Source organism: Myotis yumanensis, unplaced genomic scaffold (genome assembly GCF_028538775.1).
Source record: "Myotis yumanensis isolate MYYU_CA2020_CCGP unplaced genomic scaffold, mMyoYum1.0.hap1 SCAF_1, whole genome shotgun sequence".
Lineage (NCBI taxonomy): Eukaryota > Metazoa > Chordata > Mammalia > Chiroptera > Vespertilionidae > Myotis > Myotis yumanensis.
In genome coordinates, this window is record NW_027223752.1 from 139,749,117 (window position 1) to 139,821,205 (window position 72,089).

The window sequence follows — 72,089 nt, forward strand, 5'->3', positions numbered from 1 at the left end:
GAACCATAATTATTATTAGTAGTAGTATTCATTGAGTACCTGGTACATGTAAGACTGCTCTAGAAAGAGAGATACAATTATATTCCTTTATTTCCAACTTTAGTGAGGTATAAATGACACATAAACATTGTATTTGGTTAAGATGCACAACATGATGTTTTGGTAGATGTATACACTGTGGTGTCACCAGCACTTAGAACTATGTGTGTAACATAATAGCCACTGGATAAATTTTATTGAATTATGCATAAATGGGTGAATGATGTTAAACTTATGACAAAAGTAATATGTGACTGTTTCTTGAAGGATAAGTTTGATTGCATTAGTCAGAGAAGAGTCAGATGAGTATATTAATTCATATGAAAGAATCAACATGCATAGCACTAAATGACTAAGTTTTTAACATGAATTCTAAGAAAAAGCCTTTAAAAATGATAATTGAGTACAATAATTTGAATGCATTAACATAGTATGCTAGAACTAACAGAAATTTATTAAAATAGACAAAACTATACAACCTCTTAAAATAGAAAATTATGAAGTATTAATGATAGTTATATATGTAGATAAATATAACAATCTATAATAATAAAAGCATAATATGCAAATCGACTGAACGGCCAAATAGCCAAATGACTGTCTGGACAACCACCCTATGACACCCACTGGTGCCAGGCCAGCCAAGGTGGGTTCGACACGATTGGTCGGGGGTCCCACCATCACCTGATGATCGCCCTGCAGAGGGAGTCCTAGGCCACTGGCCAGTGGGGCCATCAATTGGGGGGCTCCACAATCACCCCAAAGAGGGAGGCCCAGGCCACCAACCAGTGGACTGTGGTGGGTGGACTGTGGTGGGTGGGCAGGGCCTCCCTCTGCGGGGTGATTGATTGTGGGTTCCCAGACTGCGAATTTCATGCACTAGGCCTCTATAGTATACTAGATGATACTATAATGGTGGCCCAGTGCACGAAATTTGTGCACGGGGCGGGGGGGAGGGCGGTGTCCCTCAGCCCGGCCTGCACATTCTCCAATCTGGGACCCCTCGGGGAATGTCCGACTGCTGGTTTAGGCCCGATCCCACAACTGCCCCCCCCGCCAGCCTGTTTGCCCCCAACTGCCCTCCTGCTGGCCTGCTTGCCCCTAACTGGCCCCCTTGTGGGCCTGTTTGCCTCCAACTGCCACCCCCCCGCTGGCCTGTTCAACACCAACGGCCCCCCTGCCAGCTTGATCACCCCAAACTGCCCCCACCCGCCAGCCTGATTGCCCCCAACTGCCCCCCCCCCTTGCCAGCCTGCTCGCCCCCAACTGCCCCTCTTCTGGCCTGCTCACCCCCAATACTCCCCCCCTGCCAGCCTGATTGCCCCCAACTGCCCCCCCTTGCCAGCCTGCTTGCCCCCAACTGCCCTCCCCTGCTGGCCTGATAGCCCCTATCCTCCTCTGCCTTTGCCCTGTCACCAAAACTTTGTCCGGAAGGACATCCAGAAGGTCTCCTGGAAGGTCTCCCGGTCTAATTAGCATATTACCCTTTTATTAGTATAGATAGATAGATGTCCTTTTTGATATATGCTCATAGTTTAAAAATATATATTTCAATTTGTTCATTTTATGTATAATATCTAATATAGTATAGTATAGTATAATCTAGTATACTAGTATAGTATAGTATAGTATAACCTATACTAATAAAAGGGTAATATGCTAATTAGACCGGGAGACCTTCCGACATCCTTCCGGACAAAGCCATGGTGGTGGGGCTGAGGCAGAGGCGGTTAGGGGCGATTAGGCCAGGAGGAGAGGGCAGTTGGGGGCAAGAAGGCCAGTGGGGGGCGCAGTTGGGGCGATCAGGCAGGCAGGCAAGTGGTTAGGAGCCAGCGGTCCCAGATTGCAAGAGGGATGTCAGACTGCCAGTTTAGGCCCAATCCCACAGGCAGTCGGACATCCCCTAAGGGATCCAGATTGGAGAGGGTGCAGGCTGGGCTGAGGGACACCACCCGTACACAAATTTCGTGCACCGGGCCAGTAGTCCTATATAATAAAAAGGTATTATGCAAATTGACCATCACTCCAACACACAAGATGGCCGCCCCATGTGGTCAAATATGGCTGCTCCCATGTGGACACAAGATGGCCATCAGGGGAGGGCAGTTGGGAGGGACCAGGCCAGCAGGGGAGCAGTTAGGCATCGATCAGGATGGCAGGGGAGTGGTTAGGGAGTGGTCAGGCTGGCAGGCAAAAGCAGTTAGGGGCAATCAGACAGGCAGGCAGGCAAGCGGTGTCCTGGATTTTGAGAGGGAAGTCGAACATCCCTCGAGGGGTTCCAGATTGAATAGGGTGGAGGCTGGGCTGAGGGACACACCCCTCCATGCACAAATTTCATGCACTGGGCCACTAGTCCTATCTAATAAAAGAGAAACATGGTAATTAGCCGTACGGCCGCTACCCTTCCCATTGGCTAATCAGGGTGATATGCAAATTAACTGCCAACCAAGATGGCGGCCGGCAGCCAGGCAGCTGACGCGAACAGGGAGGCTTGCTTGCTTCAGTGACAGAGGAAGCCAAGCTTCCTTGCCTGCCTTGCCGGCCTCTCAGCTGCACTCTAAGCAACATTGTAACAAATATAGAAGCTAAACAAAACCCCGGGCTTCAGCCAGCAGGACCGCAACATTGTTTCAAATACAGAAGGTAAACAAAGGCCAGAAACCTGCTTTCAGCAGCGGAGGTCTCATAGCTGGAGCCAAGCCTCAGAGCTAAAGCTGGCCCAGAATTAAAAAAAAAAAGGAAAAAAGGAGCAGTTGGGAGCTTCAGTCACCCGCCAGCCTGAAAACGGCCCTCAGCCCCTCACCCAGGCTGGCCAGGCTCCCCAGTGGGGACCCTCACCCTAAAGGGGGTGTGACCAGATGCAAACAGCCATCATCCCCTCACCCAGGCTGGCCAGGCACCCCAGCGGGACCCACACCCTGATCCAGGACACCCTTCAGGGCAAACCAGCTGGCCCCCACCTGTGCACCAGGCTTCTATCCTATATAGTAAAAGGGTAATATGCCTCCTGGCACCAGGATCAGAGGAGCAGCGAGGCCTCCTGGCACCGGGACCAGTGTGACAGGGGACAGCGCCCAAACCCCCTGATCGCCCTGCGGCTCTGTGTGTGACAGGGGGCGGTGCCACAACCTCCCTATCCGCCCTGCTCTGTTCATGCCAAGGGGGAGCTCCCAAACCCTCTGATCACCCTGCAGGTCTGTGTGTGACAGGGTGCGGCACCCCAACCCCCTGATCAGGCCTGCTCTGTGTGTGACAGGGTGCGGCGCCTCAACCCCCCGGCCCCCACGGGCCCTGCTCTGTGTGTGACGGGGTAGAGCCATAACCTCCCCATCGGCCCTGCCCTGAGTGTGACAGTGGCGGCGCCCCAACCCCCTGATTGGCCCTGCTCTGTGGGTGATAGAGGGCAGTGTCCCAACCCCCTGATCTGCCCTGCTCTGTGTGTGACAGGGGGCAGTGCCCCAACTCCCCTATCGGCCCTGCTCTGTGAGTGACAGGGGGGAGATCCCCAACCCCCGGATCGCCCTGAAGCTCTGTGTGTGACAGGGTGCGGCGCCCCAAACCCCCCATCGGCCCTGCCCTGAGTGTGACAGTGGCGGTGCCCCAACCCCCTGATCCGCCCTGCTCTGTGCATGACAGGGGGCAGTGCCCCAACCCACCTGATGGGCCCTACTCTGTGAGTGACAGGGGCAGCACCCTAACCCCCTGATGGGCCCTACTCTGTGAGTGACAGGGGGTGGCGCCGCAACCTCCCTATCGACCCTGCTTTGAGTGTGACGGGGGCGGTGCCCCAACCCTCCAATCGGCAGTACCTTGAGTGTGACTAGGGGTAGCATCGCAACCTCCCGATCCACCCTGCTCTGTGCATGACAGGGGGCGGCGCCCCAACTCCCCAATGGGCCCTGCTCTGAGCCTGACCAGGGGCTGCACCTAGGGATTGGGCCTGCCCTCTGCCACCCGGGAGCAAGCCTAAGCCAGCAGGTCATTATCTTCCGAGGGGTTCCAGACTGCGAGAGGGCACAGGCCGGGCTGAGGGACCCCCTCTCCCCCATGAGTGCACAAATTTTTGTGCACCTGACCTCTAGTCTACACTAATAAAAGAGAAACATGGTAATTGGCGTACGACCGCTACCCTTCCCATTGGCTAATCAGCGTATCCTTATGCAAATTAACTGTCAGCCAAGATGGCGGCCGGCAGCCAGGCAGCTGGAAGCAAACATGAGGCTTGCTTGCTCCAGGGACTGCAGACTCCAACGTTCCCCGCCTGACTTGACTTGCCGACCTCTGAGCTGGCAGTTTGAAACATTCTAACAAATATAGAAGGCCGGGATCTCAGAGCTGAAGTTATACATTGTTTCGATTATAGAACCGAAACAAACCAGCAGCGGAAGCCTCAGAGCTAGAGCCAGAGCTAAAGCTGGCCCAGAAGAAAAAAAAAAAAAGAAAAAAAGGAGCGGTTGGGGGCTTCAATCAATCGCAAGCCTTAAGGCAGCCCTTAGCCCCTCACCCAGACTGGCCAGGCACCCCAGTGGGGACCCCCACCCTGAAGGGTGTGTGACCAGCTGCAAACAGCCATCATCCCCTCATCCAGGCTGGCCAGGCACCCCAGTGAGGACCCCCACCCTGATCCAGGACACCCTTCAGGGCAAACCAGCCAGCCCCCAGGCCTCTATCCTATATAGTAAAAGGGTAATATGCCTCCCAGCACCGGGATCAGCAGAGCCGAGAGGTCTCCTGGCACCAGATCAGCATGACAGGGTGCAGCGCCCAAACCCCCTGACCGCCCTGCGGCTCTGTGTGTGACAGGGTGTGGCATCCCAACCCTCTGATCGGCCCTGCTCTGTGTGTGACAGGGTGCAGTGCCCCAATCCCCTGATTGGCCCTGCTCTGTGGGTGATAGAGGGCGGCACCCCAACCCCCCCCCCCCCACCACGGGCCCTGCTCTGTGTGTGACAGGGTAGAGCCATAACCTCCCCATCGGCCCTGCCCTGAGTGTGACAGTGGTGGCGCCCCAACCCCCTGATCCGCCCTGCTCTGTGTGTGACAGGAGGCGGTGCCCTAACTCCACTATCTGCCCTACTCTGTGCGTGACGGGGGAGCTCCCCAACCCCCTGATGGGCCCTGCTCTGTGCATGAGAGGGGGGAGCTCCCCCAACCCCCTGATGGGCCCTGCTCTGTGCGTGACGGGGGGGGGGGGCAGTGCTCCAACCCCCTGATTGGCCCTGCTCTGTGAGTGACAGGGGGCAGCACCCCAACCCCCTGATTGGCCCTGCTCTGTGCGTGACAGGGGGTGGTGCCGCAACCTCCCCATTGACCCTGCCTTGAGTGTGATAGGGGGCGGTGCCTCAACCCCCCAATCAGCCCTACCCTGAGCGTGACTGAGGGTGGCATCACAACCTCCCAATCCGCCCTGCTCTGTGCATGACAGGGGGCGGTGCCCCAATTCCCCCATCGGCCCTGCTCTGAGCCCGACCAGGGGCTGCACCTAGGGATTGGGCCTGCCCTCTGCCACCCAGGAGCAGGCCTAAGCCAGCATGTCGTTATCTCCCGAGGGGTCCCAGACTGCGAGAGGGCACAGGCTGGGCTGAGGGCCCCCCCTTCCCCCCCCCCCCCCGAGTGCACAAATTTTTGTGCACCGGGCCTCTAGTTTATATATAAAAGCCTAAGTGACCAAACGATCAGAATGACCAGTTGCTATGACATGCACTGACCACCAGGGGGCAGACGTTCAATGCAGGAGCTTCTCCTTGGTGGTCAGTGCCCTCCCACAGTGGGAGCACCACTCAGCTGATCGACCCATTTGGGCCCACCAGCCCAGTGCCAGCCAGTCACTCCCTCAGTAGTCCTGCATGTCCAATCTCAGGAGAACGGGCCAGGCACCAACAAACCAGCGCTGCTGGCAAAGTCCTGACAGCGCTGTGGGCCTCCTGGGAGTTGGCCTTGGGCATCGCAGCCGCTTCCCCTCCCTAGACGCTCCACAAGGAAGAAACAATATAAAAGCAGCCACCAGGTGGCTCCCAACAACCAGTGCGAATGTCAGGGGGACTGATCCAGATCCCAGGCTGGCAAAGGCATCCCACCACCTGCCCGGAGGGCCAATCACGTCCTGGCCCCCCTCCACCCACCTTGGGACCCCACCTGTGCATGAATTCGTGCACTGGGCCTCTAGTCATACAAATAAGAAGGCATAAAATTCTATTAAAAATGTATTATGGAAAATATCTTTAGAAAATACATAAAAGACCAGCACTAAGTATACTATTACATGTCAATATATTTGTAACAACTAGGAAGGAAGGGGAAGTAGCAAATATTGCTGTATCAGGAATTTACTTAAATCACAAATTACATAAAATAGGGACTGCTATTATCTCTATATTTCAGATGAGGAAAAGGTAATATAAAGATGTAGTTTCCCTAAATTCAAAGAACTGGTAAGTGGCAGAGACAACACAGATATAACCTCAAAGCTCATGCTTTTTTCACCTCACTCCTACCAGACACAATGTTCTTTTTCTATAATAAATACTTTAATATCTCTTTATTTTTTTGTAATGAAATTCACAGATAATATGTAATTGCATATATAAGTTGAGAAAAATCAATACAGTGTTCTGATTGTAAAATAAAGAAGAAATAAAAGGAATGTAACTTATAAATAATATATATACACAAATGCTCAGGTATGACTACAGCCAAAGACATAGTGAAACAGAAACTTGCCCTATAGATAATGGAGGCTCAAATATAACCATCAGTCCTGCCATTGACTCTTCCAAGGTAACAGCCCAAATACAACAACATACAATCTTCTCTCGATTCACATGGTAGTTGAATCTTAGAAAAGTCACTATAATTAAAATTGTGTGAAAATACTGGTCACATAATATTCTTTCATTGTATAGAACTGGCTCCCACCCACTAACTGGTGCTTGCTATCATTCAATAAACAAAAATTCCTCACAAATTTCCAAAATGCCAGAGTAGGCAACTCAACCACCCAGGTAACCACTATCTTACTGGACCTCCATAAAAAGCTAGGAGAGCCCGAGGAAAGAGACTTTAATTCGATCTTGCCCAGGCTGGCCTTCAGAGGTCAGCACAGTCTTCACAGTGAAGGCAAATGTGAGCTGGGGCTTGTCCACTGGGGGCTTCAGGACCTCGGGAGCACTTAGCCAAAAAACGCCTGCAGGACAAGTCTCAGACAGACCTCCTCCACACCCAACATGCATAGCACTGCAACATGAAACAGGCTACTGTCACATTTGTGTGGAGAAAATGCAATTGTTGGTTTGAATAACCTCAACAGGAACTAGGGAAGTCAGGGTCTTATGCCAGATCTCCACAAGGAGGTTAGCGTACGTATAACACACACACACGCTGGGTGTTGTTTTTTAAAAGTCTTCTTACAAACCTATTCAGTGATACAGTGTGTCAGTAACATTGTGAGCACCAGGCACATTAGGCTACAGATTTAGAAGAAGAATCATGACTGACTATCCCCATGAACTCTGGTTTTTCTCTGTGAGCTGGATTCCGTGTTTCTCATATTTATCGAACACAGTTTCAGTTCTTCGATACCTTGTGCATAACTTAATCATGATGCTATGCTTAATAAACGTCTCTGTTTGATTTGAAGACTCATCTACTGTATTGAACCAACAGAGCCCTGCATTTGTGCCTGCATGTGTTGGAGATGCTGTTCAAGCATCTGTCCAAATCAGCACACTTAGCTTCATTTCCCTCCTTGGGGGAATCCTGTAATTTTTCTTACTCTAGAGTTTTTAAAGCGGCCCTCATTGTTTACACTCCTTGTTGTGAAGGAGTCCCTTGGAGCCGTTAACAAATGACTCATAGCAAGTTGGGATAGATGATCTCTAAAATTCCCTCCCAGTTCCAACATTCTATGGTTTTATAAGTGGTACATTAATTTTCCTAATTTCTAGATAACTCAAATGTTCAGACAGATATTGGGTATAAAACATGGTTCTTTTAAATATATGTTTTTATTGATTTCAGAGAGGAAGGGAGAGGGAGAAAGATAGAAACATCAATGATGAGAGAGAATCATTCTCCTGCACACCCCCTACTGGGGATCGAGCCTGCAACTTCGGTATGTGCCCTTGACAGGAATTGAAACCGGGACCCTTCAGTCCACAGGCCGATGCTGTAGCCACTGAGCCAAGCCCGCCGGCTAAGACATGGTTCTTGAGCAAGAAGTGTCATATACTTGCACAATTGGAGTACAAGGTGCACTGGGAAGGATGTTAAGGAACTGCTCAAGTTGTGAAGGTTATTAGCCTTGGATGGTGTTTGAAAGATTTCACAGAGTAGGATTATCTTTTAAATATTTGGAGCAGGGAACAATACCATGTATTGGCAACGAGGCTTAAGGAAGGTCTACTAGAAATGTGGTATTACCCAAAAGAGAGCACAAAACAAGGGTGTGAGAGGTGTAGTTACAGATTTATCACTTTACAGTAGAGGACATGGGCAATTAAACACACTCAAAAGTAAGGAGTTTCGTGTGTGTGTGTGTGTGTGTGTGTGTGTGTGTGCAAGTTTTGTCCAGGTAATTTTAAATGTTAAATAAATAAATAAATAAATAAACAAACAAACACTTCAAATTGTCCTCCTGGTCTGCAGAGTGGACTGTCTGCCACTAAATCCATCAAGACCCTGCAGCTGTCATCTCAGGAGGACCTGGCTGTGCTACAGAAGTGGGTGCTGACATCTGGGGAGAGGCATTGTTTTTTCACAAGTTTGCCGTTTTCAATTTCATGACCATATATACTGATCTAGGGTACCTTGATTTCTATTCTTGTTACTGAAAAATGGAGGGAGCCCTAGCTCGTTTGGCTCAGTGGATAGAGTGTTGGCCAATGGATTAAAGGGTCCCGGGGTTCGGTTCCAGTCAATGGCACATGCCTGGGTTGCAGGCTCCATCCTCAGTAAGGAGCGTGCAAGAGTCAGCCAATCAATGACTCCCTCTCATCATTGATGTTTTTATCTCCCTCTCCCTTCCTCTCTGAAATCAATAAAAATATTTTTAAAAAAAGAAAATGTAGGGAACAGTTTTACCTTTTTGTCTTAATATACATATATTACAATATATACATTGCTGGTCTCACAGAGGTACCTATCCTCATTTCTGAGACCTTCATTTTTATTGGATTATTCATTCCAAAGTGAAAGAATAATAAAAATTTACATTTATTCTTTTTAATTAGGGTATTACCCTCTAGTCCATTTTACCAATCTTCATTGGATTTCTATATCATCTTTATTTCTAGCTGCATTTCCAATTTCTTTTTTGCTGTCTTCATCTTCTGTCCTGGATATTTCTCTCAGGTTTCTTTAAATGAGCCTTGGCTCATTTTGTTTCTTACTTTGTCATTTACCTACAACAATCTCCTTTTCTATGCCTTGTTCTTTTCGTAAGCATTAAGTTTGGCTCTTTCAGGACCAACCACATCTCTTCTCTCTCTCTCTCTCTCTCTCTCTTTCTCTCTCTCTCTCTCACACACACACACACACACACACACACACACACACACACACACGCTGCTACCACCTCGTGTTCCTCTTTCCATTCCCTTGGTCAGTTCTATTTGCTATCCTAACATGGAATATATAAGCCCTTTATTCATACTCCAATTCTCCAACTTAACCAGGGGTGGGCAAACTTTTTGACTCGAGGGCCACAATGGGTTCTTAAACTGGACCGGAGGGCCGGAACAAAAGCATGGATGGAGTGTTTGTGTGAACTAAATTCAAAGTAAACATCATTACATAAAAGGGTACGGTCTTTTTTTTTTTTTTTTAGTTTTATTCATTTGAAACGGGCCGGATCCAGCCCGCGGGCCGTAGTTTGCCCATGGCTGAACTTAACTCTCATCTCTCCTTCTGTCACCTAACCCAACGCCATACCATTATACGCCTATCCATTCTCATCTCTTTCTCCTGCAGATCATTTCAGTTGTGTTTATAAGAACATACTATTTATTTACCACTTCAGTGGAAACACCACCCCAAAACTATAATTCAAACATCAAGATACCCTTGACCAAAAGTTCGGCGACCACTGGACTAGAGCTACTGCTTCATTTAACAAGTATGCACTGAGTATAGCACTGGACTAGCTCAAGCTTTGGGGAAGAGAATTATCGGCCTCGACACCTACCCTCAAGGAACTCTCTGCTTCTTTAGAAATCATAGAAAACTAAATGTGATTGCTCTAAAATGTCAGAAATTGGGGAGCTCACCAGCCAAGAGGTCTGAGATTTCTGTCTAATAAGTCTTATAAATGTGAATAGATTTGACACAGAGGGGGCTTTCCTTGGCAAATAGGAGTTTTTATTAAAGATGCAAATATGTTATAGACCCCTGAATGAAGTCACTGCAGATTGAAATGAAATAAAGTGAAATGTATCCAGGTAGGATGCTATGGAGAAATAATTTAGCTTTTAGAAAAAATAAAAATAAAACCTAAACCATACCTGAGGGTCATAGGAGATAGAACAATACCCAGGATATTCTGCTTTAGGACAAAATAAGAGGCTCAGTGATTACAGGTGCAGAGGCTTTGAGCTACCTATTTGCTGAAACCAAAGCAGCTGCTCACACCTCTTCATAACTATTCCCCACCCCTCCCACCCCCGCTGTCTTCAGAGGCGCTGCCGAGGAGGTGTGCTCTCCGTGATTAGCTTCTAGAGGCCACAGTGACCTATCAGAACTACCCGTAACTTGCCATTCCATTTCCCCTTCATCCTACATGACTGCAACTCACACACAAACTGACCTTTTACTAGTGAACTCAGTTCTGGAGAAGAGAGTGACATCGTTTTTAAAATAAAGACTTCAGGGTAGTTACTTGAAAGAGTCTAGACTTGATATCCAAAGTGTGTGGAGGCGGAACCCGTGGCATGTGAATGAGAACACTGACTGCTCTGCTCGCAGACTAGTAGGGCGCCTTGCAAGATGGCCTGCTCCCTGTCAGTGGAAGGCGTTAAGCACCCAGGAAAGGACTGCTTGGCAAGGATGCTGGAGGGAGACCAAGATGGCGGCGTAGGTAAACACCGGAGACCGCTGCCGCAAACAACCATTTCAAAAATACAACTAAAAGACTGAACGGACATCACCCAGAACCACAGGAAGGCTGGCTGAAGAGAGACTCTACAACTAGAAGGAAAGAGAACAGCAAATCGAGGCTCAGAGGCGGCGCAGTGTGGAAAATACAAAGGTACCGAGGTGCGCGCGCAAAGCGGGCTGGTGGCTGAGGGTGCGGTTGTCGTTTTCTGTCGGGAGTGAGTCTCAGACTCTGGTCTCCAGATCTGGGCGAGTCTCTAGGGACCCAGACTCAAACGGGAGAAGCGGGATTATCCGGCATCAGTTGGAACCTGAGGGCAGCTTTCTCTCCGAAGTTTGCAGCGGCTGCCGGGGTTCTGAGAAGCAGAGCCTCTGGGAACGGGACTGAGCGTGGCCATAACTGCTCCCTCCGCCCGCCCTGTTGATCCCGCCCCGCCCAAACCCTGCGCACAGCCATTTGCCGATCGCCTCAGGCAAAGGCTGGATTAGCGCCTCCCCAGAAGGCAGACGTTTTCCATACAGCTGATTCCTATAGCCAGTCGGCCTGGTGGTCAAACCCCTCTAGTGTTAACTACAACAATTAAGGCTTGGCTAGAACAAGACTGCGCACAGAGACCACAAGGGGGTGCACCAAGAAAGCATAAAAGATGCGGAGACAAAAAAACATGACAGAAATGGAGGATATGGAGCTAAGAATCGCAATTTTGAGGGCTTGCCATAAATTTGTGCAGAACCTCACGAAAACTAATGAGACCCTCGATGCTACGATAAAGAAATTAGAAAGTAAGCATACACGGACTGAAATAAAGAATATTATACCCAATAGCAGACCAGAGGAGCACAATAATCAAACAAAAGATTCGACAAAAAACACCCAATTGGAAAAGCAAAATGAAAAAAGAATCCGAAAGTGTGAAGATAGTGTAAGGAGCCTCTGGGACAGCTTTAAGCGGTCTAATATCAGAATTATTGGAGTGCCAGAAGATGAGAGACAGCAAGATATTGAAAACCTATTTCAAGAAATAATGGCAGAAAACTTCCCCCATCTGGAGAAAGAAATGGACTTACAGGTTCAAGAAGCGCAGAGAACCCCAAACAAAAGGAATCCAAAGAGGACCACACCAAGACACATCATCATTAAAATGCCAAGAGCAAAAGACAAAGAGAAAATCTTAAAAGCAGCAAGAGAAAGAGGCTCAATTACCTACAAGGGAATACCCATACGACTGTCAGCTGATTTCTCAACAGAAACTTTGCAGGCCAGAAGGGAATGGCAAGAAATATTCAAAGTGCTGAATACCAAGAACCTACAACCAAGATTACTTTATCCAGCAAAGCTATCATTCAGAATTGAAGGTCAGATAAAGAGCTTCACAGATAAGGAAAAGCTAAAGGAGTTCATCACCGCCAAACCAGTATTATATGAAATGCTGAAAGGTATCCTTTAAGAAGAGGAAGAAGAAGAAAAAGGTAAAGATACAAATTATGAACAACAAACATGCATCTATCAACAAATGAATCTAAGAATCAAGTGAATAAATAACCTGATGTACAGAATGAACTGGTGATTATAATAGAATCAGGGACATAGAAAGGGAATAGACTGACTATTCTTGGGGGGAAAAGGGGTGTGGGAGATGCGGGAAGTGACTGGACAAAAATCATGCATCTATGGATGAACACAGTGGGTGGGGAGTGAGGGTGGAGGGTGGGGTGGGAGCTGGAAGGAGGGGAGTTATGGGGGGAAAAAAGAGGAACAAATGTAATAATCTGAACAATAAAGATTTAATTAAAAAAAAAGGATGCTGGAGAAGGAATTCAGAGCTTGACGAAGAGGTTAAATTAAGTGATTTCTTTCAGAATTTGTCGAACGATATCCTTTTCATTGAAAAGTCAGTGTTTCTGCTTTTACAGAATAAATCTAGGTGAGTTAGCAGGATAGACACTTATTCTCTTATCTCCTTGAAAACTCATTTTGCTTATCTGTGAAATGAGGGTGTAGTATTTATTTTACAGGTTGTTTATGGATTAAACATTATAGGATTAATGAGTCAGTCATGGTCAATACTTGTTAATTGGCATTTCTTCACTGCTGTTTGTTAGTGCTCATTTTAACATATAGGAAGTAAAAGGTGGGTTCTTCAATAGGGCACAATGTCTCTGTGCTTCTAAAGATTCTCAACAGAACTCACTTGCTGGAGCATAGTTACACTGCATACCTGACGTGGAGACCAAATCAAACTGAAAATTGGCTATAAAAGGGGAATTTCTAGTGAAACACAGAGCTAACCCTATAGAGACATTTTCTTTCCCAGAATTTCCATGGCTCTGGGTCTCTCCCACTTGTTTTTACTGCTGTTACTGAAAAATGTCTTCAACAAACAAGCAATCACAGATCTTACAGGAAGGTTTTCACAATCAAAAGGAATCTGTGAGCAGAAGTACTATTCTGTTTACATTCTTCCATTGCAATTGAGAAAATAGAAAGACAATGAAATCTATAAAAATAATCTGCAAACCCAAAAATGAGAACATTGCACTGAGATGGAAAGAAAAAATACATTTAAAATATTTATATGAAATGGAAACAAACAATGTTTGATATGTCCTCTTCAAAAAATAAAAGCAATGACTATAAAATAAGAGATAAAATGCGTAATAATAGTAATGGCGGGAGGAAAAATAGTTGTGAAACTGGTAGAAATAAAAAGGAAGCAGAATGAAACAAGAAAAAAAAAGTGGTGTGAAGGACAAGCTTGAGTCACTAGCCCAGAATGCAGCAAGAAGAATATCAAACTTTATGATAATCATCACCCTTTTCATTATTATAACCTTAGAGCAAACTTCAATATTTGGTTGTTATTCCTCTTTCAATACTCTTCTTTAAATATTTTAAATATTTTATACTTTCTTCCTTTTGATAAAACTTTTAAGATCCAGCCAATGAAAACAGCACTGTAAATTTATGCCAACAAAATACATGTTGATTTGAAGAGAACTTCTATTTTTACTTGCATAGAGTCAACTTGGTATGTGTTTCCACTTAAGACTTGTTTTTTGTCCATTGACTAAATTGTATACCATTTTCCTGTAGACATGATACATTTTTATTAAATTTATTTCTATGGACTGTAGTTGTTTACCTTTCATGTAAGACTCTAAAGCTACACTCTCTTAAAGGTAAAACACCAGGGCTATTCATGCTAATGTCAGGATGACATCACCTTTACAGTGAACATTATTTTACACATTTTTCCAATGAACTAAGTTTTCTAAAAATCAGTTAAGTATGAATATTTAAAATAAAAAACAAATTTATAATGATGAGCAGATTAGTGGAATTCAACCTTCAAGAAAAGCAACTCAAACTTACTATAAGAGTTTTGCACAGTGGTAGGTTGCAATAATTAAATAAAATTATAGATGCAAAGTACTGGAAAAATAGCAATGTTCAATATTTATTAATTTTAATGTTATTTCCTTACCTATTAGACAGTGCACATTTGAGAGAACACCTCTACATGGCTAAAGAGGAAGTGATGGACCATAGGCAATGTACATTGCAGCTTCACCAGATATTGCCAAATGGCTTACAAATTTACATTCCCACCAGTAGTTCTGTGTATTTTAAACAAATCCATTTTCACACTAACTTTACACACTCTAAAAAGTGAGGCACAAGTTTAATAGAATTCTCTATTTAAACATAATTTTTGAACAGAAAAGGTTATATTAACTGCTCTTTTCTATCAGAGATGAAAGTTTATCAGTATCCAAAAATAACTCATGAAGCAATAATAACTGAAAAATACTAAAACTCATACATTTTTTGTTGATTCCATCAACTCATATCAGAACTTATTGATATATATATATATGATTATAGAAAGTATTTTCTCATTTTTATGAATTTTGCTCATTTATTAGCTAAATAAAAATTGAAGATAAAAGCTCAGAATTGCCATAACAATTGTGTGGGGAAAGAAAATATAGGAACAAATAGAAAGGAACAGCTTATAAGTTAATTAAGAAGGGAGAAGAATATCCTTCCCATCAATATTTCAGTGATGAAATTATAAATACTATTGAAGTAATATAGTAATGCAACATGGAAAGTCCTAACCAGAAGTTGATTAAAATGTTGGTTAATAAATCCAAAACTTTGTATGCCATTTAAGTAAAATCATAGGCCACTCACCTAAAGCAGAGCAGATAGTAATCCTCTTCTTTCTGAAAATGGAAGAAAGTTAATCTCAGTTTCTTCCATAAGAATTTTGGGTTTTACTAGATAGCGTCTCAGAATTAGAACTGATTAACGTGAAATTGTACTGGTACTTGTGACCTAAAGCAGTTATACGGAGTGTCTAACCTGGAAACCGCCCAGACTTGAATAATGTTTCTCTGTGCACTGGAAGCAAGCAGTGTGCTAGTGTAGCAGGAGGCATAGGTGGCCAAGGGGGAAGGGCAGGCCTGGGGGGAAAGGCCTGGGAACCCCTGGTATGGCTCATAGCCCCTTCCACACATACTCCGTGCTTGGAAGATTGTATGAAGACAAAGTTGGGTACAGCGGAGGTTCCCAGTTAATCAGAAGCAGAGCCCAGATCAGAACCTACGTCCTCAGTTTCCATCACGGTGCCTTTTCAGCTACACATTTGAAGTCAGGCTTAGTGAATAGTTGGACATGGACCCTGGGAAGACAGAGAATCAAAGATAATTCTGATATCTGAGTCTGGAACAATGGTATTGCTGTCATGATTGTGAATGTCAGGAAGAAGACTTGGTGCAGTTTCTTGATGAGAAGGTTTAGCTTTCACTAGGTAATAGCAGGCTCGGAACTTAGAGAAGGGATGTATCTGTGCCTGGGGAAAGCTATGCTTAGAAAGCCAAGCTGCTGAAAAGTATACATATCAGAATGCAGGGATTGCTGAAATGTTGGTTAGCAACCCTACACAGGTAGTAATAAGTCCACAGTAGAAAGAATGTACATGGATAATTAGACTGGTCTGTAACGAGCAAAGTCTGTGAAAGAATCCAAGTGAAAGTGCTGTTGAGAACATTATGGTACATGTATAATTTTTAATATGAAGGTTCCATGTGATTTCTGGGTAATAAAGCAATAATTTGTAAATATTTATACCAGCAAATAAATATATTGCTATTAAAATATACTGTTGGCTCATTAGCAGGGTGTGAAAACATTATTACCATGGCACAAGTAGCAGGGTGAAGGCCAGCTAAAGGTCACAGGCAGAATATGATCCCGTTAAGGGCAAGCAGATACAAACTGAAGTGGTCTGAACATGAGGCCCTTTCCTGTCATTATTGTGAAGTAGCTACCAAATTACTCAAACTCCTCCAAAAATGGTTCAAAGCAAAATTGAGAAGGAAAGGGAGGAGGGGATGGGAAGAGAGGAACAAGGTAATTATAAGGGAGTAATTAGAAGGACATTAAAGGGAGTTATTTGAGGTATATTCAAAGTATTTATATTAGATGTCTGTCTTGAACCCAGAAAAAGTCCTTAAGATATCTCTGTGCAATTCAACGACTAGAAAGCAAAAAAATCTCCTAGACTGCAGGAATCCAGCGGCTGTCAGCAGCAGGTACATGTCAGGTATCTATGTTCGGTACATGCTGGGCTGTCTCAGTCCCAGGAGACTTGAGCAAAATGTCTCTGCTGCTCATTGGTCAGTGTTTGGGCCAAAACATGGAGATATGCTGGCCCCTCCCATAAGGAGAACAGGGCAGAACTGCACACTCAGGAATATGACCAAGAGTCTGCATGGAAACTAGTTACAAAGACTTCTGGGATCTTTCAACACCCGGAGGACCAGAGGGGGTCAGGCTTTCTGAGTAATTAAACATTCCTATCAATTTAGTTACCCATGACAAATCCAAAAGAAAAATCAAATTAAATGATCCTTAATAATTTGAAAATTAAATTAGACCTCCAAAAAGTGGGGGAAATGAAATCTTGGATCTCTTGAGGTAAAATAAATAAAATAAAAATGGATTTTCCATGGAACTTAATACCAAACTCATAAATGTGTTAGAAAAATACCTCGTCTCAAGAGAAAAATAATAAAAAGGAAGAATAAAAACAAATTGACCTTCATTAAATATGTCAGTGGATTTTAAAGTACAATAACTTTTCAATTCTCAAAAGTTATTATACTAGACTAGAGGCCCAGTGGATGAATTTGTGCATGGGTGGGATCCAGCCAGCCCGCCCCAATAGGGTGGGAAGGACGGATTGGGGGTGGGGCAGGCCAGCCCTGCCCCTCATCAGGGTGAGGGCGGAACTCCTGGTTGAACTCCTGGTCGAACTCCTGGTCAAGGGGACAATTTTGCATATTAGCCTTTTATTACATAGGATCATAAAATAGATTAAAGGAAGAGATGAGGGAAATCCTAACTTGCTTTTGCATAGGAGAGGAATTCACAAAATCAAGCCCCATTCATTTGCTTAAAAAAGAACATTCTAGAATATTTCATCCTTGAAATACTGAAGCTCTTAACCAGACAGCACAAATGTCAGCAATTATTCAATGCCATATTGCTCTGAATCTCTTTAAATAATATCACTCACACATATTTCAGGGAACGGAAAATAGGCATAGCCAAGATTTTGGAAATCACTGTATATCTTTCTTATTTACCCTTCAAAAAAGACATATTCCAATATCTGATTCTGGTAATTATAATCTGTGACAAAAATATATTATATTAAAATAAAATAATCAACAAACAAAAATTTTGTAAGAGGTTTTCTTTTACTTTGAAATTAGCCATTCCAAATGCAGGGTGTGCATCATAGGTCCTGTAGAAAGGGTTTGTATAATGGGCTTTTGAAGGCAGAAACCTTCCTATGCATCTCAATTTAAGGATGAAAGAAAAACATGATTTCAACAGCAGCAGAACCTTTCTGAATTACTCTGAACATAATTGCTCACCAACTTGTACTGCCACATGGTTTTCTTGGAGAGGTTCGAATACTGGGTCATTTCTGGAACTTTTGCTAATCAGAATACCATAAAGAAGAATGTAGCTGATTGAATCTTTTGAAAGTTACAATAACAACGAGCATGATTTAAATGAAATAGTTTGATGGACAAGGGCTCTGTAGAAATAGCACTAGAGGTGAGTCAGGAATGCAAACTCCATAGCAAAGGTATACACCACAGTTACTATACACTCACAATCCTCAGAAGAAAATTTTACTGACTGGGGACCTCTATGGAGAAGACCTCCAGAGGAGGTAGAATTTACATAAAGAAGTCCTTCCGTGGAAAGAGAGGGGAGAGTCAGCAAAGAGAACAGGAAATGTGAATGTGTTCTTGGAATGGCAGAGAATCAAATAGGATGGACGCCAAGGGGCAGGGTGGGGATAAGTCTGATTAGAGTGTTTGAGGCTAATTGTGTAACAAGCTCTAAGCTAAAGGTTAGACTTTATTTATTTATTTATTTATTTATTTATTTATTTATTTATTTATTTTATTTATTTATTTTTGGAGGCTAAAAGGAAAAGCACAGGCTTTGAGCAGAAGATATGATTAGATCTATATTTCAGGCCAAGCATGCAGGCAGCCCTAGGTAGGGTGGACAGCAGCCAGAAGTGACTGCCTCAGGAGGCCAGTCCCGGAGATTGTTGCAAGATATAGGTAAGAGGCCCTGATGCTCAGTTGGTTGGATCATCATCCCGTACACCAAAACAGGCTGGGTTTGATTCCCAGTCAGAGTGTGTGCAGCAAACAACTGATAGATGTTTCTCTCTCACATCAATGTTTCTCTCTCTCTTCCTTCTTCTCTAAAATCAATAAGAAAATATTATAGGTAAGAGGACATGAGAGCAGTGGGCATAGTAACTGGGGTAGGACCAGAGGCAATGGATATAAATTCAGATGACAAACTAGAAGCAGCAGGACTTGAGACCCTATTGGCTATAAGATAGGGATTAGAAGAAAGGGTGGAAGTAAGAATGCCTGAATTATCCTCTTTAAAATTTTATTAAAGTTTTTAAGGTGACATTGGTTCATAAAAGTATATAGGTTTCAGGTGTACAATCTATAATACATCATTCATTTGTTGCATTGTGTGTTCACCACCCAAAGTCAAGTCTCCTTCCATCAATATTTATCCCCATATACCCTCTTCTACTGCCACCCCCCACAACCCTTTCCTTCTGGTAATCTGTGTCTATGAGTCTGCTTGTTGTTGTTTTCTTTTTTGTTTGTTTGTTTGTTTAATCTCTTCACCTTTAATACCCAGCTCCCCAACACCCTTCCCCTCTAACAACTCTCAGTCTATTTTCTATATCTATGAGTTTGTTTCTATATTGTTTGTATGTTTATTTTGTTTATTAGATTCTACATATAAGTGAGATCATAGTATTTGTCTTTGACTGGCTTATTTCCCCTTAGAATAATACTCTTCAGGTCTATCCATGTTTTTGCAAAAGGTCAAATTTCCTACCTTTTTATGGCCAAGTAGTATTCTATTGTATAAATGTACCACTACTTTTTTTTATCCATTCTTCTCTGATGGGCACTTGGGCTGTTTCCAGATCTTGGCTATTTTAAATAACACTGCAATGAATATAGGGGTTCATATATTCTTTCAAATCAGAGTTTTGCGTTTCTTCAAATATATTCCCAGAAGTGGAATCACTGGGTCATAAGTCAGTTCCATTTTTTATTTCTTGAGGAAACTCCATACTGTCTTCCACAGTGGCTGCACCAATCTGCATTCCCAACCACAGTGTGAGAAGATTTCCTTTTCTTCACATCCTTGCCAGCCACTGTTAGCTGATTTATTGATGATAGCCATTCTGCCAGGTGGGAGATGATATCTCATTATGGTTTTAATTTGCATTTCTCTGGTGATTAGTGAAGTTGAGCATCTTTTCATATGTCTATTGGCCATTTGTATATCCTCTTTAGAGACGTGTCTATTCAGGTCCTTTGCCCATATTTTTAAATGAATTTTTGAGTATTTAGCTTCATAAGTTCTTTATAAATTTTGGATATTAACCCCTTATCAGATGTATCATTGTTGGATATGTTCTCCTATTCAGTGTGGGTTTTTTTTTTAAATTTTGTTGATGGTTTTGTTTGCTGTGTAAAACTTTTTAGTTTGATGTAGTCCCATTTGTTTATTTTTCTTTTGTTTCTCTTGCCTGAAGAGACATATCAGAAAAAAATATTGCTATGAGAAATGTCCGAGATTTTACTGCCTATGTTTTAGTCTAGATTTTGAGTCTTATACTTAATTAAATCTTTAATCCATTTTGAGTTTATTCTTGTGTATGGTGTAAGAAGGTGGTCTAATTTCATTTTTGCACATATCTGTTCAGTTTTCCCAGCACCATTTATTAAATAGACTATATTTATTCCATTGTATGTTCTTGCCTCTTTTGCCAAATATTAATTCACCATGAAGGCATGGGTTTATTTCTGAGCTCTCTATTCTGTTCCACCAAAGAAGATACAAATAAGTGGAAGCATATACCATATTCATGAATAGGAAGAATTAACATCATTAAAATGTCACATTACACAAAGCAATCTATAGATTCAATGCAATTCCTATCAAGATATCAATGACATATTTCACAGAACTAGAACAGATATTCTAAAAATTTATATGGAACCACAAAAGACCCCAAATAGCAATAGCAATCTTGAGAACAACAAAAAGAGTTAGAGGAATCATGCTAGCTAATGCCAAACTATATTACAAGGCTATTGTAATCAAAACAGTTTTGTACTGGCATGAAGTTATTCTCTTTATATCTTGTTTTGAAGTGATTTCAGACTTAGAGAAAAGTTGCAAAATTAGTGTAAAGAATCTTTTGGCCCTTCACCCAGATTTCTTAAATGTTACATTTTATTATTCTCTCTGTCTCCCTCTCTTTATCTTCCTCACACACATTTATTTTTTTTTCTGAAAACAAAACAAAACAACCTACCATGTTGTTGATTTCTAAATAATAAAGATGAATGAAATATTGAGCTTTGAGGTATTGAGAAACTGTGCCAAAAGTAATCTAGAGTATGAACCTGAAGAAGAAAGGGAGCCATATCATGCAGGGGATAGAAAAGAGCACAGAAATGCCCTCCAAAACCTTTCCTCATATTTACCTCACTAGTGGGTGTTCCTCAGCTGACTAGAAAGATATTGTTTTCTAGCAATTGTATAATTCTCAAAGGACTGCAGTCAGAGCAGCGACTGAGAGGGAGGGATACTCGCCTCTCCAGTTAGTTCATCCAGATGCATTCTGGTAATCAGATACTGCAGGAGATCAAACTACACATTAACCTAGATATTAGTCCTCCCCTCAACTAGAATCTTTTATTTATTCACCCAACAAGGGCAGTTATTAAGGGCTTAAGATATCAGGTACTTTTCTACATACTGGAAATTTAGCAATGAACAAAAGACATTTCTTGCTTCAGGAAAACTTACATACCTACTGGAGAGCGAAGAGACAATAAACAAATGAATATACATCATAAGATAATAAGGGCTATGAAGAGCATTGGGTACTTTAAAGGGTAAAGAGTGACAGATTAGGTCTAGAAAGCTACCTTAGATTAGTAGGTCAGGAAGGTCCTCTCTGATAGAGTGATATTGGAGCAGAGACCAAGTGAAATGGGGGAGTGAGCCATGCAGACAGCTGCATGAGGCTACCATTTCCAGCAGAGAGAGCATAGGCACTAAACTTAAAGAACTTAAAGTATGACTAGTTGGTCTATCTAGGCAATATCAATGAGACCAATTAAGTTCAATATATACCTAAAGCAATCACCAAAATAACAAAATAATTACAGTTGATAAGCCAACAGAGGAGATTAACTAAAACCATAACAATACTCAACCCCCAAAGAATTCAGAATAATAGGAAAAGGGAAACAAAGAAAAAAATGGCATAAATAGAAGACAAATAGCAAGATGATAAGATCAAACACAAACATGTCAAAAATTACATCAAATATAAATGGTCTAAACACCCAATTAAAAGGCAGAGACTGTGATATTGGACAAGACCCAACAATAGGCTGTCTATAAGAAACACATTTAAGTAGGGTAAAAGCAAAAGAATAAAAATAGATATACATAGTCTAAAAATTAATGAAAAGAAAGCTGGAGTTGCTACATTAATATCAGACAAAGTAGATTCTAGAATAAAGATTATTTTGCAGGATAAAAGTAAAGGGTAAGAGATCAGTATATCAAAGAGACATAGCAAGCCTCTAATAATATAGTTTCAAAATCCATGAAGCGAAATCTACTAATATAACTGCAGGAAGAAACAGAGAAATCCACATTATAATCAGATATATCAATATCTCTCAGTAATTGTTAGAACAAGTTCTATATTGAGGAAGAATATAGTAGATTTGAACACTTTCAACTAACTTGACCTAACTGACATTTAGAGAATTCTCTATGCAAAAACAGAATGCACTTTCTTACTGGGTGCACACAGAACATTTGCCAAATTGAATATGTATCTCACTTGTATTAGTCCACCAAGAACATTCAATGATCAACATGTTACTCTCCCCACTCTAGCTCACAAGGAACCACTGGCCTTCTGACATCTTGTTTTCTTCTTAGTTTCATAGGTAAAAACAAATACAATCACAAAGTTTCTAGTCATGATCCAGAGCAAAACTATAGATCAGTCCACTCATCTTATTCTCCTGGCTCACTTGTTTGGTTAGCCAATAAGACAAAGCTCGTTGCACTTTTTTTCTACTCACCCTTAAATCATTAACTCCCTCTAAGTCAAGTTTGAGTGTGTCCATATTGGTATGTTTGAGGAATTCCAGTATTCCCTTCTAAGGGATTGCAATAGACACCAACCATTTGAAATCATCACATTTAGCCCCCTAAAATTAATAAAAATACCATCTAGAGATAGGGTTGCCAGATTTAGCAAATAAAATTATAGGAGAGATGCCCAGTTAAATTAGATTTCATATAAACAAGTAATTTTTAGTGTAGTTATTTCCCAAATTTTGCATGGGGCATATGAACTTTAGAGCCCCTACAAACAGCAGTAGAGGAGCACATGGTAAATTCTTAGAGTGAAGGATTAGAAGGCAACCATGCTCTATGCGGTGGGGAGTGAACAAGTATGGGAGCTAAAGCAAAACCAAAATGACAGACTCTAATGACAATGAGAAGCACAGAATCAGAGCAACCAATATCTGGCACAGAAATAACCTCTGCGACTTTCCCCAAGAGGTGGCATGAATACAGGACAATTAGTCACAGTGCAGCCTTTGAAGCCTACAAGTTACTGTGCTGCGTTTGTCTCGAATCTATCTTATGCTTCTACATGCAGTAATTAAAATAATTCTACTACTGCTACTTTTATGGCTGTATATTGCTCTGACTTTCAAAATGAAAGCTTTAATCTATAATCACACTCCGAGGATCTTGAGCAAAGGATACAGACTTTATTCATAAAACCATTCCCTCAAGTAGCCACTCTGCATGGGTTAGATTAAGGGAGAGAGGGAAAAGGAGGGGGGCAAAAGAGGGAGAGCCAACCAGGAAATATGAATAAAATTGCTTTGGCTGATAATGAACTTGTAGTTATAGGAAGCAAGGAAAATGGATATGCTTTAAGAATTCCTCAGGGCAGAGAAAATTGTTATTTTTACATTTTCAACCTCTAATTTGAGATCTTTCTTATAAAAAGAAAAAAAGCCATACAGTCTTATAATAGTCGTAAGCTTATACAGCATTGAACACACTACACTGACTACAACAACCAATCCTATTGAAAACACAGACATGAAAACATAATTTGGCCTCCTTTCTTCTGATATGACTGTTCCTATACCTCTCCAGACTATACAATTCTAATTTGAGGGGAGGGATTGAAAAAACTCTTAGGGGGATGAGACCGTACATCTTCTTTGCTAAATTATTGTAGTCTTTCCTGCCACAGAGGCAGGAATTTCTCATAACTCACCCCCCAATAACTCCCATTGTAGTTCAGGTTGGCATCCTTTGAAATCTATTACTATATTCCACAGAGAGAAAAAGAGCTATTTACTATCCTCTGGTCGGTCCTCATTCAGGCACTGAAAAATCCTGACTAAATGACTCTGTCAGCCTCCTCCCAGATTTAATCATTTCAGGTCTTGTAACCTTTGTTAATAAGTCCTATTTTTCAAGCCTTTGTTCATTTTTAATCATTAATTACACCGTTGCATAAAGATCAGTGCATAAACCCTTTGAAAAAGTGGAAAACTGAAATAATTCATTCCAACAAATGAAATGCTAATGCTGTTGCTACGTGGCAACGCTAGGTTCATTAGATGCCTTTGCTCAGCGTACCATCTGCAGAGCTCCTTCTTTTATCCCACCAGCCTTGGAACATTTTAAAGGGTGGAATGTGTCATAACCCATTTATTTTGACTAAATACCAAATCACATCTCTGTTTTCTCTAAGACAAAATGAAGCTTGTCACACTTGGACTAATAGTTCTTAATGAGGATTATGTTCTTTATGATTATTTTTTTTAACACTCTCCTAAAAGACACATTTTCAATGTGGATAATTGTTTCATTAATGACTATAAACCAATTTGATGAAACACAAATGGCATTTAGCACAAATTGTAAATAATCACGACTATGGTTTTGAGCCAAATGGACTGAATTTTCATTGTATGAGGCATGTCAATAAATAATTTCTTGTAAACATCAACACTACTCTGGGAAAACTTGTGAAATAAAGCAAGCAAGTAAATTTGTCCTTTCAGACTCTCATTACCCACATATGTGTTCTCTCCTCACTTCCTGAACTGTGCCCTCCAAGCCATAATAGGCACTCACAGCCTTCCTGCGCCTTCTGGGTGCCAGAACTCCTCCAACTGCACAACCTGTCTTGATTGTCTCACCGCCCCATGAATAATATAGTAAGTAAGTACACTCTGGGACAGTGGCCCATATATCTGCTAAAATCTATCTCTCCTATAATATATTTCCCAAAGATTGCTTTCTGCCTGATATTGACTAACTAGTCCAATAAATTCACCTGCTTCAATTACTTACAAATTCTTCAGAAGAGCACACTGTAATCTGAAAGAGTAATTTTAATGTTGGGGAAAGGAGCCTCCTTTGACCATTGATAGAAATATTTGGGGCTAAGCTTCTTAAAACTCATCTCACGAATCCATAAATTTATTCACATTTTCATATTTTCTTTCTGTTTTAAAATACATTTTTCGTTTATTTTAGAGAGGAAGGGAGAGGGAGAAAGAGGAACATCAATGATGAGAGAGAATCATATATCGGCTGCCTCCTGCACACCCCTTACTGGGGATTGAGCCCGCAACCTGGGCATGTGCCCTGGTCGTGACCTTGTGGTTCATAGGTCAACACTCAACCACTGAGCCACACTGGCCACACACATTTTCAACTTTTATAAACTTCATCATACACTAAGGATATTCCCTTAGTACTTTCCAGAGTGGCCTTACATACAGATAGGAAACTTCCTCTTCCTTTTGCTGGATACATTGCATTATTGATTCCTTAACACTGAACTCACAGCCAACACACTTTAATTCATGCCTGAACAAACCTTATCTAACAAACATTTTCTTTGTAAGGCACATCACAGACTTCTTACAATTAGGAACACTGGATAATACTTCAACATTAAGCTTATTGGCCATTTTAAAAATCAAGGTCACCAAAGAAAGGCCCAAAAACTTGCCACTACACAGACCACAAAAAGACACAATTTATAGCATGAAAAGACACAGTTTATAGCACAGTCATGAAAACATAATTTGGCCTCATAACATAAAATGGAAAGGTCAAGTATTGCCTTGCTCAACCTCAGCTGGGAGACAATGGGCACATCATGCAACTCACATTATTTGCAACTTTGTAGCCTCAGAATCTCACAAGCATTAATTTTGAAGTAATGTGCATCAAAAAGAATAAAATATTTAGGCATAAATTTAACCAAGGAGGTAAAAGATATGGCCACTAAAAACTATGAAACCTTGATGAAGAAATTAAAGCTGACACAAATACATGAAAAGACATCCAGTGTTCATGAATAAAATCTTATATAATAAAAGCGTAATATGCTAAGTGTCCAACTGATCAGTTGACCATTCGGTCAATCATTCAACCAGTCACTATGATGCACACTGACCATCAGGGGGCAGATGCTCCAACCAGTAGGTTAGCTTGCTGCTGGGGTCCAGCTGATAGGGACTGGGCAAGAGGGCTGGACATGCCCTGGAGCACTCCCACGGTCCCTCCCTGGCCGGCCAGCCCCCACTGGACCCGATCGGGACTGGGTGACATGGCCTTGATCCCAAGCCGAGGGACCCTACCTGTGCACAAATTTATGCACCAGGCCTCTAGCATTTAATACTGTTAAAAATGTTCATACTACTCAGAGCTATCTACAGATTCAATTCAACCCCTAAAAAGATACCAATGACATTTTTCATAGAAATAGAAAAAAAAAACAATCCTAATGCCATCTTGAGCAAGAGCAAAACTTGAAATCAAACAATATTATAAACCATAGGGATCAAAACAATATAGCATACAGACATATAAACAGAAAGCCTACAAATAAACCTGCACATACATGATCAAGTAATTTTTGACAAGGGTGTCAAGAATACACAATGGAAAACGGATAGTCTCCACAATAAATGATGCTGGTAAAATTGGATATCCATTGGACCCTTATCTTACACTATACACAAAAATCAACTCAAAATGGATAAAGACTTGAATTTAAAAGCTGAAACCATAAAAATCCTAGAAAAAAATATGGAAAAAGCTCCTTGACAATAATCTAAACAATCACACAAAAGGTACAGGAAACAAACAGGAAAATAAAGAAATGAAACTACATAAAACTAAAAAGCTTCTGAATATCAAAGGAAACATTCAACAAACTGAAAGGGCAACCTACAAAATGGGAGAAAATAGTTTCAAACCATATATCTGATATGGAATTAATATCTAAAATATACATGGAACTCTTGCAACTCATTAGCAAAAAAAATCCAATTAAAAATTGGACAAAGAATCTGAATAGATAGTTCTCCAAATAAGACATACAAAGCCCCAAAAATATATAGAAAGATGCTCAACATCAGGAATCATCAGGGAAATGTAAATCAAAACCACAATGAGATATCACCTCACACCTGTTAAATGGCCATTATTTCTTTAAAAAGATAAATTTTGGCAAGGATATGGAGAAAGAAAACCTTTGGGATATTGCTGGTTAGACTATAAATTAGTATAGCCATAATGGAAAATAGTATGGAGTTTCCTCAAAAAAATTAAACTACCATGTGACCAGCAACCCCACTTCTGGGTATGTATCCAAAGGAATTGAAACTGGAATCTGAAAGAGATATCTGAACTCCCATGTTCATTGTAGCATTATTAAAATAGCCAACGTATGAAAACCATCTAGATGTCATTGACAGATGAATAGATAAGACATTGTGATATATACTTAAAATGGAATATTATTCAGCCTTAAGAAAGAGGGAAATTCTGCCATTTGTAGCATGTGGATGGACCTGGTAGGCATTATGTTAAATGAAATAAGCCAGACCGAAAGACAAATACTGTTTAATGTCAATTATATACAAAATCTAGAATAGACATGTAGAGAGCCAAATGGTGGTTGCCAGGGGCCGGGGAGATGAAGAAATGGGGAGGCTATGGTTGAAGAGTAGATTTCAGTTATACGAGGTAAATAAGTTTTGGAGATCTGTGCAGCATAGTGCCTAAAACTCACAATGCTATATTGTATTCTTAAAATTGCTATAAGGGTAGATTTTTTTTTTTGTAAAAGCTTTATTGAGATATAATTAACACACTATACAACTCACCCACTAAAGTATACCTTTCAATGGTTTTTAGAGTATTCATACAGGTATGCAACCATCACCACAACCTGTTTTAGATAATTTGCATAATCCCCAAAAGAAACCCCATACCATTAGGCTATTGCTCCTCAATACCTCCATCACATCCTAGTCCTAGACAACCACTAATTTACTTTCTGTCACTATAGACCATTGATATTATGTTAAGTGTGTTTACAGAAAAATCACAACCATAAGGAAAGGAGGACACTTTTGGGGTGATAGATATAGCTGGGGAAAAAAGTAGAAGTAGTTACCTCTAGATCTTTCTGGATCCAAATCCTATATACAGTATTAACCATTATACCACATGCTTCCCGTATGTCTTTCATCATTATCACACTGTCCTATCATATGACATCCTTTGTCCAATATGAAGATGAAAAGTAAAAACATTAAGGGCATCAGATATCTCGAGGCCCTCCTCACTTAGAGATATATTCTAGGCCCTCCCTTCTCTACTTTATGTGACCAATGAAACCTGTCTTTGGATTAATGTAAACTCCTGGTAGTGAGTTCAGAATTGCTGTTGCAATAAATTAAGGGGTTTACAGTTACTTTTTTTTAAAGCAGCCGTTTTCTACACTAGCTGTATGATCATGAGGCTCTCACTATTCTGTGTAAAAGAGAAATTATAATGCTGATTTCATTGGATTATCCACAGAATAAAATGAGATACCTAGCATAGGGAGTCTAGCTGATAGCAAGTGCTTGAAAATTAGCATGAATTACTTGCTCTTCAGTATTTGAACTTCTGGGGCTTCCCAGAACCTGTTCAACTAAGGGACTTTTCATCACTTGGTTTCTGTTTACAGGCTCTGAAAAATTAAAAGCAAAACCAACTGTCACTTCCAATGTGACTGTAGTAAGAACAGCCACATTGCCCTGCAAAACTCCAGCTCAGCTCTAGCTGTGCTCCCCTCCTTACCAAGGGCGAGATAGGTGTGTGACACATCGATATAGCTCAAGGGTGAAGATTCCAATCATCAAACATGGCTTGAAAACAAACCCAAACTCGCTGAGAATTAAAGCTAAGTCTGCCATGAACAGTTGTTTCTAAACTTCCACCTCTTTAAAAAGATCTTGTGTTTTGATTTTCATTTCTAGTTCAGAAATCATTCCATCTGGTCTGGCCAATCAGGATGCACAAGAAGCACTGAATTTAGTTTATTTCATTTATATATATATAATACCAGAGGATGTGTTAATGTAAAAATGAAATAAGTTTGAAATAAAGCAGGGGGAAAGATGGAAAGATTGCATGAACCCTTCTCTAAAACCAGAGGGTTTAGGCTGAGATGGGTGACTCCCGAGCCTTCCAAAGAAGGGCCATGATAGCTTAAGTTATGCCTAAGAAATTTTTTACTTCATGGCAGACAAGGTTAAAAATAAGAACAATGATGTTGTTTTAAAGTATGAACCAATTAGCCCTAACCGGTTTGGCTCAATGGATAGAGTGTCGGCCTGCGGACTCAAGAGTCCCAGGTTCGATTCTGATCAAGGGCATGTACCTTGGTTGCGGGCACATCCCCAGTAAGGAGTGTGCAGGAGGCAGCTGATCGATGTTTCTCTCTCATCGATGTTTCTAACTCTCTATCCCTCTCCCTTCCTCTCTGGAAAAAATCAATAAAATATATTTTTTAAAAAAGTATGAACCAATTAGACAAGGAGAAAGGTACAGGAAATAAGTCATCTGCTTTATCTACATCTTCCAATAGAAAGATCCTGAGACTTGGATTTGAATCACTACTCTTTTACTTACTGTGTGACCTGGGTAAGTTGCTTGATTTCATTGAGGTGAAAATTTTATCTATAAACATATTGGGAATAAATAATATCAGCCTCATAGCATTGCTGCAAGGGATTTAAATTAGAAAGTATATGTGAATTTTCTGTGACAGAGATCTTAATAAATCTTAGTTTTGTCAAATTCATGAATTGTTGACTAGAAGTAAATACTTGAATTATTTTTTTCATCAAAGCATTTTAATAATTTATTCAACTTTATTGACTTTCTTCAGTGCCAGATACTGTACTAAATCCTATAAGTCAGAAATTCTTGCTCTTTGTGTGTGTGTGGTGGGGGTGATGAGAGGGTAGAGAGAAGTAACATGATAATACCTGTAGATGTCTCTTCAGAAATGTATAAATCTTGTACTTTTCCATGCCATGAATTTGACATATTAGCAAGAAGTCTACTGTTATAATAATCTCAAAAGGAAAGCAAATATTACTTCTTCCATAAAACTTTCTCCCATCATTCCAAGAAGCAATCACTTTATACTCTTAAGTTCTTATTACAACTCTCACTTATTCATTTTATAAGAATTGTTGTATTCACTTTTTCATTTGATAAATCATTATTAGACTCCTACTAGAGATAAAGCATAAAATAGACAGCAAGAAGAAGCAAGATTCCTAAAATTACTTGCTACCCTCCAGAAGTGTTGCCATTGAGTAAGGAAATTAAAATATATACACAAAGAAATATCTCACTTCCATTAGAGTAGTAAACAGTGCCATGAAGCAACAAAAGGGGAAAGATCACTTCTCAGCAGGATCCTAGAAGGCTGATTGGAGGACGGGCTTTAAAGGATAGATGGTATTTCAATAAATAGAACAAAATAAGAGAGACAAACAAGATCTCTTGGTCTCAACAGACACTTATTAAGTATTTCCCATCTCCCTTGTTACCTATTCATGCTCGCATCTTATCTCTCCATCTCCTTCTAAGCCTCAAGGACAATGCATTACTCTTCTCTGTGACTCCCACATCACATCACACACAGGGCTGTACATGTATTGAGTGACTGAATTTTAAGTCCAAGTTGGACTAGCCTAGTTCAAAGGATACTTGAAGGTGATAGTCTCTTCTGCTTTCTGAAATCCAGGAAAGGACACCCTACAATATCCATAAAGTCTGAGTACCTACCTACCACCAATCTCAGGGACTTAGTTACCAGTCATGACATGTTTCTGTGCCAATATGTTCATATTATAGATGTGATGTGTGCCTCTTCTCATCTTCTATGATCTTTGTGGTCTCTTTTTTCTCTGGAGATTGACAAGGTACTTCAAAGGAATCCTGGGCTTTGACACAGGCAGTGACATTGACCTTCCTTGCTAGAATTTGCTCTGTGGGTCAAGTTCAAACCCTCTTTCAGAGCTGACTTTATTTCTAAGGCAATATCAAGTTGCAAAGTTACTGCAGCACTTAATTAGCATATGGTGTTGCAAATGTTTGGCATGAATGCGGTTTTTATGTAATTAGCAAACATTATTACCATGGATTTTAGAAGAAAAAATAAATGATTGGGGAAATAGGTCTGATATAATTTTCTTTTCAAAAAACGTAAGTGTTCGAAACTCCTGGCAGCTATCTCAGTGCAGAATACATGGCTCTGAATTTCAGTGTGTTTAGAACCAGGGCCCTGGCTCTGTGTATCAGCAGCCTTAATGTCATGTCATCCAATCCACATATCATGTGTTCAGAGCTTATGAAAATACTTTTCACTTCTTGGGAAGCTCTAGAATTATTTCTGTTTTATCATTTTCACCCTTTCACATTGCCATTTGATTCCTACTGGGGAGGCTGAAGAACTGATTCCTAAGCCTCAGGAAAATTTTTTATGGAGTACAAACCAGCCAATTCGTATTTCAATGGCATGTTCTAAGCATGTTCTGAACTCTTGGAAGCCTTTAATTGTCCAATGACCATGGTGATGACTGAAGCCATGTCTTATACTGTGTGAGCAGACTCTGTGGGTTGCAGCCAATGACAAGGGATCAGAGAGCCCTTATAAACTAACCCTCCAGTTTTTTTCCATCAATTACTCATGTCGTTGGGGTTAAGAGGACATAGCATCAGAAGGATTTACACATAGTATCAAAGGACCCCGTCCTGGTGGTGAAAATTGTACAAGGGTCAATGAGGACAGGATTTGGCTCTGTATCAAATACCTGCAAAGAGACAACTTTATCCACATTTAATTTCCTACTTACCATTAGTTTACAAATTGGCAATATAATTTACATGCTGTCTTTCCATGTAGAAGAACCAACAATATTTATTGTCATACAGTTACTGCTAAGCATACTAAATTTTCTTTAAATCTTGATTTGATAATTTTACAAGGTATTAAATAATATTCAATAATTTGTAGAATGCCTCCATTTCCCAGTGCCAAAATGTTTGGAGAAGGTGCTCACTAACCAAATATATGATGGAGTAAGTGAGCCAGAAAAGAATGTTTTGGTAATTAATACATAAAATGATATTAACATTAATATGTTCTGAAGGCATTTATGGACCTTCACTTTCTCCCACACACATATTGGCATAATTCCAGATATAAAAACTTTTGACATATAATCTGCTTAGCAAAAATATTAATTTTCCAACCAAAGTCTTAGTTTTCACTAGTGCTATTTACTTGTATTTATAGCTCTCTTCATCCTCAGTACATGGCAGGTTACATGAATCCTTGAAACCAGATAAAACCATCTAATATACTTTAGTGAGTACAACTATTATGTATCCATCCTGGGCAGAAGCCTATAAAATACTAGAGGCCTGGTGCACAAATTCATGCACCAGAGGGGTCCCTTAACCTGGCCTGAGGGATCAGGCCGAAACTGGTTCTCCAATATCCCCCAAGGGGTTCCGGATTGAGAGAGGGTGAAGGCCAGGCCAAGGGACACCACTGTTGCACTATCGGGGCTGGGGAAGGACTGCAGGAGGGCTCCAGGGCTTGTCCAGCCCCATCTCGTTCAGTCCCGATCAGTGGACCCCAGCAGCAAGCTAACCTACTGGTTGGAGTGTCTGCCCCCTGGTGGTCAGTGAACATCATAGCGACTGGTCAACTGTCTGCCCCCTGGTGGTCAGTGCATGTCATAGTGAGCAGTTGAGTGGTCTTAGCATATCATTAGCATATTACGCTTTGATTGGTCAAATGGATGACTGAAAGACCAGACACTTAGCATATTAGGCTTTTATTATATAGAACTAGAGGTGCGGCACACAAAATTCATGCAAAGGTACGGTCCCTAGGCCTGGCCTGTGATCAGGGCCATCTTCCCTGGCTGCCTGCAGCCAGCCCCATCCCCTCCAACCCACCCCCAGTTCCCCATTTGCCATCGGGTGATTGGAGCCTGCCGGCCAGGGGGAAGAACCAAGAGGTTAGCTGTTCTGCCCACTCACCAGCCCCGCCCTCACTACAGGTTGCCCTCTGTGTGTTGGGCAACTGGTAGGGCGGGGGCCTTGGCCTGGTGCTGCCCGCATTCCCTACCACCCACTCCTGGTTCCCTGTTTGCCATCAGGTGATCGGAGCCTGCTGGCCAGGGAAAGGGACCAAGAGGTGGTCAGTGCACCTCATCGTGACTGGTCAAGCAGTCCTTCTAGTCATTCCACTGTTAGAGTCAATTTGCATATTATCCTTTTATTATGTAGGATAGAGGCCTGATGCATGGGTGGGGGCTGGCCAGCGTGCCTTGATAAGGGCCCCAGATCGAGATGGTGCCACTGGGCAGTTTGCAGGCCAGCCATGCCCCTGGTTGAGGAAGGGGTCCTTGCTGGGGGGTGGAGCTGGCTGAGCAAGGGGCAGCAGTTGTTCTGATCTCTGGTCATTCTGGTCATTTCACCGTTTCAGTTGCTGGGCTTTTATTGTATAGAATATGCATGATCTGCTTTATTTCCATCCCCCTGCCATAGGTATCAGTGAGATTTCAGAGGTTGGGGTCTTTCTCAGTCTGAGTCTGAGTGAGGACAATATGAAACAAGGTCCTGCTGACCAGAGATGAACACAGGGAATGAGTGAGAACCACCCTATCTGCATTCAGTAGACTGTCTGCTCCCTCTGAAAAACAACTAAACCTTCTCAGAATAAAAAAACAAAAAATACCCACAATACCTAAGATCTAAACACCCTTCACTGAAGTGTTGTATTTCATTAAGCTTACATTGGCACTTAATGTACTTGAGATAACTGGGGTTATTACCACAGTAGAGCCATTCCTCTTCTGATGGATAAAAAGACAACTTTAAACTTGTCACAGTTTACATCTCTTACAACAAAGGATCAATTTAGAGTGAAGTGGAGAACGTGCATTTTAGTGAAGAAAGTGTATTTTGTAGTTACCTCGATCTGATTGAAATAAAGAGTTCATCCCTTACTACTTACGTGGTCTTAAAAAGCCACTTAGAGCCCTAGCTGGTTTAGCTTAGTGGATAGAGCATTGGCCTACGGACTGAAGGGTCCTGGGTTCAATTCCAGTCAAGGGCACATGCCTGGGTTATGGGCTCAATCCCCAGTATGGGGTATGCAGGAGGCAGCTGATCAATGATTCTCTTTCATCATTGATGTTACTCTCTCTCTCTTTCCCTCTCCCTTCCTCTCTGAAATATATATATATATATATATATATATATATCCACTTAGATAGTTTGAACAATTTACTTTTCTCATCCATAAAATGAGATAATAATATATATTTTTTCATACTGCTATGAGGAATAAATGAGATAACTAATCTCAAGTAACTAGCTCAAGTTAGTTGAGCTAGTCTGTCTATTCTCTTGACCTCATCTGATGCCTTCTGAAAATGAAGTATTCAAAGTACTGACTAGATAAGGAGTGGGAAAATTACAGCCCAAAGACCAACTCAGGCCCACTGCCTGTTCATGTAAATAAAGTTTTATTGGAACACTACCAAACTCATTCATTTATGAATTGTCTATGGTTTCTATCACACTGCAAATGCAGATGCCCTTAGTGGGAGGTTGGCTCCAGGGTATGTCTGGCCCGTCTCGCCCAGTCCCACCCCATTGGCCACCTTCTAATTACATAAAATGGAATGTTTCAAGTTGCAGAGGTCTCAACAAGTAAGGTGTGTTTAGTAACCCAAATAAATCTAGTCGTAGATGTATAAGCGTACACACCTAGGTTTATTTCTGGTGAATATCACACTACAAATGCAGAATTGAGTAGCTGTACCAGAGTCTGTATGGCTCGCAAACCCTAATATATCTACTTACTTCAGAAAAGTATTGCTGCCCTCTGGACGAGATTAATTTATAAGCTGGACAATTTAATTCCTCATATGAATCTAGTCGTGGATTTATTTTCCTAGAACAGGTCAATATGGTATTGTGTACAGTTGTAGATTAACACGTCCTCTGTGACGTGTTAATTGGAAACTTGAGGTTAAAAGATCACTGCCTTGGTGTGACATTGCCCAAGATTTTCCAATTAGTTATGCAGCAAACTAAAGGACAACCAAAAGTGATGCTCTAACTCTACTCCTGAATGTCCTAAATAAGCATTTGTGTATTCACTTGATTCATTCCACAAACATTTTTTCAAATGCCGATTTTATGCCAATGAATTGTGCTAGGCACTGAGGATATGAAGATAACAAGGTACAGTCTTGTATTCCAGATGCTCATAGTCTAGCAGAGTGGGGGAATATTGCAATAAATAACTACAATACAGTGAATTAACAGCTAATAGATGTATAAGCGTACACACTAAGAAAACTGTGGGAAGAAGGGAAGAGAAGGTGATATCTGAGCAGAACCTATTTGAGTCTTTGGCACAGAGCATCCCAGAGTGAGAAGCTCAGCACATGGACATATGGAAGCCGAAACCAACAAGAGCATCAACAAAGGATCTAGCAGACCTCAGTGTAGGTGGCGTGCTTTTGTTTGAGATTCCAGATAGCATCTTGGTCTGGATCCTGTTTGGATCCCTAGGTTTATTTCTGGTGAATATCATGGCATCTCTTTTGACTCAGAAGTTTGCTCCTCAATAATACCAACATTTATTCTTTGTTAGACAGGATTTACTTCTTGTTTCCCAGATCTGGACTTGCCCAGACCCATGCCTGCTTATCCCTCACCCCAAGCTTTAGATTTTCTCTTATCCTACTCTGATGTGCTCACCTCTATACTCACTTCTGACACAGATGTGCCAATGAGCTTTGCCCTGCTTATATTACCCCAATCTCAATTTGTTCCTGTTGAGTGTAGTGTTATAGAAAAGAAGGATTTTTTCAAGGAGCAAATGCCGACAGTTATCTATATATATAAAAGCCTAAGCAACCAGCCAGTAGCTATGACATGCACTGACCACCAGGAGGCAGGTGCTCAAGGGAGCTGCCAAGTGACAGCAACTTTGCAGAGTGCCCTCTCGTACTCCTGGACCCCTCGGGAGATGTTGGACTGCCGGTTTCAGCCTGATCCTCACAGGCCAGACTGAGGGACCCCACCTGCCAGAGGGACCCTGCTCACTCCGCAGATGCCCTTAGTGGGAGGTTGGCTCCAGGGTATGTCTGGCCCGTCTCGCCCAGTCCCACCCCATTGGCCACCTTCTAATTAATTTACTTTCAATGTGCATGAATTCGTGACTGGGCCTCTAGTAGTTACATAAAATGGAATGTTTCAAGTTGCAGAGGTCTCAACAAGTAAGGTGTGTTTAGTAACCCAAATAAAATTGATTTGGATTATGTATAGAATACAGAGCAGAGAGTGGATGATTAAATTGAAAAATGGAAAAAGGCCAGATTGTGGAGAATCTTAAAAACATGCAAGGAAACATGTACTTCATTCTGTGGCTAGTGGAGAACAATGCTAGATTTTAAACAGGGAGGCATATGATCTATTTACATCTTCAAATATTGCTCTAGAGGCAATGTGGTAGATGGTGGGAGAAGGAGTGGAGAGGCTTAAGGAGAAAGAAAGCAGTTACCTAGCCATTGTCATAGGTCAGGTAAGAAATGAGAGCCTAAATTTAAGAAAAGGAGAGACTACACTTGAGCTATATTTGGGAGACATTTCAGAATTTGAGCCAGCATCGATAGATGGTGAGGGCAAAGAAGCAGTTGAGGACAGTTCTCAAACTATCTCCATGAAGTCAAATTTATAGAATTTCCAACCATTGTGGACCACTACTTACTTTTCTGAAATAAAAGAAAATGACGATGTGCCCGGATGTTGCAAAAATGCTGTTTCTATAAGTTTCTGATATTTACTTTCAATTTCTGTCCTCATCTTGCTACAGTGGTGACTGTGGTCCAGCACTCACGTGGAGACCACACTTTGAATAGCACTGTTCTGGAAGGATGCCAGAGTTTCCAGCTTGGATGACAAGAGGGATGATGACTTTGGCCAAGTTAAGGAATGGAGAAGTGGACTGAGAGGTTGAGGATTTCTGCTTTGGACATGTTATTCTTGATGTCCCAGTGGAACACAGATGAAGAAATCCATGAGGCTGCTGGCAATTCAGACTGTGTTTCATTTGTAGAGAAAATCTCACATATGGTAGGTATTTAGTAAGGTTTTTGAAAAGCATAAATGGAATCAAACTTCACATTTAATTGTCTGAGGTAAGAATGCTGTGTCTGTTGAAACACACAATGGCGGGATATTAGGATAAATATCTAATATAGCTCCTCAGACTTCTGAGAAATTATATCACAACCTGAAAATCTGAATAAGAGGACTTAACACAGTGCATGACATGAAAAACTGACTTTTTCACCAAGGAAAATGGAATAAGGCAGACATTTTTTATCTCCGCTTCATTCATTCATTTTTTTTAGGACTACACTTCATATGTTTACTATGATGTAATGACTGGATCAAGTCTATTGAGGAATTACAGAAGTTGGGCAAGTTGTTTTGATATATGTTAGATTACTTTTATTTTAAACCCATATTCTGCCAGGAGAAGAAAAATTAATCTGCCTTTTATCCAAAGTTGTATCTAAATAACTGGAATCTTACAGAGTGCTGCTGGCACGGTGTGGGTTCTCTGATTGTTGGTGGCCAACTGTCCTCCCTGCTCTACATTGTCACCCCAATGACCCTTATCGTCAGGGCCCAAGCACCCATCCACAGTGCTTGCTGCTGTAGTACCTCTGGTTCTGATCTCACAATCTCTCAGGTTGAACTTTCCCCCCAGCCATTTCTGACCCCACCTCCTTGCCTAATGAAGTCAGGGAACCCCATGGGACAAAGACCTTCCACTACAATTGTGCTACTTGTAAGTGCTTGAGAAATCACTGAATTATTTTGTACACTGTATTATGAAGCAATTCATTCCACAGTCTCGACCAGCAGTCTCTTCCAACAATCTCGACCAACAACCTCTTCTGCATACCTATTATGTTCCAGGCCTTGTTCTAGACTCTTAGGAAACCTCAGTGAACAAAACTGACAAAAATCCCGACTTCATGAAGCATGCATTCTGAATTGAGGAAATAAATGGTAAAAATTAAGCATAAAAATAAGTTGAATTATATAGTATGTTAGCATTTAATAAGTGCTATGGACTAAAATAGAGTAGGGTAAAGAGAATGAAGAGTGCAAGCTGGAGGGGTTGGTTTGAAATTTTGAATAGGCTTATCAAAACAGAGCTCATTGAGAAGATAATATTTGAGCAAAGACTTGAGAGAGGTGAGGAAGTGTGTCAAGTAAGTAGCTGAGAGGACATTCCAGGCACAGGGAACAACATGTGCAAAGGACTGAGGACAGGAGTGATCCTGCTTAAGAAAGAGAAGAAATCCACTGAGGCAGAGTACAGTGAGCCAGGTTGAAAAAAGCAAGAGATGGCTTCAAGTCTCGGCTACTGTGAATAACACTGCAATGAACATAGGGGTGCATATATTCTTTCAACCATAAAAAAAGAAGGAAATCTTACCCTCTGCAACAGCATGGATGGACCTTCATTATGCTAAGTAAAATAAGTCAGTCAAAGAAAGACAGGTATCATGTGATTTCACTCATATGTGGAATCTAATGTACAAAATAAACTAACAAAGTGGAAACAGACTCATAGATAGGGAACAGATGACAGCTGTCAGAAGGGAGGGGTATTGCGGGCTGGGTAAGAAAGGTGAAGGGATTAAGAAAAACAACAATCCATAGATGCAGACAACAGCATAGTGATTACCAGAGAAGTAGGACACACCTCCAGCTCTGCATCCTGCTCCTCATGTTGTCCATCAGGTGTTACAGGAGGAGCCACATCCACCTCGTGGGCTGGTGCTGGAGTCAGAGGAGGACAAAAGGGCACCCAGGTGCCTGCATTTCCATCTGTTCCCAAAGTGAGAACAATTCTAGCGCCTAGGGCCCACGAAAGGATGTGCTCCCACTGGCAGTCAAGCAGAGGCGTGGTCTTAGGAGGTCTTTGCTCCTGGCCAGGCTCTAGGGGTGCTCCCTTTGTGTCTGGCAACAGCCTCTCCCCATAAGTTCACGTGGACTTCCCCAAACCTTCCGTCCGGACACCTCCCCACTTTCTCACCCTCGGGGCCTTGAGCTGGGCCCTCCACAGGCAACTCCTCCTCTGAAGCAGGAACCTGCATGGGCTCCAGAGAGGGTTCTTTATCCAGCGTTGGTGGGGCCTCAGTTTCCTCTGGGGCCGGCCCTGGCTGCAGCTGGAGAGGCTGCTGGAGTTGGTGAAAGCTCAGGAGGACGACACACCTCCAGCTCTGCATCCTGCTCCTCATGTTGTGCATGAGGTGGTAAAGGAGGAGCCATATCCACCTCCTGGGCCGGTGCTGGAGTTGGGAGAGGAGAGAAGATCACCCATGTGCCTGTATTTCCATCTGTTGCCCAAAGACAGAACACGGGGCACATTTCAGGAACCACTGCAGAATGTGCTCCCCACCCGCAGTCCAACAGATATGTGCTCTGAGGCCGGTCTTTGCTACTGGCCAGGATCTGGGGGTGCTCTGGAAACAATCCCTCCCCAGAAACTTGCCTGCACACCCCCCACCCGCCCCCTCTCCTCACCCTTGGGTTCTGCCTCCTTGGGTTCTTCCTCGATGGGCTCTAGGTCTTCCCTCCTGGTGTTGAATATTGCCATCCTGGTGTTGGGACTGAGCGGCTTCGAGGTTAGAAGTTTGCGGAGCCCGGGCTGCTTCGGTGGAGGAGTCCTCCTCCATCCACCCACGGGCCTTGGGTCCCCAGAACCCCTGGTGGCCACTCTGACTTCAGGCCTCTCCTGGTCCTCCGTGCTGTGCCTAACCATCCCCTCAAGGGGTCAGGGGTCTTCCTCCACCACCAGATGCTGCACATTGACCTGGGTGGAGCTCTGCAATGACAGTGACCAGCAACAGGTCAGGAGGCCTCAAGCCTGGCCCAAGTCCCTGCTGCTTCTTCTGCCCCCTGGACCTTCTGCTCCCGGATCAGGCCCAGCCCTGTGTCTCACAGACCTCCACCCAGGGGAAATGAGAGTCACCTCCAGGGCTCAGGATAGACCTCAGGCAGAGGGCGCCGCTCACACTCCATGTCCACCCAGCCAGTCTTGACCTGGGCTGCAAACATGACTGGTCCTGACCCCCCAACCCAACCTGTTCCTATTCCAGGCAGGCCCTCCCCACGTGAACCCCCCTTCTACTGCCCCCACCAACACAGACACACACACACACACACACACACACACACACGGAGGGGACAGGGCTGCTGAGGTGGGAACAGAGTGGTGGCCTGGCCTGAAAAAAACTGCCCTAAGCCTCCCTGTGTTACCTCCGCATCCCGCCAGGCAAAGGGCCACAGGCGTCGTCTGGGCTGGGCCCGGATCCAGCGGCGGGCACGTCTAAATACACTCTCATCGCTGCCTCTGTTGAGGCCTCGGCCTCGGCACAACTGGGAGACAACACGAAAACATGGTGTCCTCTCCAATGTCTCTGTCCGAGTGAGACGGGAAGGGGCAGTTATAGAATGTGGTGCGTGGTTACCAGGTTCTGTTGGGCTCCATCGTCAGGAAGTGAGGTCACCTGTGGGTCCCCAACCCCCAGCATCTCCTCAGACATGAGCAGTGACCTCACTTCCTGATGCCAGAGCCCAACAGAACCTGGTAACCCCGCACCACATTCTATAACTGCCCCTTCCGTCTCACTCGGACAGAGACCTTGGAGAGGACACCATGTTTTCGTGTTGTCTCCCAGTGTGCCGAGGCCGAGGCCTCAACAGAGGCAGCGATGAGAGTGTGTTTAGACGTGCCCGCCGCTGGATCCGGGCCCAGCCCAGACGACGCCTGTGGCCCTTTGCCTGGCGGGATGCGGAGGTAACACAGGGAGGCTTAGGGCAGTTTTTTTCAGGCCAGGCCACCACTCTGATCCCACCTCAGCAGCCCTGTCCCCTCCGTGTGTGTGTGTGTGTGTGTGTCTGTGTTGGTGGGGAGGGCCTGCCTGGAATAGGAACAGGTTGGGTTGGGGGGTCAGGACCAGTCATGTTTGCAGCCCAGGTCAAGACTGGCTGGGTGGACGTGGAATATGAGTGGTACCCTCTGCCTGAGGTCTATCCTGAGCCCTGGAGGTGACTCTCATTTCCCCTGGGTGGAGGTCTGTGAGACACAGGGCTGGGCCTGATCCGGGAGCAGAAGGTCCAGGGGGCAGAAGAAGCAGCAGGGACTTGGGCCAGGCTTGAGGCCTCCTGACCTGTTGCTGGTCACTGTCATTGCAGAGCTCCACCCAGGTCAATGTGCAGCACCTGGTGGTGGAGGAAGACCCCTGGCCCCTTGAGGGGATGGTGGGCCACAGCACAGAGGGCCAGGAGAGGCCTGAAGAGTGTGTGGCCACCGAGGGGTCTGGGGACCCAGGGCCTGTGGGTGGATGCAGGAGAATTCCTCCACCGAAGCCTCCCAGGCTCCACGAACCTCTAACCTCGAAGCCACTCAGTCAGAACACCAGGATGGCAATTTTCAAAACCAGGAGGGAAGACCTAGAGACCATCGAGGAAGAGCCCAAGGAGTCAGAGCCCAAGGGTGAGGAGGTGGGGGGCGGGGGGTGTAGGGAAGAAATGGATGGGGGGAGTGCAGGCGAGTTTCTGGGGAGGGATTGTTTCCAGAGCACCCCCAGAGCCTGGCCAGTAGCAAAGACCGGTCTCAGAGCACATATCTGTTAGACTGCGTGTGGGGACCACATCCTGTGGTGGGTCCTGAAATGTGCCCAGTGTTCTGTCTTTGGGCAACAGATGGAAATACAGGCACATGGGTGATCTTCTCTCCTCTCCCAACTCCAGCACCAGCCCAGGAGGTGGATGTGGCTTCTTCTTTACGACCTGAGCCTCACTCTAAAGAGCAGGATGCAGAGCTGGAGGTGTGTCCTCCTTCTGAGCTTTCACCACCTCCAGCAGCCACTCCAGATGCAGCTGAGGAGACAGGGCCGGCCCCAGATGCAACTGAGGCCCCATCACCGCTAGATGAAGAACCCTCCCTGGAGTCCATGCAGATTCCTGCCTTGGAGAAGGAGCTGCCTGTGGAGGGCCCAGCTCAAGGGCCGCTTTTTCAATGTGTTCGCCCTATTCTCCATTGTGTGATTTGGGTTGTGTATTCATTTTTCTTATTTGAGGTCTTGCTTTTATTATTTTATTATTGTTATTTTTAGTTTTCATTATTCCATTATATAATACATTGTAAGTAATAAAGAAATATATTTTAAATCGTGATTGTTCATATTTTAAATGCTATTGTTCATGTATTAATTTCCTGGGCATGAAGGTTTAGTCATGATGCTGTATAAGCATCACCACTGTCTAGTTGCAGGATGTCCCATCATCCCAAACGGAGGCCCTGCAGCAAAAGAACTCACTCCCCACTCCTCCTGCCCCTGATCTGATTCTTGTCTCTGCCCCTTACCTATTCCCTAGAAATGGAATCTCACAATAAGTGCTTTTGTGTCAGCTCCCATATTTATCTGTTTTTATCTGAAATAACATTTTTGCTATTAGAAGGGGAATTCGTAGATGGATTAGAGGTTAGATGGAGGAAAGAAAGCCCTTTCAGTAAGCATGTGCATCATCTCAGGGTAGAGACCACTGCACTAAGTGTGACCCCAGGGCCAGAAGCCAGTCAGGCAATGGCTGTCGCTTCCTGTGCCCAAAACAACTACAAAAATGCAGAAATCTGGGAAGACAAACCACAAGCTGGAAAGCATTCCACACAACGTTAGGCCCAGGTGTGTCAGCCCTGTGGTGCAGAAAACTCTCAAAGGTTGTTGTTTTCTAAAGGGACAAAGGCAAACACATGCACTTCCAACATGAGAGGCAGTGCACAGGCCTCTACATGCCAGAGATGCCCCACCACCCAGATCAGGCTTCTGGGGTGGTGGGAACCATCCCTGGGGACAAAGTAAGGCAGCAGAGACCCCAGCAGATGCCCTGGGGAGGAAGGGGAAAGCCCCTCCTCTGGGAGAACAGTGTACAGGACCTGCCAAAGTCCCACAGGGGCACACCTGCACTGGCAGGGCTCCCCCGAGGAGGTCCCCCCACAGAAATTGTTGCACAATTGTTCATGAGATGTATTTTTGAGACTCCTAGTCAGAGCATTGATGAAATAGGCAGAAATTTGAAAAAGTACTGAGGTCCATGGAGAGGGGATGGGACCACCAATCTTGGTCCATGTGGATAAGCGAAACTAAGCAGGTGCTCAATTCAGTGCAGGGGTCTCTACGTGTCAACAGATGAAGAATTCAGGGGTCCTCTCACATGAGACACATGGACCAACGTCCTTTAATTGAGGATCTCACCCATTAAACCCCTTACATCTGATTTCAACCGGCAGACATGCATATGTGCATGTGAGTATGCCTGTGACAGACATGAGAGAGGCAGATGTGAAAGATACACACTGGGCCACAAGTGATGGTCAAGTCATCTCTGGTTTGGGACTTGCAAATCTATCTACTCCTTGAGTTGATTTTTTTGTGTAATGCATGTATGACTTTGATAGTTCTGATAATATTAATGTCATATGTTCAATGTTATCCATATATCATTTATCTATGGCGTAAAGTACGCTATTTAGTTTTTAAAATTTAAAATCTCTGATGATGCGGCAACATTAGAAAGTTCAGAGTAGGACATTCCCTTGAACATCAGTCTTCTCACCGATTTGCACATGAGCCACAGATTCTGGGAAAGTGTTCTCAAGAAAGGATATGGCAAAGAAGGGGTATCTAAATATATTTAAAAAAAACAACAGCAACTCTTAATCCTCAAAAATTAGGAAATAAAAAAAAACAATTTTAAAATGGGCATGAGTCCTGGACAGTCATCTCACCACAGAAGATACACAGATGGTAGGGGATGCATGATGGCTAGGAGTAGGTGGAAGGTACACTCATCTCCTCCCAGGACCAAAGGTGAATGACAGCTAAATTATAGAACAAGCAACCTGAACAAGCAAATGAAGACTACTTGGACATAAGCCTTATAACCAAGGGTTAGAGACAAAACCAAACCCAGGGTCGTAGGAAAGAGACCTGAAAAGGGCTGGCCCCACACCCTTGTGTGGCAGTAGAGAACCTTCGGGAATATTTCAGTTGCAAAGGTAGCCCCTGAGGAATGAGGTGTCTCAATCCCTCACTGGGGTCCTCATTCCCGAGCACCAGACCTGGGAAGAGGCAGAGGCATAAAAACTGCCTGTAAAAATCAGTGGGGATTTCATCCACCAGGGAGATACTGGAGGTCTAGTGAAAAATCAGGTGTCTTCTTAAAGGGCCAGCACACAAAATGCCTTTTGCAGGCGACACTCATCTCAGGCTCCAGCAGAGAGATTGGGGCTGAAAGCAGACAACCTGCCAGCTTCTGCTTCACCAGCAAGGTAAATTCTGCAAGGAGAGAGTACTCCAGGGAGAAGGGTCCGTAGGAATTGTGGGTGCCATTGGTTGATTGTGCTGCTGGGGCAGGAGACATGGGCTTCGTGAAGGGTAAGGTTTTCTTGGGAAGAGAAGGCAGCTGTTTCTTTGGAGCCGTGCATGGAGGGCTGGTCTTCCTGTCCCCAATCCCTGTCTTCTCTTCACTGTCATGTGGTTTGTGTCCTGACCTTGCAGACCTGCTCCAGAAGGGGTTCATAACGTGTGCTCCGCACAGAGAGGTGCAGCCGCCTGCGTCATCCAACTTCCCTTCCCAAAGTCATGTTACCTTCCTCCTGCAGCTCCCACAGTCTCCTGGCTGAGGGCTGCCTCTCTGGGGGGCTCAAGGGTGCATGCAGGAGGCAGCCGATTGATGTATCTCTCTCTCTCTCTCTCTCTCTCTCCAATAAAAACATTTCTTTTTTAATTTTAAGTGTGTGGAAAGCCTCAGGTGGGGTGAGGGCTAGGCGGTGGGGACAAGGGAGGGTAGGAAATGGGGACATCTGTAATACTGTCAAACATAAATAAATAAATAAATAAATAAATAAATAAATAACTCTTTTTTTAAAAGTGCCTTCAAAAAGGCAATGGGGAGGGGTGGTTTGGTTTGTGCTTTTACTCTGAGTGAAATGGGGAATTCATGGAGAGTTTTGACCAAAGTTGTGATATAACCTGACAGATTGTAAAGGAGCTGCTCTGGTTGTTGTGTTGAGAACAAACTCTTAGGGGGAAGATTGGGGCAAGGAGTTCCCCATTGGAGGTATTTTAGTAGCAGTGGATGTGGAGAGAAGTATTTGGACTCTGGATATATTTTGACTCTCTTGTTGGATTGGATACAAGGTGTAAGAGTTGAAAATGATGCCAAGTTTTTGCCCTGAACACTAGAGGGATGGAAGTACCATCAGCTGAGCAAAGAGGTTTGGTGAACCATTGCTTTTGCTCCTAGGCCAATGTTTCTACACATTGGTATTCCCGGTGCCAAAACACAGTGCCTAACACTGGGTAGGCAGAAAATACATGCTGAGCAGACAAATGAGGAAATGGATGACTAAATACAATCCCCACGGGGCAGGCAACCTGAGTCTTGCTGCTTTCTTGGATTCTATCCAAGAAGCCCAGGTCAAAATTTCTCTCAGCTTTCAAGTTCCCTAAAACTCTCTGATGTTCTTTCATCCATTTCATGCCTATCGAGGGATGTCCAGCCTGGTATAGGTTTAGAGTAATGGCCCTCTCTCAGAGACACATATCTTTGCTCTCTTGCTTCCATTCTAACTATCCTTTTCCATCCCTCAGTCCAGACCATCTTAACTATTTCCAGGAATAAGAAAAACTGCCCGGGTTGATTTTTTTCCAATTCAAAAGACTTTATGCTTTTAAAATGCCCAAGTTAAGAACTATACTCTTATTCTCTGAGTTTAGATCAACTCATCCAAATGTAACAGGACAATGTTTTAATTTATTAACCAGGGCCAGAGCACTGATTGAACCAGGGAAAGGCAAGAGGTGCAAGGGGATGCCAAGAATGAAACACACCAGTTAATATATCAAATATTATACTGCTACATTTTAATTGTTTAGATGAAACAGATTTGTCCTTACAATAGGCTTTGTCTACACAATCATCTTATATTTGTTATTAGCTTGCCCATTGATCCAGAGTAAATTAGTCTGATGGTATTTAATTAAAACACATTCTGTCCATAAAATTATGCAAACTGGAACAATGTTGAGACTGGTCATACTGCACAAGCTAATAATTAGACATTGTCTATGTCACTTTCTGAACTTTCAGAGAGAACATTAAACAGTAAGGCATGTGTTAATGGTAAAACATTTCCATCAGAAAATGCCTGGCAGGAGACTTGAGGGGAAAGGATCAAAAGTACACAGTGATGAAAATGAAATATGAAGGATATTTCTGAAGAAAGAAGAGAGAAAAAAGAAGTACTTCAACAGTGGGACAGGATGTCCTATTAAATTCTGCCAGGGTTAATATCCTATCCAATTAATTATTTTTTATATGTTGATCTTTATGTCTTGTTTGTGAAGATACCAAATCTTTATGAGCTCATTAAATAACAATAGATTCTTTAACTCATGAAGGAGAATCCCTGAAACCCTTAAAAATTCCAGAAAGGCCATTATAATATATCATTTTCCCTTACCATGTAGTTTCATATCATTGCAAAATTACATGTAAATGCTCCAACTCTCACTTGATGAGCAGTTCCTGCCCTGGCTGAAGCACTTATTGAATCTATTTCACAAATTTTGCTTTTACTAATTTGCATAAGGAACATATGGCCAGCTTGTTTATTTCATAGATTCTATTCACCAATGAATTTAACATTTCTTACTTTATCCAAAAGGTCTATTTTCTGGCTAAGAACTAATACTTTCTTAGTCTCCTTCACTTACCTCATAATTCTAGAAGTTGTCTTCATATCTGGCATCACTTATCTATTTTCTGGCAGAAGAAACAAATTTTTCACAGGCACACAAAATGATAAGTTGAACTGTACACCACCCCTAAATGCACACATTCTGGGCTTCACACTGGCTCTTGGCCACATTAGGCTCTAAGAGTTGGCTGGGTAGCTCAGTTCTTTAGATTATTGTATGATACACCAAGGTGGCAGGTTCAATCCCCCATTAGGGCACATACAAGAATCAACCAATGAATACATAAATAAGTGGAACAACAAATCAATGTCTCTATCTATCTATCTATCTATCTATCTATCAAGATATCTATAAAATCAATCAATAAAAAAATTTTAAAGGGTCTGAGTCCTCTGTTCCCTAGCCCCTAGGATTCAAATTAATCTCTCAGCAAAATTGCAAATTATTTCATGTCATGAATTTTTGTGTCACTGGCAAAGAGACAACCACAAATGTTAAATTCATGAAGACAAAGATTCTACTCTTCTTTCCTTTGAAAATAGAACAATTTATTTGAAGTGACCATATAAGAGGTCATATCAGGCTAAATTTGAAGAGCAAATCTTTCATTCATTGAACAAAAAATCAAGATAATCTTCTAGACACTAGGAATCATGCAGAGATGATTCTCCCATGGCCTCTATCCCCAAGGGCCATATAGTCTGCCTTGAAACTTAACTTTTCATTCAACAAATGTTTGTTAAACAATTGCTATGTGCCAATCAGGTTCATAGTTACTAGGCACATAGCTGTGAACAAGATAGGCAATGCTCCTGCTTTACTGCAGGCAAACGATAAACAAACAGATAAATAAAAACAGTTGCTAATGATAAGTGTTATGATAAAAATGCAGCAGGGCTGGTGTGGCTCAGTTGGTTGGGTGTCATGCACCAAAAGGTTGTCAGTTCTATTTCTGGTCAGGGAACATGCCTAGGTTGTGGACTTGAACCCCAGTAGTGGATATACAGGAGGCAGCCAATCTATGGTTTGCTCTCACATCAATGTTTCTCTCACTCTCTCTCCTTCTCCCTTTCTCTCTCTCTAAAAATTCAATAAAAGTATTTAAAAATAAATAAAAAGAAAATGTAACAGGGTATTGTAATCAAGAATAACCAGAGAACCTTTTTAAAATTAAATCAGAGATCAGGTTAACTATGGTCTATGCCATATCCTGCCTGAAGTTTTGTTTTTATATGGCCTGTGGGTTAAAAAATGTTTCTACATTTTTAAATGTAAAAAAGATCATTAGCTTTCCATGAGAAAAGTTGCTTAAAGTGTTAAAGACATTGTCTCTTGGCCTACAAAGCCTAAATTCTTCACTATCTGGCCCTTTATCAGAAAAGCTTGCAGACCCCTTGCTTAGGTGGCAGGGAAAGGACTTTCTGTGAAGGATATGCTCAAACTGAACTAGTTGGCAAGAAAGAATCAGCCACAGGGAGATGTGGGGAGAACCAATGCCAGTACAAAGATCTCATAGTGGAAATGGCATTGACATAGTCAAAGAAGAAAAAGAAGGCTAATGTAGCTGGAGGGTACAGTGGAAGAGCTCAAAGATAAAGTAGGGACAATGTGAAGGAGCTAAACTGTGCAAACCAGACCTGGGTAAGATGATATTAAATTCAAAATACAGTGGGGCCTTGACTTAACGAGTTTAATTCGTTCCGTGACGGAGCTTGTAACTCAAATTACTCGTATGTCAAATCTTAAAGTGAACGAGTGAGACACGTGATGCTGGGCTGATGTTGTGGCTTTCACTGTGACGTTCGCTGCGCCAACTAGCAGTGGGGTATCTGAAGCTGGCTCATAACCCGAATTTTAGCTCGCAACTCAAAGCTAAAAATTGGCCGAGAGACGGCTCGTATCTCGAAAAACTCGTTAGTCGGGACACTCGTAAGTCAAGGCCCCACTGTACTACAAAGGTAGCAAATGGCAGTCCTTGATGGCTACGTGGTACTTCATACTGCCCATGTGCCCTAATTGATTTTAACAGTCTTCGATGATGGTAGTTCAGCTGTTTCATATTTTCTAATTTACAGAAAAGGCTTCTCTACTACCCCCATGTACTAGAAAATATCTTAACTTCTGGAGGTAAATCTGTAAGGAAAATTCCTGGAAGTGGGTCAAATACTAGGGATATTTTTAAGTGTGACAGTAAAGTGGGTGTTATGGAAAAGAGTGGGAGAAGGGAAAGAGGAGGGCATCTGTGGGAAAAATGATGTGAGTAGGAACCTTGTTGACACACCCGGGGCAGAGTGCCGACACTGGGAGTACTGGAGCAAAAACAGTGTTATTTAATTGGAAAAGAAGTAACATTGGTAACGTTGCTTTATAGAACATATAGTCCTGATATCTATGGAACCAATTCAGATAAAGTGGATGACCAGCGCTTACATGTTCCCTGCTTCTGTGACTGACCTGCAATTAAGGGGGAAGAAGTAATTATTCTTTTTCATTTCCTGATGCTTTTATTTATTTATCTATCTATCTATTTATTTATTTATTTATTTATTTTGTTAATTCTCACCTGGTAATATTTCCCCCCACTGATTTTTAGAGAGACTGGAAGGGAGGGGGAGAGACAGAGAGAAACACTGATGTGAGAGAAACACATCAATTGGTTGCCTCCTGCACTTGCCCTGACCAGGGCCAGCAATCAAGTCTGCAACTGAGGTACATGTCCTTGACCAGAATCTAACCCGGGACCCTTCAGTCTGTGGGCTGAAGTTCTATCCACTGAGCCAAACCAGCTAGAGCCCTGATGCTTTTCTTAAGAGTGGTCTTGTCTTCAGAAGATGTGGTAGTGAGGAAAATGGGAATGTTCTGAGTAGAAGACCAACTGAAATGCTTAGATTGATCACGTAAATGTAAATGATGACCTTTCTTACTCCTGACTTCCTCAACCTCAGCAGTTTGACACACATAAATTGAGCTTCTGTCGTGATGTGGAACTGCAGTTCTGAGATTTGGGGAAAATAATATATTAAGTTCTTGCCCTCAGTAAGCTTATAGCCTAGTTGGTTTCCCTGGGAAGTGTTAGTGGGCTCCTTCTTGGTAGGTCTCAGTCCATTTCCAACCCTGTGCTATAGCACTTCCCTCACACATTTACCACTAATTGTCCAAAAGATCACCCCCACTGTCAGCATCTAAAGGGTATTAATTCCATTCTACACATATCCTTTCCCAAGTGCCCAGCCTACCTACAAGGTGGAAGGTACATATTGAATGAATAAACAGGCAAGCAAATAATAAATATGATCCATGGTCATTTTACAGATGCCACAGAGGAGATAAACACACTCACCTGTTTCCTATCCATCTCTGGTGACAATAAAATAACCTGTCAACTCAGCTCATCCTGTGGGGGCTGGGTTGGCGGGGGGAATCAGTTTATCAAACTTGTCAAAGTTGATCAATCTCTCCATTTAAACTGCTATTCTAGTTCTTCCACCAGAAGATAAATCTCTCTGGGCTCCAGTTTCTCTCCTGAGAAGCCACAAGAGCAGTGCAAATAGCAATCATCTGGAGCCAGTGACCAGGGTTCTGAACACCGGCCCCACCATTTACCTAGGCAGTTTCCTCTGTAGCCCATTCTTAAGTAAATTGAGGATCAAAACATTAACCTCACAAAATGTGGTCCTGATTAAAGGAGAATATGATTAGCATAAAACCTAGAACATAGGAGACATTGAATATAGATTTAGTTCATCTCATTTGCATGCTCAATAAGCATGCCCTTCTCCATTTCTTAGCTAGATGGCAGCTTCTTGAAGGCAGAGCCCAGGTACCACAACGTTGTGTCCTATTTCAATTCTGAGCACATGAAAGATGGTGGCTACTTCATAAATGTTTGCTAAAAGTTAGAAGAAAAGACCTCAATAAGCTGAAGAGTTTCATTTCTACATTTCTGTTATAAAATAAAATTTAACATCTTCTGGTCATAAAACGTATGTGATCATTGTATACAATTTTTTAAAAAAGGATAAATATACAGAAGAGAATTAAAGTCACTTATTATTCCAAATCATAAAATAGAAATAATATCTGAAAATGTTTTTGTCTATTTCCAGTCTTGTTTTTCCCATACACTTTTGTATGTATATATATTTCTTTATAAAAATAGTCATATTTTTCCTAGTGGTTTATAACATGATTTTACTTCTCTGCTTTACATTACTAGTATAAGTATCCTCTAATGGCTCTGTGGGGGGGTTTTTTAAAACATGTTTTTAATGGTGAAATAATATTTTGTTGTACCATAAATTATTTACCATTTTTCAACTGTTGGACATTTACACTGTTTCACTAACTTTTACTACATATTTTAAATAATGCTAAGCTGGTTTAATCTCATGTATAAATATTTAACCACATCTGTGATTATTCTGTGATAGTTTTGCAGTCCTGGGAGATCATCTAGTATAGTAGTAAAACAAATTCCCAATTCCTTCCTCAGTTAAAAGTCAAGCTTTACTGCAAACCACATCTATGTGTCCTTAGGTAGCTACTTAACTTTTCTGAGCCTCAGAATGTGTAAAAGGAGAAGACATTTCTATTGGTGCATATTTATGAGCATAAGTTTACCAGTGGGTGATATCTTATCTAATAAAAGAGAAACATGCAAATTGACCATGCCTCCACTACACCCACAAGCCAATCAGTAGCAAGTATGCAAATAAACCCAACCAAGATGGCAGCGGCCACAGAGCTGGAGCCAACAGGAGGCTTGGGTTGCCCCTGGCAATGGAGGAAGCACCTGCCCTGGCTGGCTGTGGGCTCCGCTCAAGGCCACAAAGTTTCCATTATAAAAGATAAATAAATCCCAGATACCTGCTTCCAGCCACTGTGGCCTCCGCTCAAGGAGGGTCTGGAAGCCTGTGTTGCCCGGGGTGTGGCCAGCCTGCAAACAGCCCTCAGCCCCTCACCCAGGCTGGCCAGTCACCCCAGCGGGACCCCCCATCCTGAAGTGGGTGTGGCCAGCCTGAAAACAGCCATCAGCCCCCCTCACCTAGGCTGGCCAGGCACTCCAGCAGGGACCCCCCAACCTGAAGGGGGTGTAGCCAGCTTGAAAACAGCCCTCAGCCCTTCACCCAGGCTGGCCAGGCCCCCCCAGCGGGGACCCTCTCTCCATGGGGGCATGGCTGGCCTGCAAACCACCACAGACCCCTTGCCCAGGCCACCCCATGCCCCAGGGGAACCCCCACCCTGATCCAGGACACCCTTCAGGGCAAACCAGCCTGCCGGAAGCTGGTCCATCCTTGCTGCTTGACACAGTCGCTGCAGGAAAGAAACATCTGCACAGCATATGTTTCAATGGACCTGGCGTATATAGCATACTGTTCTTAATATGTTTGCTCCCTTTAGCGCCATGTGTTTTAACCAAGGTCTCCTCTCCAAGAAAGGTTGTTTCCCCAGGTGGGGATCTTTCCCTGAGGTTAGGGAGGGGATACAACCCCTTAATTAAGTGCCAGGCGGGTAGTTAAGCTACATAATCTTTACTCCCTAGAATGGAGATAAGAAACGCCCTAACCTTTGTAATAGAAATTGACAGGATTAAAATCGGCTGGTATAAATACGGATGTAACAAGACAATAAAGATCAGATCCTCATCAGATCCTCATCAGCTCCTAACCAGAACTCCGACCAGAACTTTGGCTGGAGATCCTGGCTAGAGGTCCTGACTAGGCTGCTGATCAACTGAAGGCTGTCTTCGTGTCATTCCTTCTTCGCTGACTCTGTCCACACCTTTGGGGACCCCTGGACCCACTGGGATTGGACCCCAGCACCAGCCAGCCCCCACCCGTACACCAGGCCTCTATCTATACTAATAAAAGGGTAATATGCTAATTAGACTGGGAAACCTTCCAGGAGACCTTCCAGACATTTTTCTGGACAAAGCCATGGTGGCGGGGCCAAGGTAGAGGCGGTTAGAGGCCAAGAGGGGAGGGCAGTTGGGGGTGATCAGGCTGGGTGGGGGGCATTTGGGGGCAAGCAGGCCGGCAGCGGGGAGCAGTTGGAGGCTAGCAGGCCGGCAGGCAGAGTGGTTAGGGGCAATCAGACAGGCAGGCAGGCAGGTGAGCGGTTAGGAGACAGCAGTCCTGGATTGCGAGAGGGATGTCTGACTGCCAGTTTAGTCCTGATCCCTGTAAACTGGCAGTAGGACATCTTTTGAGGGGTCCCAGATTGGAGAGGGTGCAGGCCGGGCTGAGGAACACCCCCTCCCCCATGCACGAATTTTGTGCACTGGGCCACTAGTAATTAAATAAAACAAAAAAGAGTGAATGAATCATATCAAATAGATCATGTCTATACACCCACACTAGGCCAGCCCTTACTTTCAATACCAGGACACCTATTTTTAGTGGAGTTGAAACATAAACAAGTATTCATTTCAGAGGTTTTAGACATTTTCTTTGAGGTGATGATTGCTTATGCATTCAAATAGATGAGGAAAGGGGAGACACAAGTGGTAGGTATATTTCGCCCAGTGCCGTTAACTGAGTGATTCTGTTAATTAATATACTACGTCCTAAAGGTGGATAGAGTTGATTGTCTGCATTACAAGATGGGGTTAATGCTAAGGATTTGAGACAAATTGCACTTAACCTCCCGAACCCTGGATGAAGAGGGAGATGGATGTTTGCTTTTGGTCATTCCAGCCTTTTCATTATCTGAATCAATAAGTACTCTTTATAGCTTTGAGTCATGTTTCTAATTAATACTTCTCCTGGCCCTGGCTTACAAAGTAAAATATAATTCAAATTATATTTGTAAATTCCAACAAGCTTTCTGGGCTCACGCCATCTCAATAAAATAGTTTAAATGCCACTGCTTGTTAAAAATGCTTTCTGTATGCCAAAATATTTATACTAACAAATTTAAATTACATTTGAAAAGAAAGAGTACTTTCAATCTATGAATTTATTATATAATGCTATTATATATAGTGGGTATAAGTAGGTTCATAACTAATAGGGAAAAACATATCCATACATGTTAAGAACTTCAAAATAAAAATTAATAGGCAAGTGTGATGATTCTGAAAGGACAGTGTAGGTGACATGTGGAATCCAAAAATAATTTATTCAGAAAAATAATCACCCACAAAAATCCCTTGCTTTGCCAAAGTACAGAAATCAAAACACAGCAAAGTGAACATTGGCCCTGAGTTTTGCCCAAACATCTAAAATAACCACACAGTATTAAAGCGAAATTTTAAACCCCAAATTGTGAACTTCTGTATGTGAAATAGAAGAGTCTCTGTAAGGGATAAGTATTAGTGAGAAATCTTTTCTTTTGCTTGGAAAAGGCATTGGGATACTTGAATTGAAGATTAACAGTTCAGTTCAAGTATCCCCAATCCTTTGTTCTGGGTGTAACCATAGTGCCTACTCAACACATTGCTTGAGTGAGTCATGCACATCTTTTGATTGGTTATTTGCTGCGCTGCAATGATTACCCCACTAGACCATAAATGCCATGGAAGCTAAACCTTAGATCCTTTTCTGTCTCTATGTCATGCCACCTTGTTTAATTTGCTGTGGCTGCACTCCAGGTTTACCCAGAGCTGCTCAGTCCATACTTAACTGTTGGAACCTAAACTAGAAAAAAAAAAGCACATGGACCTCAATTATCTTTTTAATGGAGAAACTTATAAACTTTATTGAGTGACATTAAAGAGACTAAATAAATGGAATACCAGTCCATATCTATGGATATTAGAAAGCAAAAGCATAAAGGTATTAGTTATTGTGAAACTGGTTTATAGACCAGTGTATAAAATGTAAATAAAAATAAAATGAAAATCCAAATATAGCAGTTATTTTGTGAAACTTGAAAGCTAATTCTAAAATTAAACCATCAATGAGATACAACCACAATCATCAGATTAGCTAAAATTAAAATGTCTGACAATAATAAGTGTTGGCAAGGGCATGGAGGAATGGGCTCTCTCATAAACCACTGGTAGCAGTGTTAATTGGTAAAATGTTTTGGCACTTTCTACTAATGTTGGTAGAGTTAGTATTGTGGGTTGAATGGTATCTTGGAAAAGCGCTAACCCAAGGTATCTGTGAAAGTGATCTTACTTGGAACTAGGGTCTTTGCAGGTGTAATCAAGTTAAAACGAGGCCATACAGGATTAAAGTAGGCCTTAACCAGTGACATGTGTCCTTCTATGAGAACAGAGAGGGAGAGATATGGAGACAGAGATGCAGAGGTACTACCAGGCAGGGAAGGAAGCCACAAAAATACAGAAGCAGAGATTGGAGTTACGCTGCCATAAGCCAAGGAATGCACAGATTTCTAATAAACACAGGAAGTCAGGAATAGGCAAAGAAGGATATTTCCCAGTATCTTCAGAGGGATCATGGCCCTGCTGACATTTTTATTTCAGACTTCAAGCCTTCAGACTCTAAGATACAAATTTCTGTTGTTTTAAGTCGCCCAGTTGGTGGTACTTTGTTACAAAAGCCCTAGAAAGTGAATATAATACATGTACCTATGACCCAGCAATTCCACTTCTTGGGAAAACTACAAAAGAAACGGATGCCCATGTATCCTGGGAAAATAATATTCATAACATATTCTTCATGATAGCACCACACTGGAAATAACCCAGTTATGTTCATCAACAGGAAATGGCTAAATTAATTTAATTCATTCATTCAACACAATGCATGGAGTGATTACCATGTACTAAGCACTGCCTTTGACCCCTGTAGAAAATTCCTTCTATATATCCCAGTAGAAGGAGACAGACCACAAATATACATATCAAATTTTATGCTATGGTAGTTGATCAGAACTATGGAAAGGAAATATAGAGCAAGGTGACCGTGATTGAAAATGCCACTTTGATGCAAATTTTTGCATTATATTGGATAGTCAGATGTTATAAACTTAATTGTGTCCACTCAAAGTTCATATGTTGAAGTCTTAACCCCCAGTATCTCAGGATATGACTATATTTGGAGATAAGACCATCAAAGAGGTAAGTTAAAATGAAACTATTTTGACTGTTGTCCTTTAAGAAGAGAAGATCAAGACACACAGAGAGCATGCATAGAGACATCAGGGATGAAGGACCCCAGGGATGTGCACACTTGGAGAACAGGCTATGTGAGGACACAGGAGAAGGTGGCCATCTGCAAGTCAAGAAGAAATGAAACCTGCTGACACCTCAATTCCGGACTTCCAGTCTCTAGAACTGTAAGAAAATAAAAGCATATTGTTAAAACCATAAAATAAAACCTGTTTTATTTTGCTATGGCAGCCTGAGAAAACGAATGCATTAGCTTTGGCCTCACTAGGAAGATGAGATTTGCACAGATATTTGGAGGGGAATCTGGGGGAAGGATGTTTGAAGCAGAGAACAAGGAACCCCAAGTTAGGAGCTGGCATTACATTTGAGGAGCAGCATGAAAACCAGGCCTCTGAGGGAAAGTCGGAGTGTGAGGGAGGGAGGGAGGAAGGGAGGGAGGGAGGGAGGGAAGAAGTCCGTAAGAGCTGAGGAAACAAGATAATAGGCAACATTCAAGCAGGGCTTAGAATATTGTTATGAGGACCTTGGCTTTTGCTCTGGGTGAGGCAGAGAGCCATTTCAGGAGAATATGGAGGAATGAGACACCTTATCAACTGATGATGGCAATGCAAATTGTTACAGCCATTTTGATATAATTTAGGATTCCAAACAATCATCTGTTACTTCTCCTTCTTTCTTTTTCTATCTGAAAAATTCAGTCCAAAAGCCGACAGGTCGCAAAAAGCAAGGTGGCATTCATGACAGCAGAATAGAAGAAGGGAAACATGGTGACCTTGAGTGGTTATCAGAGCCCAAGAGAGGGCACCCACAAAAGAAGCCTGCCCCACAGAAACCAAGCAGAGTGAGAAGGGCATTTACCTGGGGTGCTGGCCTGAATGGTGTCTTGGACCCCGAGTGGGATGAGGAGGACTGACTTCTGTGTGGCCCAGTTTGAGGACTCAGAGAGTCTGAAGGTCTGTAGATGTCACCTCTACAGAGGGGTGGTCTGGCTGGGGAATCAAAGCCCACGCTGGGCGAGGAGAGCATCTGTGTGTGGGAGGCGTGGGGTGCAGTGGAAAGTGCTACCGGAGCCCAAGTTGGGTGAGTAGGGTGACTGTGCAAGGGAGCGGGTGGTGGTGCAGATGGAAAAGTGGTTACAAATAGTGAAATATATTAGAGTTAATGGGAGCCAAGTTTCTCATGGTTACAGAATGGAGCTATAAATATAAAAGGAAGAAAATTAGAATAAACCCTATGGTATTGGAAGGTAATTGGTAAAAAATAAAATAATCTTGGTTTCAATAGTTATGAAAATATGTGATCTAGATGTGGACGTATGTGTTTATACACACATACACACACACACACACACACACACACACACATTCTGTCCACTGAGAGAGCTGGGAACAGTGACACCCCCAAAGCAATGAACACTCCTAGCAAGATCATGGCCTTAAATACTGTATTTCATTGTAAGGAATTAGGGCTCCTTGAAGAGATGGCTGATTCCAAAGCTAGTGCAAGGAATGTGTAAGATGAGTCTGGAACATCTTGTACTAGAAATCACAGAAGTGTTAAGAGGATGACCTGTTAAAAGGACACAAAAGCTAGCTTGAAGGGGTTCCCACTGACCAAATATAGGGCAATTTTAGCATCACAATAAGTAATAGGAACCAATGATAATTGATTGAATAAAATAGAAAATTGCAAGTCCATACATATATAATAATGAATAAATAAAAATTTGATGATGAACAGGATATTTATAGTTTTAAAGTAGCTCCTGCCTGTAGAACTCTTGTTAATTACCAATGGGAAAAAGAGTACACACTACCAACTATTGAAACCATGTGTCGCCCTAGCCGGTTTGGCTCAGTGGATAGAGCTTCAGCCCACAGACCAAAGGGTACCAGGTTCAATTCTCGTCAAGGGCACGTACCTTGGTTGCAGGTTCCCCAGCTCTGGTTGAGGTGCATGCAGGAGGCAACCAATCGATGTGTCTCTCTCACAACAGTGTTTCTCTCTGTCTCTCCCCCTCCCTTCCACTCTCTCTAAAAACCAATGGGGGGAAAATATTATTGGGTGAGAATTAACAATAAATAAATAAATAAATAAATAAATAAATAAATAAAAGAAACCCAGTACCTTAAAAAAAAGAAAAAAGAAAGAAAGGAAGGAAGGAAGGAAGGAAGAAAGAAAGAAAGAAAGAAAGAAAGAAAGAAAGAAAGAAAGAAAGAAAGAAAGAAAGAGAAAGAAAGAAAAAGAAATCATGTGTTATCTGAGAGGACATAACACATTATATCTGTGACCAGGTTTTATAATTTAAATCTAATTATGAAGAAACATCAGATGCTCCAAATTGAGGGATATTTTAGAAAATCTGCTGCCTATAATCTTCAAAAGTGTTGATGTTATATGAGTCAAAAGCAAAGGAACTCTTTGAGACATGGCAAGTAATTGCGGCATGTGATTCTACACTGAATCTGTTAGCTATAAAATGCATTATTGGGACAACTGGCAAAACCTGTATATGGTCTGGGGGCTGGATCATCTATATATATAAAAAGCCAGCAATTGGAATGCCGTAACAACTGGAACGACCGGTTGCTATGATGCCCACTCCAGCCAGCGAACCAACCTCCCATGGCCCCTCCCCCCAGCCGGCCCCGCCCCTGATCGACCTTCTCTACCCCAATAGGGGGCAGGGCCAGCCCGTCAACCTCCTGCAGCCCTTCCCCTCACGCAGCCCCACCCCAGATCAGTCCCCCCACCCTGATCAGGGGCAGGGCCAGCCAGCCAACCACCTGCAGCCCCTCCCCCCAGCGGGCCCAACCCTGATTGGGCCCCAATTTGGGTGGGGCCAGCCGGACCCCACCTGTGGATGAATTCATGCACTGGGCCTCTAGTAGTAATATATTAATTCTAGTGGCTGTGTTATGGTTACTTAGAAGAGTGTCCTTGTTTGTTGGAAATACTTAGTAAGGTATTAGGGAAAGTAGAAGGTATTAGGCATAAGAACAGTATAGATTCTCAAATGATGCAGGAACATAAATGTTCTTTGTACTTTTGTTGAATTTTTCTGTCAGGATTTTTTTCAAAATTTAAAAATTATTAAACATGAGAATTAAAAACAGGGATTCAAACAAAAACTTGTACACAAATAGCAGCACAATAGGCAAAAGCTGGAAACAAACCAATGCCCTTCGATGGATAAACAGATAAATAAAATGTGGTATATACAAACAATGGGATGTTATTCAGCCATAATGAAGTACTGATACATGCTATAAAATGGATGAACCTTGTAAACATTATGATAAGTGAACGAAACAGTCACAAAAGATGGCATATTGTATTATTCCACTTATAAGAAATATTCAGAATAGGTAAATCCATAGAGAAAGCAACTGAGGGATGCCAGGGGTGGAGGGAACAGAGAATGGAGAGTGACTGCTTAATGGGTATTGGGTTTTTTGGGGGAAAATAAAAACTTTTTGAAACTTAATGGAAGTGCTAGTTGCAGAACATTATGAATGTACTAAATGGCACTTAACTGTACATGTGAAAATGGTTAGTTTTAGGTTGTTAATTTCATCCCAATTTTATATTTTTAAAAACTATTAAATATAATTAAATCTATAAGTATTTTCATTTGGGGGGAAGAGAATCATTCTAGCTGCTATATTGAAAAGAATTATCTGTAGAGGGTGTATAGTTTTTTAAAATATATTTTTATTTATTTCGGAGAGGAAAGAAGAGGGAGAGAGCAATAGAAACATCAATGATGAGAGAGAATCATTGATTAACTGCTTCCTGCATGCCCCACAATAGGGATCAACTGAGCCTGCAACTCAGGCATGTGCCCTGACTGGGAATAGAATTGTGACCTCCTAGTTCATAGGTTGATGTTCAACCACTGAGTCAAGCCGACCAGGCAAGGGTGTATAAGATTTTACTTCAGTTAGAACCCTACTGTGGAAAGCCAGGTCAAGCTCAGGGCATGTTGGACCAGAGTGCTGGCGATGGACCTGGTAAGAAGTAGTTGGATTCTAAGCATATTTTATGGCAGTGCCAATTCCTTATGGTCTGGATGTGAGATGTAAGAGAAATGAATCACTAATAATTCAAAGGATTTTGGACTCAGCAACTGAAAGAATATAGTTGCCTTTAATTAATATGAAAAGCTTGTCTCAGGAGATGAATAATCAGAGTTTAGTTTTGGCCAAGTTGATTTTAAGATAACTGAGTGGAGATTTGAATAGGCATTTGGATATACAAGTCTAGAATTAGAGAAGAAATCTGGGCTTCAGTCTCAGCTGGGTGGCTCTGTTGGTTGGAGTGTCATCCCATACACCAAAAAGGTTGTGGGTCCGATTCCTGGTCAGGGAACACTCAGGAGGTGACTGATTGATGTTTTCTTCTCTCTCTCTCCCTTTCTCTCCCTTCCTGTCTCTAAAATCAATAAACATATACTTGGGTGAGGCTTTAAAAAATCTGGGCTGTAGATACAAGATTTGGAAGTTATTATTAGATACAAACATATTTAAGTGTGTTATTGGGTTTTTAAATAAAATTGCCACTTTATTTTGAAATGTTCTTTATTTCTGACTAGAGGCCCGGTGCACAAATTTGTGCATGGGTGGGGTCTGGCTGCCCACCCCAATAGGGGACAATCAGGGCTGTGCTGGTGGGGGGGAGGGGACATGGGAGGTTGGCCACCAGACCTGCGCCGGATCAGGAGCTGGGCCGGCCAGGGGTAGGGGCCATGGGAGGTTGGGGGAAGCCCATCCGGGCCCTGATCAGACTGGTTGGCCACCTCAGTGTGCATCATAGGGACTGCTCATACCAGTCGTTCTCGTCATGCTGGTCATTCCATTGTTCCAGTTGCTTGGTTTTTATATACATAGATATCCTCTTATCTTGAAGTATATTGTCTGATATCAATATAGACACATGAGCTTTCTATAGTAGGTGTTTGCATAGTATAATCTTTTTCACCCTTTTATTTTCAACCTCTCAGTACCCTTACATTTTAGAGTGTGTCTCTTATAAACAGTCCATAGCTAGATCCTGTTTTGTTGTTCAAATAAAATCTGTCAATGGAGTACTTATTACTTATGCACTCAATGTAATTACTAATAGGCTTTGTTTTAAATCTATCATTTTATCATTTATGTCTCTAGTTGTTCCTCTGTTTCTTGTTCCTTTGTTCAAACTTCTCTGCCTTCTTTTAGATTCAACAAATATTTTGTATTTTTATTTTACTGTTTATTTTTAGCTCTTCATTTCCATATTTTGTTCAATGGTTATTCTTGACAATATTATATGCCTACTTAACAGTATAAGATTCTCTTCCAGAACCCCCAGAAGAAACCAACCCTACTAAGAACTTGATTTTGAACTTCTAGGTTCTAGAACTATAATAGAATAAATTTCTGTTGTTTTAAGCCCCCAGTTTGTGGCAATTTGTAAGGTTATCCTAGGAAACTAATACAGTAGCTAATAAAATAATCTAGTGAAAGAAAAGCAAGAAAAATGTCTGGTTTTGTTTTCTTTCTCTCTCTGATACTAATAATGATTTGTAGTGTGGGGGAAAGGATATTTGGTTTGTTTGTCTGTATATTTATTTATCACGTGTATCTATAAAGGATAATCAAATTTCTAACTACGAAAACAAAGATAAATAAACAATAGAGAGTAAAAGGTAATAACAAAGTGCCTTGGTAGAAAGACTAGTGACAATAAGAAAATGTTCCAAAATATTAGGTCAAGGGCACTGACAAAGACATTAGCTGGTTAATGAATATGTGGAGATTGAAAGGGCAACAAGACATCAAGTGAAGAAATTGTACATGTAGTTAGAATAACACCAATCCAAACTAGTACTGATTTACAATGATACCATTTATTGAGAACAGAGTGCTAATTGCTTTACATCATCTAATTTGATACAACCTTATGCCGTAGGTATTATTCTATTATTGGAAAGAAAAAAATTGAAGCTCTGAAAATTTAACTTCATGCATACCACATGGTGAGGGGCAAACCAAGGAGTTAAATTCCAAGTCTGTAGTTTGTAGTTTGTAAAATATGTGCTCTAAGTCCAAGCTTTTGTGCTCCACTATCTCATTTCAAGGGGAGAGAAAAAGCACTGGACTATTGGTTTAGATGGAAATGTAGGATTTTATAATTTTCTTTGGGGAATATTAAAATGACTTATATGATTTTCCCTAAATCTTTCCTGAAGTGATATTTGACTTGATGTTTGCTTTTGAACTTCTAGCTCTCTTATAGAAATAGGAACCTTTATTTATGAGATATGCCCAGAGTGCTTGATGGATCCATCCTTAAGGATAATGAGAGAGGCAGAGAGAAGCTTTTTGGGGAAAGTTAAGTGAGTGATGACAAATTGATAAAATCAAGCATTCATACCATACCTTTTCACCAGAGTAAAGAAAGTCTTTGCAAGAAAAAAACTACAATACTTGAAGGTAAGAAACAACATTAATTAAAATTCAGCCAGTTATGAAGCAGCAATTTTTGAAAACATTATTTTGAAAATCAAATATTCTCATTAGTATATTTTCTTTTTTGTCCTGAAAAAGGAACGTATGGAGCTAGTAGGAGGACTTAGTTTGGATTTCTTTAAAAATCCTTATCTTTTTCAAGGGATGAATATCTGTTAAAGTTGTACTAACTACCAAGTGCAGTTGTATATCCTTCAACTGAGTGTGAGATCTCCTTAAGTCAGCTGAGGATTTCCCCCAGATGGCTGTCATCACTGATTGTCCATCACAGGTCCTACCAGTTCACTGATTCAGCACCTCAACTGACCAGACGTTGACATCTGTTATCATCCAGCTCTGACAAAGAGAAATAAAGAGCTGAGTGTAGTCAGGGAGCCGATGAGTCCATTGCCAACAACATCTCCTCATTTCTTGAGTGGTATCTTAGCACATTAAATAGGAGAGGCGGCTGGAGACAGATCCCCAAAGCACTCACTGAGCTAGAGGCCACTAGACCAGAATTTCCATTGCCAGATGTTATAATGTCCAAATATCTCTGACACTTTCTCCAGAGTTGCTATTGCCATGATACTTAGGTAATTAAGCAATTCTACTGGTGTGGAGTTCTCCCATTCTCCTTGCATTTAAAGAGATGACAGCATTGATTGTCTGAGGTCATGTGCAAAGTCAGCACTCAACAATCACTCCATAAGCACTCATATTTGGGATGAAGTCAGGTGAGAAGCAAATTGAAGTGTACTGGTCTATGTTGGTCTAATGCTTTGCTCAGACTTTGAAACAGACTCCTATTACAACCTTTCTCCCTGGAAACACAGAATGAGAAATACACCTCCAGTCAATGAAAAGACAGCAGCCCGTGAATCGACATCTAAAATTTTAAAAAATAATTTTGAATTATTTTGAAGCCCCCTTTGTATTAGTACTTTTTATAACACAGTTTTGGTCATTTGAAGTAGCTAATCAAGACTTTATATCGCTTTCTGAATTTTTTCCTGCTCATTTGACATTTACTGTGGTTATAGTGTTTGAACAATAGAACATGTCTGGTCGGCTTTATGGTTATTTATATTTCTAAGAACTTACTATGTTATAAGAGCAGAGAATCACCCTAGAAAATGATAATTAAAAATGAGCCTGGCCAGCATGGCTCAGGAGTTCATGGTTCGATTCCCAGTCAGGGCATAAGCCCGGCTCAATCCCCAATGTGGGGCATGCAGGAAGCAACCAATCAATGATTCTCTCTTATCATTGACGTTTTTCTCTCTCACTCCCCCTCCTTTCCTCTCTGAAATCAATATATAAATATATATATATTTAAAAATGATATGACTGGTTATGAACTGATTATTCATTCCTATTAAATGAATTTTAATAAGCTATGAATTAGTGACTAACTATAAATGAAAGGCTTAGGATTAAGAATAGCACATTTAAAAGGCCCTAACTACATGAGGAAGGAACTTCTGCCCTGAACAACTTGGGGCTTGGGGCTGGGGAGCTGAAGGTGTCTTTCATTAAGATGAGATATATGAAAAGTAGCTTGGGGAAGCAAGATGATGCAGTTTGGGAAATAAGCTGAGGTTGAAGTGGCTATTATCCATCCAGAAGGACCTAGTCACAAGGCAGTTAGACAAATATTGGTGTAGAGTTCAGGACAGGGGACTCAGCAGAAGATACCAATTTGGGAGCAATTGTCAGAGGCAGAGATATGGAAAGCAGGGAATCCATGATCTCACTTGAGTTGCTGATAGGAAAAGGACAAAGGCCAGCATGGGCAAAACCAGGGTATTGGTGTGCTTGATGGAGAAAAAGAATGAAAAAAAAGAAGGCTCTAACTTCCTATTACTTTAGCATCACTCATTTCTGTTGGGTCTTATCTATATATATAAAAGCCTAAGCGACCATTTAACTGCTCGGCCGCTCAACTGGTAGCTATGATGCACACTGACCACCAGGGGGCAGACGCTCAATGCAGAAGCTTCCCCCTGGTGGTCAGTGTGCTCCCATAGTGAGGGGTGCCACTCAGCTGACCAATGGGTGCCAGATGCTGGGCTCATGGCTGGAGAGCGCAGCTGCAGCTGTGTGAGCCTCTCCTGCAGACACTCCCCCTGTGCGTCCCTCTATCTGGACTGGGACAGGGATCGGGTCTGGCATCGGGAATGACTGGGCACAAGTCCACGGCCACTTCTCTGTCATGGGTGCACCGGTATTGCTCTAGGACAGCTGTGCAGAGACCACAGTGAAGTGGGACCGAGCCTACCAAGCAGTGGCTGTGATAGTTGCAATGGGATTGGAATGAGTTGGGGCAGCGTGGTGCCTGGCCTGGGTTTGGGCTCCTCCCCAGCCACCTGCCACTTCGTGCACTACTATATCCCTTGGGGGATGTACAACTGCTGGTTTATGCCCATCCCTGCAGGCCAGGCAGAGGGATCCCACCAGTGCACAAATCCATGCACTGGGCCACTAGTTTAGAATAAAATTCCTTGCTTATTGGTATTTAGGGCACTTCCAGCTTCATGAAACACAATACAACTCAGGATGGCATAAATAATAAGGATATTTATCACGATGATTAAAGTCCAAAGGCAGACTTTTGCAGAGCTGCTTAACTCAGCAGCTTAATGATATTGCCAAAGACCCAGCTTTTATTTTCTGGGGTGACCAAGTTGTCCTGGTTTGCCCAGGACTCTACTGATTTTAGTGCCTAAAGTTCAAAGTCCTGCAAACAAACCAGGATGGTTGGTTACCCTATTACCCGATTCCATCCAGGCTGTGCTCTTGTTGGCAAATATGATTCTATTACCTCTAGTTCTCATTCCAAAGCACTCAAGAGACAGAGAAGGGGTTTTCTCTTTCTGGGCCTGTATATATGGGCCAATAAACTGTCCTAGAACCTGTTCAACAGATTTCTCCAATATCCTATTGGCTAGAATGGTAGGACATGCCCTTTCTTTAACCCATCATTGGAGATTAACCAAAGAGGTGCTGAATGTACAGCAAGGAAATGGGATTGACAGGACAGGCTTAACCAATCAAGATTCAGCCTCTGGGGCTGGAAAGTCACCTCCAGAAGCACAGTAATGAGGACAAATTAAGAAAGGTACAGGGTGCTGATGGATTTGGGCAATGTCTGTGTAGTAGATTTAGTTGGATTCCTATGAGTTTTATTTTGTAGTTGATGCTTGCCTCCCCTCCCCTGTAGATTCCTTGGGGATGGGGGGGGTGGGCTCTTCCCCATCTACATTTGAGAATATCTGGGGGAGGGAGGGATGAGACCTTGGCAGGTGACTCTGAGACGCTTTTCTCTGCTCTGCACTGTGATCAGAAGCCACAGCTACAAGCCTGACTTCCATGACTTCAGACGAGTGGTGCTATATTCCCAAAGCTGCCACTCCCCAGGAAAGTCAGACTCCAGCTTTGCAGACCTGAGATTCTTTATAAATAAAGGCTGTTTGTTTCTTTACATGACACCCTCATATTTCCTTCATAACATCATTAACTCTGTGCACCATTGAGGAGGGAAAACTATTTAACCTGGTCTCAGAGGCAGAGAAGCAACATGAAGTGGGTGTGGAGCCGGGATCTTTCACGTGACCTGGTGCTTACTTGGTAAGCTACCTTAATGTTTATATCAGAGGGAGGTATCAATAAAAGGCCCACAATTAGAACTACCAATTTATGTATGAAATATCCCTCAATTGGTGGGATCGCTCTGTCTCATCTTCCAGAGCCAGCAAGACTCATTTAGAATTCATTTTCAATTTCCCCCCAGATTTTCCATAGCCAAAATGTTGGGTTTATGCTTCAATGCCCTTGAGCAGTAACACTGCAAAGATAAACTGAAGTAGCATCTCAGTTAAAGGTTAACATTTTTTTAAACCAAAGGTGTCAAACATTAAAGTAAGCCACTTTTCTACCTAAACTGGTGGATGTCTTTGTGAGACTTAAAAATGTGTGAAGTAACACCTTCAATATTTTCAATGAACAGCAATACAATGACCCTGTTAGTTGTTTTTTTCAGAATGTCTGTGCTGAAGGTTTTTATCTGCACATACTCCCCCTCCACGGAGGACCCTACATCCCACATCTGCCATATCACATCAAAAATAATGGATGTCCTTTGCGATTGCAAATATTTGCAAAATATTCTCAGAGTAGGTGGGGATAGGGTTTGTAGACAGTTTAGAATAATTAAAGAAGCTCCATGTGCAAATGTCAAAATAGAAAAACATTTAGCAGAAAATGGGGCAAAGTGACAATACAAGTGGCCAGATCTCCCTATTATCACTTGCTGTACATCTCACCAGACAGCTGACTCCCGCTCTGTATGGGTTCCAGCACCCAGTGATTTATTGGGTAATTCAGCATTTGCCAGTATGTCTTGTGCTAATTAAATGCATCGCACTCTATTCAGAAATGTCACAATTGATTTGTCTTCTGCAAGCACTGACTTTATTTCAATCTTCTGAAAAAGATTTTATGAGCCCCAGATAACTTATCCTGGCACATTCATCTCCCAGGGCAGCGTCTGTGTGGAGTGGGGGGCTGGAGGGGGGAGGGGGCAGTAAGAGAGGAGGCCCTCCATGAACATTCGATGCAAATACCTTTATGAACATCTTATTTGTCCATTATGTGCCATATACCTGAGAAATAGCATAGGTGTAACAAAATTACAAACTGCCCCATTAGCCTATAAAAGCATTTAAACATGACAGAAGTTAACGTAAAATGATGTAGACAGGTCTTATTGGATGACATTAGATCAATCCAAGGAACATGTACTTTGAAAGTGTTATTTATTATAAGGTGTTTACTTATTCACAAATTGATTTTTACTGAATTGTAGCTATTAACTAACTTGTATACAAGAGGAAATCGCAAAATGTCATTTCAGGGACAGAGAAGAGGAGAAAATGCAACCAAGTGGAGTTTTTAGATGTTAACACATCTCACACTAGTGTAGGATAACAAAGGTCACCACAGACTGCCTACTAGCCATTATTTAATTCCAGGTAGGTTTTCCCACTACACTCACCTTCTGAATCCAGTTAGAGCCTCCGTGTTCAATGTCTTCATTAAGGAAGAGCCACAGGAAAACTATCCAGCTTAGTCCAGGGAAAATCAAGATTCAGCCCAAACAGCCACTGCTTATGAATGGATCATCTGTGCCACAGCAGAAGAAAGCAGGCCATGCAAGTCCTATCAGAAAAGAGCCATCACTGCATCTATGTGACCAGGAAAAGACGGAAGATGAGACATTATGTAATCTTCAGCTGGGAAATTGCAGAGGGGATTTTTCTGGAAATTAGTAAACTGTATTATTTCATTGTTCTCCTTATGTTAACATTGGGTTTGGGAGCAAAAATATATGACTGAATAGTAATAATATCAACTTGCAGAATCTATTTGGCCTTCATGTGAAGAAGTACTTTTCTGTTGAAAGTAAATGTAAATCTAATCATAAAGGCAGAGCTCTTTATGGGATTCAAGTAAGTGCTCTACCTAAATGGCCATTGCCTATTACATAGCTTCTATCTATTTTAAGGAAGGCAAGTCTATATGAGACTAATTAATTTATTCAGAAGTCCTTAGAAACAGCCACTTCACCCTACTTCTAAAACAGTGCAATCAAATATATATTTTTTTAAATTCAGTCCATCGGATTTGCTTTGTGAATAGCTAAAGTAAATGTGAAAATGACCATAGAAAAAGTTCTTTGGCACAAAACACAAAAGGAATTTAGAAGGTAACGGTTTGCCCTCTAATTTCTTATGCCTTTAATCTTTAAGATACACATTTTTTTTCATTGAATAGAATAGGAAACTGAGATGCAGATTTGTTCAGTGACCCTACCTGCCAGTACCCAAAGAGCTGAAAGTGGCAGAACTGAAACTCAAAAACAGCCTTCTCTCTCCAAACCCCTTCTCTCGCTATCAGAGCACAGCTGAAACTGTGCGGTGAGGCACTATATAAACAAAATCAGAGCATTATCAGGAAAGATGGATTTACACAGCTTTAAATCATTTGGTATAATAACATACCTTCTTTTTCTTGTTTAATGCACTTTTTATTTTGGGACATTCTTAGATTTACAGAATTATTATGAATTATTATTATTAGTGAACTGATATTAATACATCATTATTAACTAAAATCTACACTTTATTCAGATTTTCTCATTTTTTTTCTCAATGTCCTTGTTCTGTTCTAGGATCCCATTCAGGACACCACAGTACATGCAGTGTTCTGTCTACATAGACGCCTTTTGGTTATGACAGCTCCTCAGATCTTTCTTGCTTTGGATGACCTTAAAGCTTCTTGGAGCATAAAATGAAAAGGGAGCCCACTGTGTAACAGAACATATTTGGCAATGATACATCTGATAAGGGGTTAATCTCCAAAATATATAAAGTACTCATACAACTCAGCAAAAGGAAGACAAACAATGCAATTAAAAAATGGGCAGAGGATCTGAATAGACACTTCCCCAAAGAGGACATACAGATGGGCAAGAGACATATGAAAAAATGCTCGATGTCACTAATCATCAGAGAGATGCAAATTGAAATAATAATGAGATAACACCTCACTCCTGCCAGAATGGCTACCATCAATAAATCAACAAACAAGTGCTGGCGAGGATGTGGAGAAAAAGGAACCTTAGGACACTGCTGGTGGGAATGCAGACTGATACAACTACTATGGAAAATAGTGTGGAGTTTCCTCAAAAAAATTAAAAATGGAACTGCCATTTGATCCAGTGATCCCACTTCTGGGAATATATCCTATGAAACCTGAAACACCAATCAAAAAGAATGTATGCACCCTTATGTTCATAGCAGTGCTATTTACAATAGCTAAGGTCTGGAAACAGCCCAAGTGCCCATCAGTAGATGAGTGGATAAAAAAATCTGTGGTGCATTTACACAATGGAATATGCAGCTATAAAAAAGAAGGATCTCTTACCTTTTGAGGCAACATTGGGGGATCTGGAAAGTATTATGCTAAGTGAAATAAGCCATGTAGAGAAAGACAAAATTATAAGATCACACTCATATGTGGAATAATGAACAAAATAAACTGATGAAAAAAAATAGATCCAGAGACATGGAAGCATGCAACAAACTGATGATTCTCAAAGGAAAGGGGTTGGGAGAGGAGATTAACCAAAGAACTTAGATGCATATATGCATAACCCATGGACACAGGCAATAGTGTGGTGAAGACCTGGGAAGGACAGGGGTGAGAAGAAAGGGGTCAATGGAGGAAAAAATTGAGATATGTGTAATACTTTCAACAATGAAGATACATTTTTTAAAAAGTTCTAATCAGGTATTTTACAGAATTAATTGGCATTTGTCTGATTTTTTTTTCCTCGTGATTAGAATGGGGTTCTATATTTTTGGTAGAAAGCACAAAAGGTAAAATGCCATTCTTATCACATCTTATCAAGGGTATATGTAATCAATATGGTTTATTGCTGTTATTGACCTTGATCTTCTGGCTGAGGGAGTGTTTGGCAGGCTTCTAAAGGTACTCATTTCCCCCTCCCCTTTCCATAGTGTGCTTGTGGAAGGAAATTATTATGTACAACCCACACTTAAGGGATGAGGAGTGATGATCTCCTATTGAGGGCAAGATACCTACATAAATTAAAAATTTCAAGAAATTTTAATTTGCATGAGAGGGTTGTCTATGCTCTCCCATTTATTTATTCATTCACAATTTATTTATATTAGTGTGGGCTCAAATATATTCATTTTACAAGTTGAATTATAATCCAATATTACTTTATGTTTTTTGTTGGTCAAAATGTTCCAGCTTTGGCCACTGGGTGTTCATTTGGCTGACTCTTGTGTCCCATTGACATACTCCCACCAATATAGGGTTGCTTTTTGTGTACTTCCTTTCTAGCTCTACAGCCTCATCTTGTATCTGCCCTTGTCCTCAAACCAGTCATTTATCCAAGACGCTCTGGTTCCTTTTATTGGAAAATGGTATTAAAAACCAAGATGTGGGTGCTTGCTCCTAGGGTTTGTGAAATATTATTGCCTTGCATATTGCAATATAATGAATGCTTAATGCATCTAAACTATAGCAGACATTCTCTCTTTTTTTTCTTTTTACTTCTTTTATAAATGAAATTTATTGGGGTGACATTTGTTAATAAAATTATATAGGTTTCAGGTGCGCAATTCTAGAATACATCATCTGTATATTGTATTGTGTGTTCATCACCCCAAGTCAAGTCTCCTTCCATCACCATTTATTCCCCCTTTAACCTCTTCTACCTCCCCCCACCCTACCCCACCCAGTTCCCTTTGGTATTTACCATTCTGTTATCTGTCTATGAGTTGTTTTTGTTTTATTTTGTTTTGTTTTGTAATCCTTAACCAAGGATTTTTTCCATTGATTTTCAGAGAGAGTGGAAAAGAGTGAGGAGGCTGAGAGAAAGATCAATGTGAGAGAGACATATTGATTGGCTGCCTCCACAGGAACCCCCAACCAGCCAGGGGGGTGGGGAATGAACCTACAATCCAGGTATGTGCCCTTAACCAAGAATCAAACTGGAGACCCTTCTGTGCACAGGCTGATGCTCAACCACTGAGCCACACTAACAGGATTATGAGGGTTTTGTGTGTGTATGTGTGTGTGTGTGTGTGTGTTTTTTTTTTACTTAATCCCTTCATGTTTTTTACCTAGCTCTCTAACCCCAACTTTCCTCTGACAGCTGTCAGTCTGTTCTCTGTATCTATGAGTCTGTTTCTGTTTTGTTTGCTTGCTCATTTTGTTCATTAGATTTCACATATAATTGAAATCATATGGTACTTGTCTTTCTCTGACTGGCGTATTTCCCTTCCCCAGGTCCATCCATGCTGCTATAAAAAGTAAGATTTCCTTCCTTTTTATAGCCTACTAGTATTCCATTGTGTAAATATACCACTGCTTTATTATCTACTCATCTATTGATGGGCACTTGGGTTGCGCCCAAATCTTGGCTGTTGTAAATAACACTGCAATGAACACAGGAGTGCAGATATTCTTTTAAATCAGTGTTTCAGGTTTCTTTTAATATATTAGACAATAAAAAACCAGCCTAAGAGTTAGAAAGCAAGCCCTAGCTGGTTTGGCTCAGTAGATTGAGCGTCAGCTTGTGGACTGAAGGATCTTGAGTTCAATTCCTGTCAGGGCACATGCCTGGGTTGCAGGCTTGATCCCTGGTAGGGGCGTGCAGGAGGCAGCCAATCAATAATTCTCTCTCATCATTGATGTTTCTATCTCCCTCTCCCTACCTCTCTGAAATCAATAAAAATATATTTTTTAAAAAGAATTAGAAAGCAAGTAATAAAAGTGTTCACTATTTGCAGATAATATGATTTTCACACATGGAAAAT